Source organism: Eschscholzia californica, unplaced genomic scaffold, assembly GCF_041429995.1.
Source record: "Eschscholzia californica isolate CP2 unplaced genomic scaffold, dmEscCali1.0.p SCAF_4, whole genome shotgun sequence".
Lineage (NCBI taxonomy): Eukaryota > Viridiplantae > Streptophyta > Magnoliopsida > Ranunculales > Papaveraceae > Eschscholzia > Eschscholzia californica.
Genome location: NW_028238461.1, coordinates 37,964,717 through 38,036,516, shown reverse-complemented (window position 1 = coordinate 38,036,516; position 71,800 = coordinate 37,964,717). Strand labels below are relative to the sequence as shown.

Below are 71,800 nucleotides of genomic sequence, written 5' to 3'. Positions count from 1 at the left end.
ATTTAACTTTCTGAGTGCGCATAATCAGTCTTTTGAACTTGGGGTGTGAATTCTTTGAGTATAAGATGTTGGATTTAGCATAATTAATCATTTGACCCTAGCTATCACAGAAGTCCTGAAGAATCTTTTTGAGGATGTGGATGTTGTCTATTGTGTTTTTACCAAAAATGATGCAGTCGTCGGCGAACAGGAGGTGGGAGATCTCAAAGTCTGCATGATAAGTAGGAAACCCAAAAACCTATCTTGATTATTATTCATCATCAACTTACGACTTAGGCCTTCCATAGCTAAAGTGAAGAGGAACGGGGAAAGCGGGTCACCTTGCCGAATACCTCTAGAAGGATAAAAAGCTTTACCTGGTCGACCATTAATAAGCACTGACATTGATGAAGTAGAGTTGCATGTATAGATCATCTTAATCCAATGTTCGTCGTAGCCTAGTTTTCTCATGATGTCTGTTAGAAATTTTCATTCTATTCTATCGAAAGCTTTGGACATGTCTAACTTAAGACCAAAATATCCAGCGGAACTTTTCATCTTCTTGAAAGAGTGTATAATTTCCTGTCCCATAATGATGTTGTCTGTTATCTGACGACCGGGGACGTAAGCTGCTTGAAAGGGAGAGATAATCGGGGTTAAGGTGTGCTTGAAACGTTCAACCAACAACTTGGTTATGATCTTGTAAGTGGTGTTCAGGAGACTGATGGGTCGATAGTCTGCCGGGGTTTGGGGGATAGGGGTTTTGGGGATCAGACAGATATGAGTATGATTTATATCAGGAAGGAGGTATGTTGTTTTGAAGAAATTCTGAACCAGGTCATAAATATCTGCGTTTACAGTCTCCCAGTTAGATTGGAAGAAAAAAGGAGGGTAACCGTCTGGGCCCGAGGCAGCTTCTTTCTTGAGACTTTGAATAGCCCAATCGATTTCTTCCTTGTCTAGAATAGCTAGTAGGTCTTTGTTCTGATTCTGCGTGATAGTGGGAGTGAAAAGGTTGAGAGTATTCTGATCTTCTCCAGGATTGATCGTAGTACTAATATCAAAGAGATGTGAAGTGAAAGTATCTTGAATGTCTTTTATATCTTCGTGCTAAGTTCAAGCCGTGGAAAACTCTCAGTCAGCTGAATCAAGACCAAGCGGACCCTTGGGTGATGATTGGGGATCTCAACTCTATTCTTGATCCCATAGAGAAGAGTGGCGGCTCTAAAGGGTCCAATTCTAATATTCCTAAAATCTTGGAGATTATCAATAAATTTGGCTTATTAGATTTAGGCTATCATGGTAATTTCTATACTTGGAGTAATAAACAACTTGGAGTAATAAACAACTTGGAGAGAATATGATTCAAGAGAGGCTGGATAGGGCATTGGCTAATCTTCAATGGCTTCACCAATTTCAATCTTATGGAGTCACTCACTTGGAAGCAGTCGGATCAGACCATTTGCCCATCCTTCTTGACAACAAAGATCCTAGTCAAACTACCCTTAAATCTTTCAAGTTTATCAGAACGTGGATGACCCACCCTGACTGCTATAACTTCATTGCTGACAATTGGGAACACATAAAACAATATCAGAACCACAACAATATTCAACAAGACCTTAAAAAGCTTAGCAAGCAGCTATCTAAATGGAATACAAAGGGCTTCGATAACATAGAAAATAACATCAATCAGATTACAAAAAGCCTTCAAAATAGTAAATCAAAAGAGGAAGACCACAAACTCACACTTGCCCTGGAGGAGCTCTTCAACCAGCAAGAGAGTTTATGGAAGGAGAAATCAAGAAACAACTTTATCACCATAGGCGACAAAAATACCAAATATTCTCAATCTCAGGCTATTACGTGTGAAATGTTTGGTGGGACAATCAGTTTTTTATTTTCGGAAAGAAAAACAACTTTTTCCGATTAGAAATCGGTTTTTTTTGTGATTGATATGTGGTAAGAAAATTGAGAGGAAGTTTTAAAGGTGCCTCACGATATCTCTATTGGTGCCCATTTTACACCTAAAAGGAGAGCGAGGAAATAACAGAGGGCGCACTTAGGAAATATCTCATTCCTAGTTGAAGCACAGGAACACAAGTCGTTGGAGAAGGAGAAGATCAGCGTTGTTGAAAACCTAAATTAATAAATCTAAGTAAGAAAGATCACGAAAATGCATGCCTTTGGAGAAGATCATGAGGTTTATTACATATATAAAAGGTATGGGTTGATCAATTTAGGGGATGGATCTAAGCAAATCAAATGATTTAATTTTCTGTAAAATTGGTACTAAAAAATCCATTGAATGATAAAATAGGATATTCCACTCATCTCTAGTGTGTTCAAAAGGCCGGGCCGGTCCGAGTTGGGCTCGGCATCAGCCCGGTCCGTACAAGGCTGGCCTGTACGAAAAACGGGCTAGGTTGACCCGAGTTTATTTCTGGTCCCGGGCTGGGCCTACGTTTTGAGTCCGGCGGGCCCAGCCCGGGAAAACACGAGGTTCAACCTGTTTTTTCCTTTTTCTTTTTTCCCTTCCTTGCTTTTTAAAATTCCTTAGATTTCTTTAAAGTTCCATAGGTAAATCTTTAAATTAATGAGAAAGTCTTTTCTAAAATTCCATAAATTTCTTTAAAATTTCATAAATTTATTTCTAAAAAGTTTCATTCCTAAAAGGGGGTTTTAGTACAAGACCTCCATTTATTTAGCTATATTAGGAGGATAGCCTTAAAAACATTTTCGTTTAGGCGTTAACGCCCAAAGCTCATTTTCCCGTCAAATAGCCATGAAGTAGTGGCCGTGCGAATCACATGCTCACCCACTGCAAAATACCCCCGTCTAATCCTACGGCCAGAAACAGATAATGCGATGAAGGGTCATGATCTAACAAATTTTTCAAAACTGTCGCATCCCACTCCTCAGCAAATTAGAAAACGCGGGAGTAAATGCATCTCACTTTTTTTTCTCGATTTCTCTCTAACCGTACCAACGAAACCCTAGAAATTATTTCTTCTGTTCAAGCTGTGATTAGGGCAAAATCGAAGTTGGGTTTTGAGCAGCAAGGTTTAGATTGATGTCCATCTCTGTTTTTCTCTCTAAGGTTGTCGGTTAAGCTTCAAATCCTTTTATTATTATCACTGGGTTGTCTTGATCATCCTAAATTATTGAACGAGTAATGACTTCTCTTCGTGGTTTGTAAGTAGCTATAGACCAAGCTTTATCATCTGTTTACTTGTCATTTGAGTCATTTACATAATATACACTCGATATTTGATACTTTTAGTCTGGGATTTAGGGTTCTTGTTAGTGATGCTGTTAAGTATAATATAGTCTTTATCATATTAGGTTCCTGTTAGTGATCTTTTGATATGTATAAGATAGTCATTATCATATATTCTGCTTGTTAGTGATGTTGCTTTGTTGTTTTAACATTACAATGCCATATTCTTTTGTTCATACTGTTGTTTTAACCTTATAGTGACATATACTTGTTAGGTTAATGTTTCTTACATGTTATGGTTTGTTTATTATCTTAATTCTTGTGAATTGTAAATGTGTTTGCCTTCCTTCTATCTATCAGGCTTAGGGAAGAGCTTGCAAGTAGAACTCTTATTGTTAACTATTTTGGTCATTGGAGAATTTCCCAAAAGAAGGGAAATTGGAGATATGAGGACTATTTAAGTGGAAAGATTGTTATTTTTGAAAGTGTAGACGGGGATGAGCTAAACATGATGGATTTGGTTAAAGGTATGGGGTCTAGGGACATGGATTTGGTAGGTCACAACATGGTTTTCTTGTACTTGAAGAAAAGCAAAATGATAACAATTCATAAAGAGGTTGATTTGTTGAAATGGTGCCAAAAGGAGATCTGATTCTTGGGGAAGGGCTAACTTGTTCTTAGATCACAACCCTCCATTGAATAGAAATATTCATAAGGGTACACCTACTAAGGAGATGGGGACAGAACATAGCCATACTACACCTATAGGGCAAGGAATAGTCAGAGTTAGCAAGAGGATCCCATGTCTCCTTAGGAGTTCTACTATTAGGAAGAAGTTATAAGAAGATAGCGAAGTTGAAGAAGTTATAGGAAGCAACAAGTCCAGGAAAAGGAAGGAAGGAAAGCAAAAGGTTACAGAAATGGAAGCAGAGTATGAGGACTTGGTTGATGAAGAGTTAGATGACATACCCAATCTAGATGGGATTGAACCCACCTCAAATGATGCCCCAATTGAACCTCATGTGAGGCATTATGATTTCAATGCAATTCATAATGATGTCCCAATTGAATCTCAACAACCTAAGACTGATGGATTGCCAACTGGCATAGATGACCTTCCTGTTGTAGAGGATTACTATAGCTACAACTCAGAAAGTGATGATGACTATGATCCCAACTAAAGATAATGAGACTCATGGGTCAGATTCTGATGTAGATCCAAGTGAACATCCTATGCCACCATCATAGTTTAGGGAATTTGTTAATGAATCACATAACCTATATACAAATGAAGAGTCCTTAGAGCACAATAGGGTTGAGTTGCCAATGGATGTGATTTCTGAAGGTATGAAGTGGGATAATGTGCATGAAGCTAGGATGTTTTTAAGGAAATTTGATGTGCTCAATATATTTGAGTACAAGTTTGTTAAAAATGAAGATTACAGGTTGAGAGCTAAGTGTGTTAATTCAGATGATGGGTGTCGTTGGTTCTTCTATGCTAGGAAAAGTCCAAAAGACAATATCTCAATTGTCTTGAAGCAGATAGCTAACACACATACATGTAAGCATAATTCCACATTGCATAACAGGATGGCTCATTGTTCTTTTGTGGCTGAAGAGTTGGAGGACATAATCAGAGCCCGAAAAAGAAACAACTTCACCCTCAAGAACATCATAGATGTTGTTTGGCCAAAGTTTACTGTCAATATTAGTTATTGGACAGCTTGGAGAGCAAGAGCTATTGCTCTTGAGAGGATTTATGGGAACTATGAAAATGGTTACAAAATGGCACCAACAATGTGTATGAATCTTTTGAATTCGAACCCAGGAAGTATGGCAACATGTGCAAGGTATGATTCTGACCGTAGGTTTAAAAACTTATGTATTTCATTCAAACCATTCTTGGATGATTTTGTGAGGGGTTGTAGACCTGTAATTGGCTTAGATGGATGCTTCTTAAAGGGTAAGTATGGTGGTGTTTATTTGGCTGCCACTGCTCTAGATGGGAATAATGGTTTATACCCTTTAGGAATCTTCATTTGCAACTTAGAAAACTTTGAGAATTGGTTTGAATTTCTTAGGCAAATCAGTGACTATGTAAAGAAACACCCAAACCTTCTCACAATCATCTCTGATGGGCAGAAGGGGTTGATTGAAGTTGTGGCTCAAATCTTTCCAAATAGTCCACACAGATTTTGTTTCAGACACTTATACAAGAACTTTAATAAGTCATTTGGTGGTGATCATCTTAAGAACTTGTCATGGTCAGCAGCCAAAGCATACAAGAAAGAAGATTACCAAAAATGGGCTGATGAAATGAAGAAAGATGATGAAAAAGCATACCAATGGCTGCATAGACTAGATGTTAGTACATGGGCCAGGTCCTTCTTTGATGAAAGAACTAAATGTGAACATATTACAAACAACTTCTCAGAGAGTTTGAATAGGAGATCTTAGAGATCTACCAATGTCATCAATGGTTGATAAATATCATTTGATGATGATGTCTCTTTTATATGAGAGAAGGAAGATACCTAGGAAATGGGATCCAAATGGAATTGTTCCAAGAGCACAGAGAGTGATAGATGCCTTCAAGAAGAACATAAACAAGTTTAGAATCCAAGGTTCAAGTGACAATCTTTTTAATGTCTATGAGGTTAACACTCCTAATAGATGGACAGTCAATTTAACTTCTCTCACTTGTACTTGTTGTGTATGGGATTTTACTAGCATCCCTTGCCAACATGCTTCCCCTATCATTTTGCTGACTAGGATTGCATGGGCATAGTAAGTACATAAACTTTTGCTATTGATCATTACTTCGCTCTTGATATCTATTATGTTTTGGTAATGTCTTATTGTATTGTGCTTTGCTATGAAAGATTTTGCAGTCCTTTTCACGGAGTGAAAACTTATTTAGAAGCCTATGATGGATTTATCACACCCATGAGGCAAATGAAGATCTGGGGAGAAGTAAGTGTCTCTTCTATTCATTAGTTATACTTGTTTTGAATTGTCTTTCATGTTTGAATACTTACTAATAAGTTTCAATAGTCTGCATATGAGGTACTTCCACCCATGTTACTAAGGCCTGCTGGAAGACCCAAAAAACAATGGTGAAGAGACAAAGATGAGGGACCTTCAAATCCTAAACCTCAGAAAAGGTGCAAAAAGTGCAAAGGGTTGGGTCACAATAGCAGGACATGCAAAGGTCCAAAAGCACCACCACCAGGACCTACAACCAAAAAAACACAACAAACTTCTTCACAACCACTTGGAGCTTCACAACCTCTTGTTTCTCAAGTAGCTTCTTCCTGTCAGCCATCAACTTCACAACCTCCAGTACAGAGGGAAGGTCCTTTAACCTACTTTGGGAAGAAACCAACTAGACCTATTGGTCAGGTGTTTAGGCCATCCAAGATAATTCCAAATAAGAAGAAGTAAGGTTTATTTCCATTTCTTTTGTGTTTTGAAGAACATCTATATAAAGTTTAAGTAGTTGATGAACATCTCTTTTGAGGTTTTGGGTATATGGTATTTTGGTATATGATAGTATTTTGGTATATGGTATATGGTTACCTTCAAGACATGGTTTATTTCTCTTTTGAATTGTTCTTTAATGAATGGTTTGTAAACATAATACATTGGATACTGTTTGATTTTGAATGTTCTCTGAAATGAAATTTTGGTTTTATTACATGAGTGTTTCATTTTGATAGGTTTGATTTTGAAGGTTCTTGTGTTGAATATTTCTTCTCATGGCAGGAACAATAGGAATTTAGCCACATAAAATAAAGTAAACAGTTATGGCTTATTACCGTAACATTACTTCATCACATTTGAAATTTCTTGTTAAATTTGTCACAAAACTTTTCGAGAGTAGTAGTGATTACAATTTGAGTTTGAGACGAGCTACTATCCTTGTCTTTGATTGGCATACCTATGGGACAATCTTTCTTGCAATGACCTACCTCACCGCAACCATAACATCCCTGGATTCGATGTTGCCTTATAGGTTTTGTTGCACCTCCTTTGATTGCATCGTCGAGCCACTAAAAACTATCACATTTGAGGTATTGACACCTCAAACATTTTCTTCCCGGGTTTTTTGAGGTATTTGACACCATTACTTTTCGAATACCATCACAACTTCCATTTGTGCATGATGAATACATGAAAAGACAATCTAACGCCTCATGACCCTTCAGAAGACATACCTGGCATTGTGTTTCCTACAAAAAAATGTAGCAACTAGAGTTTGGTAAAACAACTCACTGTAAATAAAGTAATTAGTAAAGGCCCCCCAATCGAAATAGAACAGAATTTGAATACCTGACTAGCAGAATCTGATTTTGTCCCTCCTCCCATTACTTTCAGCATGAATGCTTCGACTAACAATTGCTTTTCCTTTCCAAGATATCCAAAGATTTTTAAATGAAGGTGAAGGAAGGACATGTCTTGTGTAAAGGTTTGGGTTTATATAGAAGGAGTTATGACCGTTGGAGAGGGTAAAGGGTAATGTTGGAACGATGTTCCAACAACTATAACAAGGAATTTGTTAGATCACGACCCTTGATCGCATTATCTGTTTCTGACTGTAGGATTAGACGGGGGTATTTTGGTCAGTGGGCGAGCATGTGATTCGCACGACCACTACTTCACGACTATTTGACGGGAAAATGAGCTTTGGGGGTTAACGCCTAAAAGAAAATGTTTTTAGGGACGTCCCCCTAATATAGCTAAATATATGGGGGTATTGTACTAAAAAACCCTTCCTAAAACTATTTCCTAAAAATATTTCCATAAAACCTTTTCAAAAAATCTTTCTTAAAGTTACTTATGTAAATCATAGAAATCTTTACATTTACGAGAAAGTTTTTTCTAAAATTACAAAGACTTCTTTCAAAATGATTTCATTCTTAAAATTATTTCCATAGAATCTTTAATTTTTGGGCTTATGACCCAAAAACCTACCCCTAATAACACATTCAATCCACTTTAAACTTCAAATGGTTTTATAAACCAAAATATTAAAACAAATAGATATCTAGTCCATTTGTATCCATCTCAAGAGAAAACCCAAATCTCTAGGATGCTTATAATTTCATAATACCTAATCTAACCTTATATATAATGAAACACTTCCGTTTTAATTAAATCCACTAATATTCGGTTTTCATTTTTATATCTCTCTTTCTCTCTCCAATCATACGATCTTAATAATCGAAACCATTATCTTCATTTCTAATCAAAATCGGAAACCAGAATTTTTTCTCTTCTTAAAACGGAAACCTATATTCATTCTCTTTTTGAAGAAGCTCCAGATCTCATTCCAATCCAATAAACCAGCTGAAAACTCCATTGTTTATTTCGATTTCCATAAAAAAAGATTCAAGTTCGTACCTTTGTTAAGATCTACAGTTGCTTATGAGGTTAAAATAACAAGTTTAATCTTTCTTTCTACTGTTTTTCATCACCATCTTTAAAGATATTTATGATTTTCATTATAATCGATTTCATCTCTGTATCATCTTCTCAAATATTCATCATTATTCATGATTTTCTCTCTCTAAGATCTTCATAACCGATTTATGATGTTAATTTTAAGGGTTATTTCCCAAATAGCCCCTAACTTTGTGACCAGCTTCCTGCCTAGCCCCTAACTTCATCAAATATTCCCATATGGCCCCTTTTTTCAGTTACCGTTAGCACACCGTTAACTAGTAGTCACCTTCTCTCCTCCATCGTTAAGCCCACAGAGTTACACCAAAAGAAGCAATAAGAGTACCATTACAACTCAATCAGAAACATAAATGGAGTATCTTTAATTGGAATGTATCAAACACTTCTAAATACGTCTAGTACGCATGGTGGGTACTCGAAGGATATACCTAATAGATGAGTATGACTTGTAAGTTATGGTTACGTGTATGCTTTTGTTTCATAGCAAGATCATGCTTATTTATATATTTATTTTCTTATTTCTTTATTATTTGTTCTGTAAGAAAAATAATATTTTTAATTGCTAAATGCTTTAGGATAATGGAACTAGTATGCAAATTGTGACGGAAACTGTAAAAGTACCATGTGAAAGTTCACGAACTGCTTCATTTTTCTCTTCTATTATTCGCCTAAAATCGGCTTCCTCTCGTAGTTGTGCAAGGTAAAGCAATAGTCACTTTATAAATTTTATAAAAATGTACACATTATACATAAATTCTATATACTATTTTTTTAACCGAGTTCTATATACTTTTATATACTATTTTTATACATAAATTTTATGTACTATTTTTTAATCGAGTTCTATATACTTTTATAAGTTACGACTGTAAACGAGAAATAATACATGTGGATAAGGAAGCTACACTCTAAAACCAGCCTCATCGATCAAGCCAATTGCTTTGTCGGGAAGGAACCTATCACTGGTGTGCATACACAAAATTATGTGAACAAAAAGATAAGAAATACTCTCCATCAGTCATATAGCTCAGCCAACATTTCTCAGTAGAAGCATCACATAGACACTTAAATATACAATCACGCAAAGCAGTTTATGTTTTTAATAAGACTGCATGAACACTAAGAACGAAGCTACCAAATAAAACATCTCACTCTTTGAAAATGAGCAAATAAACGGCAGTCAAGAGATAGTTCTCGCGACATCAACCTGACATATTGGTGTGACAATTGGACAACAACAACTATTGCATCATCTTTGATTTGTAATTCGTGGTGAATCTCGTATCTTTTTTGGAGACCTTTCAGAATCTGTATGGCTTCGTCAACAGAGGGCTCAAGCATTTTTACAGGCTGTTATCTTCTTTCCAAAGCCTTTAATTTTTTAAATGACCAATTTATAAATGAAAGTAGTTTTTTTCATTTTCTTTCTTTTTTAAATAACCGATTTATAAATGAAAGTAGTTTTATAAATGTTTAAAATAATTTTATTTATAAACAATTTTATTTATACTTTATTTGAACTAACCTATTGAGTTTTCAAAATAACCAATTTATAGATGAGAGTAGTTTTATTAATGTTTACAATAGTTTTATTTATAAAAAAAATTTGATGTATACTTTAATTGAACTAACCAATTAGGTTTATATTATTTTTTTTTATTTAAAGTATTATGAATAATTAAAGTTTTAAGTAAAATGTTTGAAAAGTCAAAAGAAGTCTTTTTAAACTGTTTAAAATAATTATATTTGTAAAACAAGTCTTTTTAAACTGTTTATTTTCTTTTGTTTTCTTTATTTTTTTATAGAACCAATTTATAATTGAAAGTAGTTTTATATATGTTTAAAACAATTTTATTTCTATACAATTTAATTTATACTTTATTTGAACTAACCAATTGAATTTATATTATTTATTCGGCAAAAAGTTGTTTTTTAAAAAACTACTTGTGAGTGCATATACGTAAAAATGAAAATTTTGATCTCTAAGCAATTTTAGGCTAGTCTTGGCTAACTTGGAATCTTGGCTCCGCCCTTGCTTACATTGGAGGCTTTGAAAAAGAAAAAGAAAACTGTTGGTATCCTGGTTCCGAGATCGTCCTTCTGGAAGATGACGTAGGGGAACTTTTATAGGCTTAAGAGGCGGCGATGATTGCCATTGAGGGAAGTTTTCCCTTTGTGTTTATCTTGTATCAAGGATAAGTGAAAGTTCCTAAGTTCAAGGATCTTTCGCAGATATCCTGACGAGATGATAGATCTCCTGGGAGAAGTTTTCCCCCTTTAGACTCGTGGAGTCGAAACTTGCTTAAACACTCCGAGATCCTTAACTGACTAAGATCTCTGAAGATATTTCGGGATTAAGTCGGTAGGTTGCTAGTGTGCTTCTGCCTCCCCAGTTCTGGGAGGACGTCGATCAAACCTACGTAGACCCCCTTCATTCTTCAGAGACCCTTGGGCTGATCAATTCATGCCGAGGGTGTTACAGGGCTGGTTTCCACTAGTCAGCCTCCCAGTTAGGGGTGTGTATTGTGGATCATCAAGGACTCAGCTGTCTTACTTCCTTAAGCCGGGTTGACCCGTTAGACTTCGGGTCTGATCTTGACTCTTTAGACGTTAGTCAACGTCTGGACATTTTATGCATCATCATGAGACATTTTATGCATCATCATGAGTCCCGCCACTCCTTAGTCGAAAGTAATGAGACTGAGGAGTAGAAGTAAATCTTGTGTTAAATAGTGAAGACCTTGAAGAAAGAGGGTTTACCTGGGCGAGAGTTGTTTCGTAAAGCTTGGTCGTCCTTTTAGTTTTCCCAAACTGTTGAATATATTTTCTTCTTGAACTGTGCTGGTAGAATTCTTCTCTTAGGACTGTTTTTGCCAGTACCGATTTGAGCGATGTTTGCTTAAGTTGATGGACAGGTGGTTTCCTTTTTCGTGACACATCTCGACTTCTGCCCGAGCGATTGATCTCCTTTCCATGCGTGATTCTATGAAGTCACGGATTTTATCCTCTGATCACGCGCTTCCGGCGTTGATCTTATGGGTAACTGCACACGGCAATTCTATTGCCATGCGTGGTGCGCGTGGCATTTCTTGACTGGAGGGACTAGCGTGTTCCGTCGAGTCCTGCTAATATCTCCTCTGACTTGGTTAGTCTTGAGCCGCGAGTATTCTCGCCTAGTCATCATGACTTAGTGTATTCTCGAGGTGCCTCTATTTCTTTACCTTAATAACTTTCGTCCGTTGAGAAAGGGTCTTGGTCTCCTTCTTCCACTATAAATATCTTACTCCGGTTTTTAATTTTTCTTCAACAATTTAGAACTCTTTCCTCTAATAACTTTTTCTAATATTTTCCTTTCGCTTCTGTTTTCGTGAGAGATTTCTAGATGAGACCCCTGTTTGAGTTTATGTTTAGTACCTGTTGGGTGAATGTTTCTCCATAATGACCGTGGTAAAGGGTGGACTTCTCTATAATGGTCGTGGTAACCCTATGTGTCATTTTGGTATGTACCACCACGGAGGAGCTAATTCCAGTACTGCCTCCGACTGGGGTGCAGAGGAGAAGGTAATGGCGATGGAGGAGAGTCTTCTTTCTCGGTTGTCTTCTTGCCTTGGCAATTCTTTGGAATGTGGCTTGTCGGGATGATCTTCCCTAAACCGACTTGCGCAAGTGGTCCTCTATCCTTCTGCGTTCTTCGGTTTCCTCCTTGTTCTGTCTTTCCTTTTGTGGGTTTTATACCTTTTTTTTTTGCAATTTCTTCTGTAATAGACCCGAGCACCCACGGTTCTCTCGGTGTCCTTAATTGTAATTTCTTCTATAATAGACCTGTTTTGCGAATTAATAAAAGGTTACCTTTTTGCTTCTGTGTTGTTTCCTTACTTTTCCGCGAGCAAGTCTGTTGATCTTGTATTTTTCACTCGTTTTTATCTGCTGCGACCCTTCGTTGGTTGTGCCCATTTATGACGATTATTGTGCGCTATAAATACGTCTGAAAGAGGGATGAGGGTACCTTATACTCTGTCATTGCTCTTCTGACTGTGAGTGGGACTCTCCCTGGAGGTGATATAAGAGTGGTCTTCTACATGTCCCTAAACGATGACTATACATCCATCAGACATCTGTGCATGGAAGTGGCTGGTTAGGGCTTCGTCGACATCTTCCGTCCTCGAGACTTGCTAGACGAAGATAACCTTTCAATCCTATCCTGCTTACGGCTAATCCTCTCTATCCCTTGGTTAATTCGCTGAGCGGAACTTTGAGCACTTCTCAACCTGCACTCCTTTCGGCCGTCGGTTTTCTGGTTCGTCGTCCTGGGGGTGGTCGTCTTCTCGTTGTGTTTATTAAGGCTTCGGTGGACATGACTGATCCCTTTGCCGCTCTTTCGTCTTCTTCTAATATGTAATCATCATAGTTTTACTGTTTTCATGAATATCGTTAATGGTTGTTTCCTTCATTTTCTCCGGTTCTGGCCTTGTTTTATTGTCTATTGCTGCTTCCTTCCTCCAGCTGCAGGCAAATTTACGTTACTGTTAGTATCGTCCTGGGCTTACTAATGCGGTTTTCCTGAGTCCTGTATAAAAAGTTTCGAATGGTCGCTCCTACAAAGCAAAAACAAGTTAGGCCTATTCTAGTTTGGCCTAATTGACTAACTCCCTCTGCAAGATAAAACCCAAGTTAGTCCTGTATAAAAAGTTTCGAATAGTTCTTAAGTCTGAGCTCTGTCCCTGGTCATTAATGTCGCTTCAGGGCCATAGTTTTCACTAGGACCTCTCCTTGGTCCCCCTGTCGTTGCTCTCGCTACCAAGGGTTATTTTGTCGGCTTGGGCACGACTAGTTTAACTAGGACTTCTCCTTGGGCCCATGGTCGTCGCTCTCGCTACAAGGGTTATTTCATCGGCTTGAGCACAACTAGTTTAACTAGGACTTCTCTTTGGGCCCCTGGTCGTCGCTCTCGCTACCAGGGCTATAGGTTAACTAGGACTGCTTCTTGGGACCCCCGTCGGGGGATCGCGGTTTACTTGAGTAAAGTGAGGTTAACTAGGACTCTTCCTTGGGAACCCTGGTCGTCGCCTTAGCTACCAGAGCTACCTGTTTTACCGAAGCAAAGTAAGTTTACTAGGACTTCTCTTTGAGATCTCCGGTGGGGGATCACGTTTTACTCGAGCAAATTTTCAGTTTAACAAGCACTACTCATTGGGACCCCTGGTCGTCGCCTTAGCTACCAGGGTTGCCAGTTTTGCCGAAGCAAAGTAAGTTTAACTAGGACTCCTCCTTAGAGCCCTCGATCGTTGCTTTCGCTACCGGGGCTGTCCTTCTAGGGCCCCTGGTCGTTGCTTTCGCTACTAGGGCTATCCTTTCATCGTTTTTATATAAAAAATGTAGCTTGTAGCGCTACCCTTCTGCCTAACGACTTTATTATGAAGTAAATTGGAAGAAAAAACGTTGTAGCAGCCGTTCGTCGTACCTGGACAGCTTCTGCTTCATTCCTGCATGTCCACTGTGGGATCACCGTAAAAGACTTTGTCTCCTCCAACGGTGGCCGGGTTGGTTGTCTCCTCCCCACAACCCTGGGCCGAGATTAAATAACATTCCCGAGCTATCTCTTGGTTTCCTCGGACCATCCCTATGAGGTTTGTTCCCGTGACTGGGAATTTCATTATTAGGTGGTTCATAGAAATTATGGCTCCAGATTCCCCCAGGAAGTTCCTTCCTAATATAATGTTGTAAGTGTGCATCTTGTCGACTATGGCGAAGTTCAGCATTATCGCATTTTTTGCTTCTCAGTCTCCTATCAATATGGGTAGCGACGCCATTCTGTCGGTCTCTACTTGGTTGTCGGCGAACCCTGTTAAGCAAGATTTGTAAGATTTGAGATATTGAGGACTTACCCCGAGTTTTTCGAAGCACGTGTGGCTCATGATTTCGATTGAACCCCTGTATCGACTAGGATGTGTCCGACGTTCCAGTTAGCCTCCATTACCGTTGTTACCAGGGGGTCGGCGTGTGGGGTGATTACTCCTACCGAGTCGTCGTCAGTGAAGATGATGGTGGTGTTTCCACACTTGGCTTGATGAACAGGACTGATAGATTCTTTGCTTCTTTCGCGTATCTGCGCTGCTCGCCCTTGGTTCTCCCGCTAAGGGTCGGTCCCCCAGCGATGGTATTGATGTTACCTATTATCCTGGTGGACTCTTCTGGTCCGTTAGCTGTTTTCCTGTCGGTCGTAGATGAAGGGATTTGTGTGTATCCTATACACTATCTAGTGTTCTAAGCGGAATCTCAAACATCATATGTTAACACTAGATTGCCCAGGATCATATGCATAAACTAATCAATGAACTAGAAGAGGGATAAATACCTTAACGCGTTTTTCCCTCAAACCATTTTAATCGCGTGTGAAGATCGAGAGCTCCAATTGTAGCTCCTCTGCTTGAGACACCGAGTGAATAGACTTGATCTCCCTTCCTTTCAGACTGCTAGGACTTACTAGAAGGTTGAGAAGAACTCTTCTTCTTGACTAGATTGATAGAACGAGAGCTTTTTCTCTATATTCCGTTCTCTCCACTAGCTGTATATTGAGAGATAGAGAGCTGTATATTTTTCTTCCAGAGAAAAATCCACACCTTTTCTGTTCTCAACTGACCCTATATATAGAGAAACCCTAATTAGAATCTCATTCAGATTATGTCTTTCTATTTTCGGGTCACAGAAAAGATAATTACCAAAATACCCTTTTGAGGTATTTTGGCTAATCCCTTAAGTGTGGCCGGCCAGGGCAGCCCACCATGGGCTTTATATGGCCGGCCCACTTACCTTGGTCGACCATCACATGGCCGGCTTGATAAGCCTTCTTCCGGGCACCCCTTTTAAGGCCCGGTTTTTTCTATCTTGTTCCGAATCTCCATTCGAACCTTTTCGGCCTTTCCAGTTGGATCCAATCCATCTTTAGCCTGTTCCCGTCTAGTCAACTCTCTCCGATCAAGTTACCACTCTTATGTGTAACCCGTTGTAGGATCCGGTCTATGTTAGCTGCGAATCAACAACTTGATCCGACGATCGTAGTTGGCTTCTAGCAAAGCATTACGACCCCTAATTGGACCGGACTGGATGATCTTCACCGTATGGTCATCGTTATCCTAACTGACAAATTGATTGCATTGCCACCTTGGTCGAAGGACACTCCTTCGGAAGGACATCTCCTTCAGACCGAACGGATATATCCTTCAGTCTCCCACTTGTACTTAGAACAAGTGCAATGCTCGATTCCCATGTCACTTCGTATCTCATCTGATACGTCATATCCTTCAGACTTTCTTGATCTAGAGAACAACTGTCAATACAAATGATTAACCATCAATCCATTTGAGTGTGGCCACACATTTTGCAGTTGCTTCTCCTCAAGTGGCCCAGAGATACTTGTCCTAACTTAATAGGAGGACATCATCCAGTCTTGTACTCCCACTTAACTTCATGTCTATCCTGTCTCCCCCAGTACTCCGCCTTTATAACCTCCTTTTACGACACGGCATTTGACGGTACCAAAGTTCGACATTCCTTACATAAGATGAGTGGAGTACTCATGTTTAAGGAATCTCTCCAATCTTGCCTATGAGAGTTCGTGACGTTTTTCAACTCCTTGAAGAACTCTCATGTTTGGGTTATCCAGTGTATATTCCACAATCATACACCCATGTAATTGACTTAAATACCATATTCCTATAGCCCATGAAACTGCGCTATCTGTCAATCTCCCATGCTTCATGAGTCAATGTTGTCCATGCAATGACCTGGACTAGGGACTTAATAATGAATCTATTCCATGTTCACTTAGTAGGGTTCCATTTACCAGATCACGTATCTGATAAACCTACTTGGAATGCCTCATTATTTTTGGACTGTCAATTAAATACTAAACCATTATTTAATGACAGAAATAACTTATTTATTTCTTTTATTGAATGTAGCTAATTGATTACATGAAACTCCTTTCATTAATCCAATTACAACCTAAAGCCATTCATCGATGCGCTTTATACCTATGCCCCTTCTATGACTCTCATACTTGGGCTGAGGCAGTGGTTTAGTTAACGGATCGGCAACGTTGTCGTCCGTATCGACTTTACAAATGACCTCATCTTTTCGCTCAGTGATTTCCCTAATCACGTGGTACTTCCTTAGGATATGTTTGGGTTTAGGTGTGCTCTTGGTTCCTTAGCCTGGGCAATAGCTCCATTGTTGTCACAATATAGAGTAACCCAATTTCCTATGCTAGGAACGACACCAAGTTCGGAGATAAACTTCTGTAGGGTTTTGTGTGTATTCTATCTTCAGAAACAGAGTACTATCTTCTTCTTCAACAAGTTCGTTTCAGGTTCTGTCACTCTCTCTCCATTTATCGCCTTATCTTCTGCGAAAATTTAGGGCAAAACCTAGCTTACATTTAGGGCACGACTTAGTTCAGATTTACTCAATATTTTTACATTACATTTTTTATGATTCTAAGATCTGAGAGAGAATTACAATAATAAGATATATATGTAGCTCTAAATGAAAATTACAACAGTAAGATTTTTTCATATGGTATTAAGATTTTAGCTTTTCATCGTATAGGACACTCTTTAACCCGACAAGAGGATAGCATAATATTTAGCCCATTGGAGAGATCTCAGTATTCATCTCGAAGATGTTCCTCCGTGTCCGTGGTGATTCTGTCGTCATCGCCCTTAGAAACCCCAAGTGAAAGGGACGTATCTTAACGTGCAATGTTTAAACTATGGAATTCTCAAAGATAATGTACTGAAATATCTGCTCGACTCTAACGGGATCTCATTTTTGTTTTAGGGGTAGCTGGACTATGAGATGTTGATATACACAAAATGGAGCGAGCGAGAGAGGACAGTGGAGAAGAAGTGTAGCGTTAAGTTTTCATTACTCTTTGGTCGGCGAACACAAGTTGAGTACATAAAAGATTAGAAACATCTAAGGACCATCTAAGATTTGTAACTGAAATTACTTGTACTCTGTTTCTGAAGATTTCTTTAATTAAAGTTCTTTTTTTACATGCTCTTCTCTTGTAGATTTTATGAATAAAAAGTTATTTTTACATGAAACCCAACTATTTTTCTTTATTTGCCTGAAATGCATGGTATGTGGGTACTATCGATTTTGTTAACAACATGAAATAGTTGGGGTATTTCAAAACGAAGAAGAATTTGAAGATGTAGAGGAACAAAGGCGTAACTTTAATTCGATATTAACAAGGGTAGTTTGTTCATACATAAAAATTTATAACTTATTTGTGATGATAAAAGTAGGCATATCGAATTACCAATTAAAAAAAGGGTATCTTCAGCTAAGTTAGCTAACCATTTCTGTAAGGGGACAAGTTCAAAAATACCTAATATAATTGCAGAAAAAATTGGTACAAACGAAAAGAAGAGAGAAACCATCTTACACTATATATATCACCAATCATCACTACAAGAACTAATTCAACAATAATCAATTGTACACAATCCAAATTACTTGGTGTAAGTAGCCAATAGAAAATTGAACCACCCTCACATATCTCTACAGAAAAGAAAAAGCTTTACTTTCAACTTATTCAGACTAAAACATCTCTGAAACATTAATCAACACAACGTGTAAATTCTCCTGCGTAAAGAAGTTCAATATCTGCTATCTGCTCTCTACCAAGGGTCTAAAGTGATCTTTACAACCTTTATTGGCTCTCTGTAAATATTGAGGAAAAATACATACAGATATAACCCTTGTGAAATAATATCAGCCAAGCTTCGAGGCCTCCCAGAATCCAATGCTGAAACTACTTTGTGACCTTCCTTACCAAAGCCCACGACGTCTCCTTTTTGCATCATGGCTACAAACTCATTGTAATCTATGCATCCATCCTGTTAAGATTTTCAAACAAGGAATGCGATATTAAAATACAAAAGCAATTTGTCCTCTCATTTTTACCATAATAATGTATGGATTAGGAGGGAAAGCTAAACAAGAGAGAGGTGGTAAAAGGAGGACGAAGTATTACTCTCTAGTCTTAATCCGCTAAAAAAACATAAGACAGTTTTCTTTCTCAATTTCGGAAATCTTGAGTTTTAGCCAATCAATCTCTGTCGTTTTCTCCATACTGCAGACGAAATGAAAGTCAGAAAAATGAAAGCAAGCAGAAGCATTTTAGACTACTATTACCATTGATTCCAAGGTTATCAGTGTGATTGAGCAATAATACCTATTTCAAACCAATTAGACCTATTTCGAACCAATTAGAACATATGTCGAACCAATTAGAACGTATGTCAAACCAATTAGAACGTATGTATGTCGAACCAATTTCACAATAATTAGGGCAACTTAAACCAACTTCATCACATTAGACATCTAGCCTAAGGCAATCAAATAGATTCCAGACCAATTTGACAAAAAATAGGGCAAAACTTGAACCACTTTTGAGCATATCAGAGTCTTAGATCCAACAAATTAATGATGTAATTTCAGTCTACTTCAGTCTAGGGCAAAATCATCACATTAAGCTACATGACCAAAATTGAGCAAAATCAGTTGTAACACAAGTAAATACAACAATCTGACCTAAGTACTCTTCACCTAAGTAATCTAACCCAACTAATTTGGTCGAAATCAACCTTTAAAATCACTAAAGTATCTATGACAGTAGAAACTAGGGCAATAGCTGGAAAACATACATAAAGAGAGAGAGAGAGAGAGAGAGAGAGAGAGATCTGATCTATTGTGATGAAGGAACCTGCTGATTCTCGCACCTTGGATGAAGAAGAAAAATCTAGTGGGGAAGAAAGGAATCCAGCTGTTCGTCAATAGCTGGGATTTGGATTTTGATTTTGATTTAACCTATTTTGATGTGAAGCCCCAATCTATAATTAAACGGTTTTCAAGGGACTTTTTCCGAAAATACTCAAATCCCTTACAAAGGGCTAGTCCACGTGAGATGCTATGCCCGGGTGGCGCGACAAGTCAGCGCGCCGGGATTGGGACCGGAATTCCCATCGGGCATAGCATCATTTTTTATTTCATATACTGTTTTGTCACACCAAACTGGAGGAATTGTAGTAATTTAAGATGAGATTTGCTCTTTGGACTCCCTTTCTTATAATTGACTTGCTGTTTGGACTCCCTTTTTCCAGAGTTGCACTTTGGACTCCCTTTTGACGGAATCAGTCGGGAATATTCCGTCTCTAAGATTATAATTTACATGATTCCCGATTTACCCCTATATAATAATCAATATTGCATTTTTGACCCCTAGTTTATTTAACTCATTTTCTTCTTCTATCTTTAACCATCTTCTCCATCAAGTTGCTCGGTCAATTAAGAAATTAAGCTAAACCCAAATTAGAAATTTATTTTATTGACAACGATGAACCTTTAAATCTGTTGTTTTTGCTGAAGATCTTTCGTGGGTATACAAGTAAGTCTTGAACACCTTAGTACAATTTTCTTTTAGTTTTGAAACAAAGTGTTAAATTTGAGTTGAGTTTCAACATCCATTGGTTCATTCTCAACAAAAAAACATCGATTGATTCACCATTTCCTCCACAATATGGACAAACTCCTGGTGCTTGTTGCTGACCTAATATCTTCTCCTCTGAATCACACAAGAACACAAGACACATCTCTAACTTTCTCTCTCTAAAAACCTTTAATTTCATGTCTCTAAAACCACTATTTCTTTGTGAAATAAGGATATGGGATTTGTTGGTGTTGACTTATCTGAGAAGGGGTGGATTGCAACTCCTACTAATAGTCATGATGATCAATATCTAGGGTTATCCCCAATTGCTGCTAATGTACCAAATCTTTGTTTAATTTGGAAACAAATTGCTACCATTGCTAAAGGATCTTCAAGTGATAGAACTGATGTTGTTGCTTCTCTTCACCAAATTGTTCTATTTTTGCTAAAATTCTTAAAGAAGGTCCAATGAAAGTTCAAATTGTTCAGATTCAGAGGGAGAGAGAGAATCTGAGAAATGGGTAGCAAGGGGAAGAACAACAATGGAGGTTGGAACTGGTGGCGTGGCTTTTATTGCTGCTCATCAATCCACCTGTTAATTCACTCTCCCTTGATGGTATTCAACTTCCCTTATCCTAATTTCTTATCCATTTTTTTCTTTACTTGATCACGATCTACAGAAGAGGAATTAAGAATTTGATCACGATCTATACAAGAGGGAGAAAAAAAGATTTTTATAGGGTTCAATTTATGCCAAATTTAGCTCAGATATGCATACTTTTTACATTCTATATGATGTATAGAGTTTAGTTTTCTAGGGTTTAATTAAGAGAGCTCTGTTAATGTCATGGACCAGTTGCTTTAAATTTGCTTATGAGCACTGTTAATGTCTTAAGTAAGTGAAATGGTAATTTTAGAGAGAGAATGAACAAGAGAGGGACATGGGGTTCCAAAGTGCAATATTAATTATGTAAGGGTAGGATGAGAATTTTTGTAAGTATAACTTTAGAAAAAGAATATTCTTAGGTGATTCAGTCAAAAGGGAGTCCAAAGCGCAACTCTGGAAAAAGGGAGTCCAAACAGCAAGTCAATTATACGAAAGGGAGTCCAAACAGCAAATCTCCCTAATTTAAGCTATCATCCCACCTCACGGGTGCCCTTGCCAAAATTATGGATGAGGAAACAAAAAATTTAGTTATTACAGTTGTCCCACCCAACTTTTGATTTTTCTTTGTGTGGTTCCCAATTTTCCTTGTGAAATAAAATCTGCATTTTACCTCTTGAGTATGATTGTACTATAAAGGACAAATAATTTTTTTTTTCTTATGCATTTTTTATTTTGTCTCGAGGAAAAAGGAAAAATGAATGTGTTTAACATTTTTACCTTTGGCCTATTCAAACACAATATTGGACAAATAACATTTTGACTTGTGCATAATCCATATTGTCTCATGGAAAAACAATACATTCTGCATTTTATTTTTTGAATTTGACAGACACAACAAATAAGTAACATTTTCACTTGAGCAATTTTTGTTTGCCTTGTGGAAAAAAAATATGTTCTGCACTTTACTTTTTAAATGCATTAACAAACAAATAACATTTTGACTTAAGCATTTTTCAAATTGCCTCGTGAAAGAAATAACATATTACGCATTTATCTCTATGCATTTTTTTATGAAATTATCTCTATGGATTAGACAAACAAATTAATGGACCAATAACATTTTGACTTGTACGTTTTTTAGTTTGGCTGAACGGAAAAATAGTATGCTATGCAATTTTATTTGCATTGATAATCACAGTAACGAAAATTAACCCTTCGATTTATATATTTTTCCAATTTTGCAGATGTGATGAATTAACGATATTTATATGTACTTTTCAATTAGCAAGAAATTTGTGAATTGGTCGGAATACCTAGATTGTGTTTTATACTAGAGAAATAATTCCGTGGAAATATAAGATTCCATACTAATTCATTACGCTTGTGAGTTTGGATACAAGCGAATTACGATTTATAAATACTTTGTGTTGAAAATATTAACTTCAAATAATTAAAAATTATGAAGGAGAAAGAACTTACGTTGCATCATGGAGTTTGGGTGGTTCCGTGATTAATGAAGGAAGAAATGGGAAAAAAAATTTAGGAGAAAAACTTCGGTGAAGGATGAGTGGAGAAGGAAAAGAGTCATCGCTAAAGTCGTAGAAAGATTTTTTTTACTTATTAATAGTTTAAGATTTTCTTTTTAGATATAATTATATTGGTAATTATTATATTCGGAGAAGGATAAAAATGTCTTTTTTAGCACTTAGAAAGTAAGTGCGAAAAAATAAGCTCCAAGTTGGAGCTTAGAGGGTGTTTGATTTTTTAGCACTTCTAAGTGCTACCACTTACTAAGTGATAATCACTTAGTAAGTGATATCACTTGTAAGTGATATGGCGTTTGTTTTCTATCACTTCTAAGTGCTTGATTTTTGTTTTTATATTAATTCTAAATGTCATAAAATTGAGAAATTGTCTATTTTGACCTTAAAGTATTTACATATTAGCATTTCATACTAATTCATTATGCTCGCGAGTTTGGATACGAGAATTACAATTTATGAATGCTTTATGTCGAAAATATTAACCTCAAGTAATTAAAAATTATGAAGGAGAAAGAACTTACGTTGCATCATAGAGTTTGGGTAGTTCCGTGATTAATGAAGGAAGAGATGTGAAAAAAGTTTAAGAGAAAAACTTAGGTGAAAGATGAGTGAAGAAGGAAAAGGGTCATTGATAAAGTCATAAAAAGTTTTTTTTACTTATCAATTGTTTAAAATTTTCTTTTTAGTTATAATTACATTGGTAATTATTATATTCGGTTGGGATAGAAATGTCATTTTTAGCACTTAGAAAGTAAGTGCAAAAAAATAAGCTCCAAGTTGGAGCTTACTTTTTTGCACTTACTTTGACCCCACTTACAAGTGATATTCACTTATTAAGTGAAAAAACAAACGACCTAAAATTTCCGGCCCGCACTTATTAAGTGAAAATCACTTAATAAGTGCAAAAATCAAACACCCTCTTAGTTTTTTGCACTTACTTTGGTCTCACTTACAAGTGATATTCACTTATTAAGAGCATCTCTAATGCAACACTCAACAAAAACAGCATCTCCAATGCAACACTCAACAAAAACTCAATTAATCCAATGTGTCAAGTATGAATTGAGTTTCTCTTTCCTAAGTGGCACTATTGAGATACTCAATTCAAAATACTTCTCCAATGCAACACTAAAAAAATCTCAATATTTACCTTAGATTTAGTCTTGTTTCCCATTCTCATATATAAAATAACTATGTAGACCAATTGAGATATAATAATAAATGTTGAGATACTCAAAAGAAAACTCAACAATTGAATTTTCTTTTGAGTATCTCAACATTTATTGTTAACACATCATATTGAGATTCTAATTGAGTGTTGCATTGGAGAGTGTTTTTTGTTAAAAACTCAAATAATCCTGTGTCAAATTGAGTGTTTCAAGTTGAGTGTTGCATTAGAGATGCTCTAAGTAAAAAAACAAACAGCCTAAAATTGCCAGCCCGGAGCACTTATTAAGTGAAAATTACTTAGTAAGTGCAAAAAATCAAACACCCTCTAAATGCACACTCCTAATATTTAACCTAATTTTCCAAAAGACCAGTCTTCTCGTTCAAAAAGGTGGCACTCTGAAGCCCTCCTTTTCCCATAGACACCAGCAACGGTGTTTCTTCTCCAAAACCACTCCCAAAACCCCCCAAAACATTGTTACTTCAAAACCCTAACTCTAGCTCCACGACTCTGCAAAATCTTCTCCACAACTTTTGAATTATTGAAAAATGGGTATTCCTGCATTCTACAGATGGTTAGTTGAGAGATACCCACTTGCAGTTGTGGATGTCCTTGAAGAATGCCCTAATACCATTAACGGTGTTCAGATTCCTATTGATACAAGTAAACCTAACCCAAATGGTGTCGAGTTTGATAATCTGTATCTCGATATGAATGGAATTATTCATCCTTGTTTCCATCCTGAAAACGGGGTATAATAAAAACACAGAAACCCCCAATGATTTTGCCTTTTAATTTGTACAATAATGTAATTGGAGTTGATTCTGTTAAAATTCTATTTTTTTTTCTGCATCTACAGCCGGCTCCTCAATCGTATGAAGAAGTATTTAAATCTGTTTTTAGGTATATTGATCGTATTTTCACTATTATACGCCCAAGGAAACTCCTATATATGGCAATTGGTAAGCTTTTTTTAGTTCAATTCACATTTAAGTATTTCTTTTCATTTTTTCCGATGAAGTGAGAAATAAGAATATGCCTTTTTACCTTTAAAATGGGTTGATGTTCAATGTGTTGTATCTAAATTTGCCTAGATGGTGTGGCACCTCGAGCTAAGATGAATCAACAACGGACGAGGCGGTTTAGAGCTGCTAAGGATGCTGCAGATGCAGTGAGTTTTTTTTTTCTTTCGGTTTAGAGAAAGCCTTCTTGTTGTTGCCATTAGATTGAATATTATTAAGTTGCAGACTGGGTGACGTGCCATTGGTGTGAATATATCTCTAGTCTTCAAAAAATATATATTTTAAACTTGATACTATATGTTAGTAAGCTAGCGTTTTAAAGCCTACGTTATTTATTGATTCTAATTAGGCTGTTGAAGAGGAGTGCCGAAGGAGTGAAGTTCAATCAGAAGAAGAAATATTAGCTGCACTGGATCAAACTACAAAACTTGATTCAAATGTAATAACACCTGGTACTGAATTCATGGCCTTACTGTCAACTGCTCTTCAGTACTACATACATCTAAGAATAAATTCAGATCCTGGATGGCTGGGAATCAAGGTGCATTTTAAACCTATGTGCTTTTCGCTCTTTTCTTTTTCTTTTTCTGTTTCATCTACGTCAATAACTTTTTTATCTGATAGCGACTGTGTTGACTTTGAAGGTCATTCTTTCTGATGCAAATGTGCCGGGAGAGGGAGAACACAAGATAATGAGTTACATCCGCTTGCAAAGAAATCTACCTGGATATGACCCGAACACCCGACATTGTTTGTATGGGCTGGTAATTATGTAACTTCATTCTTATTTTTGTTTTTGCACTATTTAAGCTACTAGGCTTGCTGTTGTGTTTCTGCGTTTTCACTGGTTCTCAAGAAAATTTTCTATTTTCCTTGTTTCAGGATGCTGACTTGATCATGCTTGCTTTGGCCACCCATGAGATACATTTTGCAATTCTTAGGGAGGTACATATTCTGTCACATAATTATTGATTTGGTTATAAAGAAATAGTTATGTTAGCTTAAATTTGATTTTGATTGTCGTGTAGGATATACGTAAGGCCCAAATGGACAATGAAGCAAAACGTAGAAAAAGGCCGGGTCGGGGACAGCAGAAACCGAAACCGAGTGATAGCGAGGATCTTAGTGATCACATTGCAGAGCAGCAATTTCAAGTATGTGCCGAAGGGATGTCATTCTGATTTTCACTGTAGTCCAGATATTTCTTGTGCATAGTAAAATACCAAATATTAGTGGTTACACATTACAATGATGCTAGATTCTGATTCAGAGGTTATAGATGATATGTAGTAGCTTCACTGTAAGTATACGTAGTTGGTGAGCTATGGCGCGTATGATCGGAGTACATATGGGTAACCTTAGAAATGGTGAACCGAAACCATGCTCTTGAGCTCAGGTTTCTCTTGTTTGTCAAGTTATTCCGGGTACTGAATATATTTAAACACCTTAACCCACAAGGTGACAACTTTGAGGGAACCTGCATGGGCACCTACACACTGACGAAGACCTGCATGGGGATTCGAATAAATCAACTCTTTTTTTGCATATTTTTCGTTTGCTTTCCTAGCCCAATGTCCTTATCCTATTTGTATTGTGGTTGAATAATTTGTTGACCATCACTGCTGTTTCTTCAATTGCTTTTCGTCCATGTCCAATAAGGTTCCGAAGTTTTAGAAATTCACCACATAATAGGCATCCTAGCCCCCGACTTCTTGATTAGTCTGCAAAAACACATCCGGTATGATATAGTTAATGAGATGAACTTTCATATGAGAGGAGGTGGTGCTGATCATAGAGTGCTGCATATCATTAACAGAAATCTTATTTGGGCATGGTGGATTTCTAATAATGATGTAAAGATCTTACGCGAAAGGACATCATATGCATGACTTGCTTATACTGCTATTTTAACTATAAAGATATAGTTGAAGTTATATACTTAATTACCCGTTTGATTTCCTTTCAGTTTCTCAACGTTTGGGTTATCAGGGAGTACTTAATGCATGACTTACAAATACCGAATTCAGAAGTAAAGGCAGATTTGGAGCGGTTAATTGACGATTTTGTGTTCATGTGTGTGTTTGTTGGAAATGATTTTTTACCACATGTGCCGTCATTGGAGATATCAGAGGTTGGTATTGAGAAGTTTTTTATATTTTTGTTTTCTCAATATGGTTGAGTTGCGAAAATCGTGTACAAGTCTGAATTGACGTCTTTTAAATCATATGAGCCAATAAAAGATCCTTCCCAAGTCATATATTCTGACAGCCTATGTACTCGGGCTTGGGACTCAGTGAGGTCAACTCAGTAGTCAGCCAAGTTTCAGGGAAGTAACTCTATAATACATGGCACCCTAATATTTAGTTATATATTGTTACATGCTCAATGTCAAGCACATTAGCTAGAGAGGACGGAAGAAAGATCTGAATAAAGATAAACATATTGTTCAAAAATAGAAAAAAAACATAAAATAAAGAAAGAACAAACATTACCGTTTTCATATAAGAAAGATGAAATTAAACTGAAAAATAAAGAGGCATATCAGAAATGAGAAAGAAATAAAATGGAGAGGAAAAACAAAAAAGAGGACAAAGATATACCTGGAGAACGCAGGCTTCTAGGCCAAACCCAACTCAACTCTTTTCCGGTCTGCTTGTTCACTTTATCTTCTTTTCCTCTTCTCATTCTTTCACGAACTATGTTAACCCAAAGTGTTCCTACCCTGGGTTACCACTTTGTTGACTCTTATTGAACACTGGTAACTTTTATGTAACTTAACTCGTGGATGCATCCTAACTTGGTAAATTATGGCCTCCCCTATTCTTGGTGGAGACATAAAACTTGTTTAAGAACGAAAGCCTTTCACTTGTAAGTAAATTGCTAGTTACTGTGAAGTTCGATTGCATAGTCATGCACTTTGTCACTCTTACACAGCTCTTATGGTCTCAACATGAAATGTATGATCTATTATATGTGACAGGGGGCAATTGATCTACTCGTGAGTGTCTACAAAAACGAATTTGTCAGAATGGGTGGTCATCTTACGAACTCTCACGAGGTATCCAATGTTGTGTTTAAATTTATACCAAGAAAATTTATGAAGTATAATGTGTCTTTTTATATAAATACATGGTGTTCAAACTGCGAGTACTTCTAAGATATTCATTTGTTGATGCCGTGTTGACCAATGTCAAATGTATTACTGTTGCCATTTGGTTACTTCTAATTTCTAGTACTGCTAAGCTCTATCTGTCACATGGTTGGCCATTTTATTGACGAATTTAATCAACTCAGAGCCAAGAGTGAACCTGTTTGTTATCCACTATGGTTGGTGGACCTAGATCAATGTGCAAGAACAACTTGTATTTATAACCACAGAGACAGGTTATTGACGATGACGCGGACCTTCCACTGAATCGATTCTCTAGTGAAACATTGAATGGTTCTTATTTGTCATTCATGTCCTTGTACCTTGTCATCGTTATGTCCATTTGAAGTGAGTTGAAGAGTTATACAAACAAGAATTCAAGATGATATTTGAGTTCTTTACTGAAATTATGACGAAATTTATCTTGTACTCGTAATTAATGTTTCTACGAGATCTACATTTCATTACATTTGCCATTTCTCTCTAAGAGGATTCAAGGGGCGCAGTGGGTAGACTAAGTTCGTCTGCTACTCAACCATTTTATTAGGCTTACTGTTTACCAATATCTTGCACTTTTAGCTATGGAGATGGGCTTCCTGGAATGGCATGAACTCCCTTAGTCATAGGTTGTTATAATATGCATCGTTTCCTCTAGAGGTACCTTCAGGATGTAAACTGATACATAGCAGGTGGTACCAGCCACTCTGTCAAAGGTGTAAATAGTATTAAGAGGAACATCTGATTGTATGTATGCATAATTATATATTGTTTCTACCTGGTATCAAACCTAGTATCCCGGTATCTCTTCATTATTAGCATTTCTATTTGATCTGCTGATTTTTGGCTGCGTTATGCTACGTTATCCCTGCAAGAAGAAATATGTTGTGCGTTCTGCTTCTTTTATTTAACACTTTACTACTTGACCACATATACCACAGTGATTATGGCATTTTTGTCAGCTTTCAATCATACAAATATGAATTTTTCAGAATTCCCAGACTAACCGAAATATTTCTACGCAATATTATCATTTCAAGCCTGCCAAAATGTTAACCAAACCCGACATTTAGTAACTTGTTTACAATTCCATTACCTAGGGTGGTCTACACCAAATGTAAATATGAAAACTTAAAATATACCCTTTGAAGCAACTGGGAGTATCTGACAAATGGCTGAGCATTTGATAGGAGTATCTGTGCATGGCCGGCCAAAACTACTAAAACAGGAGTATGCACTTCGCATATATATGTATTATAACCATGTCTGTGTAAAGGGTACGTAGAATTACATTTGGTCTAGCTGCCAATTGCCATCCCCAATATACTAAATTCTAATTTCAGATTTCAGAACCCCTAAGCACTAGCCTTTTGACCTTGACAACCTTGACCCAAAATTACTTTATCCTTCCTCTATTTCGTTAATTCGATCCTGCATCTCTATCTACATGTTCAGACATGCGGGTACTGAGTACAACCTATACTGTATAATGCTTTTATGTTTTTGTTTAAATGGTGTTCTAAACTTGCATAAGATAATATATTTGATTTTTTTATTTGGCCTCATGCATTTGCATTTTGTTATGCGTAAAGAGCAAACTGCAATTGTTCTATTTGCCTCCCTCGAGCTTAGCACTCTTTTTTCCTTATACGTTTTATATATTCTGTACTATAGGTGCATTTGGAACGTGTCGAACACTTCTTACAAGTTGTGGGATCATATGAGAATGCTACTTTCAGAAGACGTAGCCAGGTATGATATTTTCTTCATTATGTTTGAGGTTACTCTGTTATCCTTCCAAGAGTTTGCTATGCCTCTATCATGTAAGGGTCGTGTTGGGTTCTGACTACTGAGTAGTCGGGTAGTGTTTACTTGCCTCAGATTAGACCTTCAATATTGTATCTCTCAGTTTTAATTGGTTCCTTTCCTCTTATAGATAATTAGTAATGTTGTCTTTTATCTAATCCATCAGTTACAATGAAAGGATTCAAAGTGGATACTGGTTTCATAAATGTATGCGATACACCGATAGTTGTCAATTGTCTGCAAATTATCAAGGAAAAAGCAGGTGCTAGATATTCTGATGTAGCAACATCCTTGTGCCGCAGAATTGATTGCCTCCAAAGGGATATTTTCTGGCTCTATGGGCATATTTTAGTAATGTTTTAGAAGTTCAGGTCTTTAGTAAAACAACTAATTATTATTATTTACTTGTTTAGGTTGGGGGTAAATGTGCTAAGTTAGGGGGATTATAGGTTTCTAAATAGAGTTTATGGTGAATTAGGACTCTCACAAGAGGATCGCAAGCTGCCCATTAGGGCTAATCATAATGGCCTACGACTTCCATGTATTTTAGTCATCTTTCAGCCATTAATTTACTTCTGTGAATCTCATTACTACATTGTATTCCTTCTATTCCTGGGTTTCTGAAAATTGTTGTGAAACAACTGATTGTTGATCAGGTAACCAAAGATAGAAATAATCTCTTTAAGAATCATTCGAATATTATAAAGCAAGGTTCCAAAAGCAGTGATGAGCCAAAAAAACAACCCAAGGATTTCTGGTCCTCAACTGATCTCATCGCAGAACCGGCTTGCCCTGCATCAGGAAATGTGAGTATTTATGCATCTTTGAGTTCTCAAATTTCAGTGTGTGTTTCTTCTTGAGGGCAAGTGATGTACTTATATTCGTCCATGGAACTATTTATTTGATTAACATTCCATTTCATAACTGATTACTACTCTGTTGATGCAGTCTGACTCAGAGGAGGGAAAACGGCTTGCCGATAGTATGAAATCTGATGGCCCAATTGCAGTTACTGGCGATGTTTGTTCTCTCATCTTTTATTTTCCATCCTTCTTACAATTGATGCCACTAATAATATCCCACGATGATCTTTGTGTCCATCAAAGGTTGTAAACACCATGCAATTGTAGTTGTCAAAAACGTATTTGAAGTTCACCTGAAATCAAAGGTTAAAAAGAAGTTTATTTTGGATTAACTATGAATGCAACTCATGACGGTTAGAGGTTTTATTGTGAGATAATATTTTGTTAGGATGATCTGCACGGTTAAGAGAACATCAATAAAAATTGATCCTTAAACCATCTTCATGTAGGATCTTTGAAAGAAAACTGACAGAAGAGGCTACAAAAGTAGAACTACTCCAGGCCTAAATAGGAATGAACCGTCCATCAAGAGTGAAGAAACCCATCAAGAGAGAGAAAGAGAGTTGATTCGGAAATGAAAACCCATTGATTCCGTGTAGGTCTGGAGCAGGCTTTGACTTGTAGCTCTTCTAGCATTACTCTCTTTGAAAACCTTGTCCACTAACGTTGGTTGCATACCTATAATAGTAAGATAGTGATTTTATCTTTTCCTAGAACAGAGTTAGTTAATGATTTTTTTAAATTAATGATGTCCGCGTTGCAGGCCAATGGAAAGAAGATTCAATACCCCATTATCGGCAGTTTGGCAACTGATGCCACAATTGAAGTTGCAGATAATGTTTGTTGCTTCATCTGTACTTTCATCCTTCTTGATACATATCTAGGTAACCGTCATTTATTATTTTGGTTGGAACTGAATCTCATAGATTAAACTGGGTGAAGAAGGTTGGAAGGAAAGGTACTACAGCGAGAAGTTTGAAACCAAGAGTAAACAAGAGATCGAGGAAATTCGGGAACTTGCAGTAAGTATATTCTATACCTTAGATTCGGCTCATGCTAAAAGTGGTCTTCTACTCTTCTCCACTTCGTTGCTTTAGGTTGCAGCTAGTACATCTCATTGGTTTCAACCACGGATTCTGGCTTCTGAGTACATGATATAAGCGTGTTAGATTAAGTTACTCTTTTTTCCATGCATGTATTATGACTCGCTACTTCAAGTAGACAGTAGATTGGGTTTCTTACTGCTTCTTCCTTTCTACAATTGCAAACATCAGACTGTAATTGATTTTCGTTGAGCTGCCCACATTCTGTTCCAATCTCATTTTTTGTTTATGAGAGTCAAGCTAACCGTTTATGAAAAATTGTGTTTCTCAGTTTTTATTTTGTACTCTTTAATAAATGCTTCTTTTGCAGGTATTGAAGTATATAGAGGGCATTTGCTGGGTCATGCATTATTACTACGAAGGAGTATGCTCCTGGCAATGGTGTGAGGAGGTTCCTTCTCTTTTATGTTTAGAGGAAACTTGTTGGTTCTCCACTTGTTTGCTAATTAATTGCTTTTCAATAGTCGACGTCAATGTTGTAAAGAAAATGTTTACTGCCTCAAGGCGGCTAGATGAAGTTCCACCTTGAGGTGTATGCCTCGATTCGCGAAAGGCGTGCACTAATTCTTTTAGCAACCTAAATGAAACCACATTATGTACGAAAATAAGATAATATAGTTTTTTCACTTTGCTGCAATAATATAAAGACTATTTTTTAACAAAGAAGAAATATACATGTAGTTACTTCTTATGTGGTGGCATTTGCATAAACATAAACGATGTTTGTAAGTTTTGTTCTACCTCGTAGATGCCTACGCCTCGAGGCGAAAACAGACCACCTCGCTTCGAGGCGAAAACAGACCGCCTCGCTTCGAGGCGTACGGATCTACCGAATTTTATAACAGGTGTCTTTTTTTGTTAATTCTATCATTTTAGTCAGTTGACTTTAAACAGTTGTGATTGGCCTCGATGATGATGGAAATGGATTGGTATTTGTCTCTTTCTTTTATTCTCAACCTAGACAACATCAAAAGCAGTTCTTGTATTAAGGAGATCTTAATTTCCACAGGTTTTATCCTTACCATTATGCTCCGTTTGCTTCTGATTTCCATGGTCTTAATCGGCTGGAGATTCATTTTGCGCTTGGAGAGCCCTTCAAGCCATTAGATCAGTTGATGGCTGTTCTGCCAGCAGCGAGGTTTGTTAGTGAGTTCATCCATTTTCTTATTATTTTCTAGTTATCAAAATGGTGTATAATCCGAACTTTTATCTGCAGTGCACATGCTCTACCTAGGTATTACAGGAAATTGATGACAGACTCAACATCACCTATTCTAGATTTTTATCCAGAAGGTTGGTTTTCGTTAGAACCTAATGTCACCTTTTTATGATCAAGTTCTTTTTAAACAACAGACTCCCACAATTTCTTGCAGATTTTGAGCTTGACATGAATGGAAAACGCTTTGCCTGGCAGGTAATTCTTGATTTTGAGGAACTTTCTTGGTATTTACGTTCTTGTATTATGCAAATAACTATATTTAGAAATAAGTAAATAAATGTGTGCGTAGGCAAGTCAAGGTTACAGGGTAAATAGCTAATAATCATACATGATAAGGTAATGCTTGATTTTGAGGATCTTTCTTGTATGATGCAATTATGCAAATAGCATATATTGGGAAAACAGAATAAATGTGTGCAAAGACCAGTCAAGGTTACGAGAGAAATAGATGAACAAGTTATACATGATAACTATACACTTATATATATATATATATACATAGTTATATATACTAGGGTGAAGCCCGTTCGTCGGCAGTCTGCACGATGTACAGAAAATGAAATTTGTAGAGATTTTTATAGAACGAAAGAATGAGAGATTTTTAAGAATGTATCTTATATAGATGTAGTAGTCAATTGGGAGGCTTGGATGTCGTGAAACATCACATATAAGCCTCCCTCCCACTTGTACATAGTTCTCTTTCTTCTATATATTCATTCTAATTTTCAAAAGAAAAACTATGTGACTGCAAGTTGTCAATAAGATGTCTATGTGGTTTTTTTTTGCATAGAAATGTGGCTTATTTCTATATCTAACTTTTCCCTTCCTAATATCAACAGCCAACAGCTCGAGCTCAATGAATGGCCGTCCTAAGCAATATAAACAAACTAATATAAAATCTGCAAAACATTAAAATTGATTTAAAAAATATAGAAGAAGATGTGGAGAGAAAAAGAAATTACACTAAACGGTTTAAATTTGGAAACAAATAAAGGTGATACATAATTGTGGAGAGGGGGATAATTACTAAATTGGTGGAGCATTTAGTTAATTTAGAAAGAAATTTAACCCTGGAGGAGAGAATAATTGGGAAATCAAGGGAGATTTACTGAACTAGTTAGATCATTTAAACGTGGACATGGAAGAAGTTTCAGTTTGCTTCAAAACGTGGGATAAATAAAGGAAAGTATGGTTTTGTTGTTGTTAAACTCAATTTTTGTCGTGAGATTACAAATTTCTTGATGAGAATCGGACGCACATGAATATGCGGCGATTGCGTTTTATAGAATATATATATAGATATAGATATATATTAAAGATTGATTTCATAAGGTAAAGGTACATGTCGACAATCAAGAGGCTGAATATTGCCAAGTATTTTGGATAATGTCAAAATCAGCAAAAAGTAACTGTGCTGGAGCACTACTAAGATGCACCTTAAACTATTAACTTTTGAATAATTTTGTCTGCTTGTTATAGGCCATCTGTAAATTGCCGTTCATAAAGGAGTCTCGCTTGCTTGAAGAGATTGCGAAAGTGGAGCATTCCTTAACGGTAAATACTTTTTCTTTCTGGTTACTCTTACTCCTCGTTGGTTGGGCTCGACTAACTTGTGGCAGCTACCGTTTGTTCTCTTATTTGACCTTTCTTTTGTGTTCTATTTCCAACTCTTGAATGACAACGGTGTTCACTAAATTTCTTGCTCTAGGATGAAGAGAAGAGGAGAAACAGTTTGGGTTTGGATGTACTAGTCATCCACATTTCACATCCTTTAGCTGAGAAGGTCTTTGAGTTTTGCAAGAAAATGAAAGATCATCCGAAGTTGCACATGGCGAAGGTTAAAAGGAAAATCAATCCAAAATACAGGTTTGGACTCACCACCTTCTGTTATCTAGCTTATCTTTTCAAACTGGAGACAATGTATATGGTTCTATTGTGGGCCGAACTTTATATCGATTGTTCCCTTGTTAAAGGTTTGAGCAAGCATAGATAATATGATACACTTTTAGCAGATACATGCTGTGGATTTTTCTCATGTAAAACGTTGAAGTTCTGAAGTAGAATAAACGTTATGTTGGTCTTATAATAAATGAGGCATTCTTATAGGCGTCATATAAAAATTAGTGAAGTTTACAAAGTAATCCACTCTGGATCTGTAATTGTTTATGAGGATACAATTGCGTTGGTCGTTACCAATACCAAAAACCCAATACACGCATTAACTGATTTTCTATTTCGAGATATTTGCCCAAACTGATGTTCAGAAACAAAACTTTCCCCTTCTTGATTGCTTGAGTTGTTGCCGTCGTATCTATCGACTAGATTTAACAAACTATGTTTTATGTTCTTTGCATATCATGGATTTCAATATCAGAGAACATCATATGGTTCAGGGGTATTTTTTTTTTCTTATTGGCTTATTACTAGCTTTTCCATAATTGCAGTGGAGGAATGAATGGATACATGTACATTTCTAATGAACCAGTGTGGAAGCCAGAAATAACTTCTCCAATTGAGGACATGGAAACAATAACTGAGAACAAAGTCATGTAAGTGTAATTTCATGCTTATGTTGCTGAAGACCTTTCATAAAGCATTCCATCTCATGATTATGTCTTAATTCTTAAAGATACATTAGTTTCATAAAAGGGCTAGTTTCTGGCCAGAATTTTTTCTTGCCATGTAAGATGGTCATCGAAAAAATCCAGTTCGTTCTAAATTTATTGCGGTCATCCATTAAGGCATAATAACTAAGACAAGAAAAAAAGGTAAAGAGTCGTGACCCTTTTGTTCTTTTCCAGTCAGTAAGTAATTCTGGCATCTAATAGTATCGTTATCTGAAAAATAAATATACATACTTTTTGTATTCTACACCTCTGATACTAGTGGCAGTGATTCACAAGTCGTAAGAACACGCAAGTATGGTCAAGACCTTCCACTCCTGGATGTTATTTCTCCATCTCCATTCAAATTTGACCCGAGTGTTGGAGTGCGCAACATGACAAAAAGAATACTGGACTATCAATACATATCTTCCTTCGGTCATCTTATTGGAACTTATTTTTTGTTTTTTCCTTTTTCTGGCAGATCTTTCTTTTACAATTTCCCGTCCTTTCACCCTCACATCCCAAGGCCACCAGAAGGCGTTGTCGTTCCTAGAAAGGTAAGATAGTGTGTTATTTGTTCTCTGCACTTCCATACTTAATGATCACTTATTCTTGAAGCAGGAAGTATAAAGTTCAATGAGTATAGACTAGGTGACGAGGTGTACCTGTGGGCACAGACAATTTTATCTCTTGCTTTACACTAATGACAATTTAACGAGGTCAAGCAAGTTACACGCTTGTTCGTATAATCTCCCCGGAAAACATTACGGAAGAGTGCAATTGCTCCAACAGATCATATACTGTGTCACTTTCTCTCTCTTCTTCCCCTCTCCCCTTCACATGAGTAAGAAAGAGAGACTTACGACAAATGGTCTGACCTGCCCTTCCCTAGTGGTGGGAAGGAAAATTTGGAAAGGAAGTTGTTTCAGAAGAAAGATAGCAAAAAAGGATAAAGAAAGTCAAAAGCTAAATGTAACTGACAAAACATTCATTTAGGGGCTTGTTTTGGAATCTAGTCATATTTTTGGGGCCATTTTGGTTTGTTGGTCATAGTTAGGGGTCCAAATGAAATCAACCCGAAGTAGGATGATGTTGTTGGGAAGATTTAAAGAATATTTTGTTTTAGGTCCCTGCAAAGTTGAGTCTATTTACTCCTCCACCCGTCCATCTATAATCCCTCTTTCCCTTTAATCTGGACCATTGAAGATAAAATGTCTCGGCCATAAGTTGACTACTGATAAATCCGAATCGCCCAGGGTTTTTTTTATAACAAATCCGAACGCTAGTTAGAGAAGATACGAAAATAAGTTATTTTATTATGCAGATGTCTAAGAAACCTCATTATGTCAATCTTACTGGACTTGTATTTCTATAATCTCCCTGAAGGTTAAGACAGAATCCTCATTATGATAGGGAGAAGTTTGTAGATGGATTTAGGTAGGCCAAGTTTAGCTTGGTCTGGCGAATCTGGCCCCTGGCCCTAAGTCAATCACTATATTGAGTTATCTGATTTACTATCGTAAACCATTATTTACCTTGTTCCTATTTTTGCATTGGTTTTCTCAAGTTGGTTAGCAAGCGGGATATTTTACCATCGGCGGTGTTATGGCACGACAAATTCTCTATCTTTGGACGGGTATATTCTCAAAGGTGACAACTACGGAACTATGCTTACATTATTTTTTAATTAGAAAAGTAGTACTAGTTTAAATCCTGACACATTTTACCACTTCACGAGATAATAATGTATTTTAAGGTTTCGAATAGAAATACTTCGGTTCAACAAAAAAAAAAAAGAAAAGAATAGAAATACTTCTTTATACTTTGTACAACAGCATTACTTTATCAATCTATAAATTTCAACTGGGTGCAGGCCTGTTCCAAATTCAGTTGGAGGACCTTCTTTGACAAAATTGGCTCATCAACTTATATTACACTATTATCAAGACAAGAAGCAACAACTTGAGGCACGTATGGATGTTACTACTGCAGATGCCTCCCTGAGTGAAAAGAAGCTAGGAATTAGGGCACCTGTCAATGTTCGTAAGATCACAGGGACGGCTAAGACGGAGCACAACTCTGAAACTACTAAGAGAGATAATCACGTTCCTGATGTCTCCTCATGCAAAACAGATTCGAAAAAGATTGTTAGTAGGGAGATTGTGGAAAATGATGAGAGAGAACATACTGGGGCAGGTATGCAACACAAAAGGAGTTCGAAGAAAACTAAGGGGAAAGGTGAGGGTCGACAAGATTCGTCAAAGAAGAAGATCAAATGCAACGGGGTGGGTACAAGAGAAGAGGTAGATGTTCATGCTGATACTACAGGAACTGTCCCGAGTGAAACACCTTCGAAAACAATAGTAGCTACTAAGATTAAGGAGACTGACGAGGGTCAACAAGTTGGTGAATCTATGGAACTTGGCGGTCAGGCTTCTACAATGGATTCTTCGCCATCTAAGACACCCTCACAGATCAGAGGAAACAGTGAGATAAGTTACAGTGGTAGCAGAAAGGATAAAAGGAAACGAAGTGTTCAAGTTGATGATGAACCACAAAGCATAAAAAAGAAGAAACAACCAAAGGAAACAACTCCATTGGCCTAATTTTGGTATCTTCAAGGTATGGAGTTATTTACAAACTACAGAGACTACAAAAGATGAGTCTAAATTTATTTCTTCAGCGCATATTTTTTTGTTTCCTTTTGTTTCGAAAGTTAATATAGTAATATTTTGTATGATCATGCCTAATATTCATTCTGCCGCACGAGATGCAAAACCTAATTTAGTAACCATTTTTTTCATCCGTCAATTGCAGTGTAATTTTAGTTTGTTGTCTTAGCCATGGATAACTAATTAGATCTCATTGATTCCTATTATTTAGAAAAACAATTAGCGAGTTTGAGGTCTGGCTGTTGTATGGTATGCGAGATATAGTGGCTGTAGAGCTTTTAACAGGTTTTCGGGGTATGGGTATATTGCCATATCTTGTAAAAATCTACTCGAGACGTTTGGATCGCAAAAAGAAAGTCTTCAAATTATATAATAATTCAACAAAAATTGTAGTACAGTCATTTTGGTGCAACTTCTTCACCTCTCTTCTCCTGTGAAAAGAATTCCTTAGATTCCTTCTTCATTGACCCCCAAGACATTATAACTGGAAGCAGCAGAAATGCAGAATGTACTTTGGGAAGGAATAAAACTTTAAAAAACTTTGTCGGGATAGCGACTGGAGATATCAGGTGGTTTGAGTCTGCATGTGTCGTCTATATGGGATGAGAATTTGAAGTAGACAAACTTATAAACCCGGGCCTTCAATGGGCAGATAGATATTGTCACAAGCACAATTAACTAAATAGATCAAAATCTATATAATAAAACAGAAGGGAAAACGACGTCTGGGACAAATATCATTTTTTAATAAAGGATATTCTCTAGAAGTAAAATTTAAAATATAGTACTTTGTAGAAATAAAGTTACCAATTTAAAAAGCAGTAATCATTTCCTTCCTAGAAATAAAATAACTAATTTACGAAGAAAAGAAACAAAATAAATTTCAAGGGTTAAAAAAAGAAATTAAAATCTCTCTCTCTCTCTCTCTCAATAAAATATAATAATAAATTTCGTAACATTTGATAGATACAAGTGTCTGTGCCCTAGGGCACGGGATATACCCTAGTAATATTAAAAAATTGATTGAGCAGCAAACATTTTATAATTATTGTTCAAGTAAAAAAACATATATATTAAAATATCTTTTTGTATAACTAATTCGTTAATTTTTTTCATTAAACTTAAAATACGTATAACTTTTTCATTAGATTCGGATTCCAATATAATTTTTCAGTAGTTTTCTAACAATATTCGTTTTCAATATCTTCTTTTTAGAAGAGATTTAAAAAAAGCGTATTTCTTTTTCTTTTTTCCATTTTTCTGGGGACTGGTTTTGCAGAATGTTGATTGGAAACCAGATTTGCAAGCTTTGTAGAGTGTAATCTCGATCTGCAGATCTTGCAAACTCGATATGTAAACATAAAGTTTCTTCTCCAAATTTGAAATTCTTTTTCTACATCAATTAAGAGTATGTAATTAAGATGGAAACACCACCTGGATCAGTTAATCTACAGAGGTTTAAATCCATTCCATTTCTTGTTGTCGTTTTTGTGTTGAATGTGATTGTTGTTGCCACTATTGGTGGTGGCGTTGATGGTGGTACAGCGGGTAAAGGTCTATGGACTCTAATATTCGTTACAGCTAATCGGATCGATCTGCTACCAAACACTTTGGACTCAAATGGTTCGAATTGGACAATTCAAGTACTCTGGGAAAGAAAAAAAGATTGGATTCAAAGAAGATGGGTCACGAAGACGAAGATCGAGAAGAAAGCATAAAAAAAACTCTTAAAGTTTTTGTATTTTCTGAGAAATAGTGAGTTTTATTAGGTTAGCGTATTTTGGATATGAAAAAACTAAAAGAAGACCTGAACATTAATCAATTTTATTTTAAACTTTACACATAATATTTTGGTAACTTCTACGTGATAGAAAATGACTCAAACAACTATCCGTTTTTTTCTTCTAAAATTTATCTTTTCCCTCATTAATGGTGCAACCCTGTTAAAGGAGTCAGAAGGGCCTCTACTAAAATTTATGAAGTAGACTTCTAAATTTGTGAAGCCCATTTTACCTAAATCATGGTATGTTCCAAAACGTCCAAAAATATGAGGATAATAAGGGAGAACTCCCCATTATGGAGGAAGGCCACTTTCTCCCTCAAATCTGGGGCAGCCCCGGGGTCAGATGGCTATCCTTCTTTCTTCTATCAATCCAACTGGGACACAGTGCAGGAAGACATTAAGGAGATGGTTACTCACTTCTTTTGCCATGCTATCCTTCCTCCACAATCCAACCACACTCACATCTTTCTGCTCCCGAAAACCAAAACCCCTCAATCCCCAGCTGACTACAGAACGATTAGCCTTCTCAACACGACTTATAAAATCATCACCAAAATTATGGCCAATCGTCTCAAACTCATCCTGCCTGATCTCATTTCCCCTTTTCAAGCTGCTTATGTGCTAGGCAGGCAGATCACCGACAACATTCTTATCAGTCAAGAACTTATCTATTCCTTTAAGAAAATCAGGGGGTCAAAAAGCTACTTTGGCCTCAAACTGGATATGTTTAAAGCTTTTGATCGCATTGAATGGAACAATTTGGAAAAAATCATGAACCTTATGGGCTTTTCAACCCATTGGATTAACCTTATCAATGCCTATCTTAAGACTAGTACCATGACGGTTTTGATCAATGGTCGTCCAGGTTCTGTTTTGATGTTAGTCGAGGGATTAGGCAAGGTGACTCTCTCTCTCTCTCCTTTCTTGTTCGCCTTAGCCATAGAAGGACTCAGTCGCTTATTGGAGAACAACAATAACCAAAACCCTTTTGTTGGCTTTCCTATCCCTAACTCAAATCTCACTATTAAGCATCTTCTATTCGCTGACGACTGCATCATCTTTGGGCAGAACTCCCTTGAGAATATTCACAACCTCAAACAAATTCTCAAAGAATTCAGCGAGGCTTCTGGTCAAATGATCAATTATGCGAAATCTAACATCTTCTTCTCCAAAAATTCGCACCCCAAATTCAAGAGAATAATCATCCGCAATCTCAAAGTTCACCAATCATCTTTTGGTGACAAATACCTCGGTACTAATCTCTTCTTTGACAGAAACAAATCTCAAGCATTCAAATCTCTTCTGTCTCAAATATAAAATAAACTTGCCAAATGACAAACTAGCCTCCTCTCCCAAGCTGGTCGCTCGATAGTCATTTCGACTATCGCAGCAGCCGTTCCCCGATACCAAATGCAGTGCTTTGCCATTTCGAATGGTATTTACAACAGCATAGAGTCCCTTCAAAGGACTTTCTGGTGGGGAAAATCGAAAACATTCCACAATATCAACTAGTCCGCTATATGCAAGCCTCGTAAATTAGGAGGGCTTGGGCTTCGCATCCCCCTCCTTGATAATCAAGTTTTCCTTATCAAACTCAATTGGCGTATGCTCAATAACCCTCAAGCAATCTGGGTACAAGTACTCAAAGGTAAATATTTTTCTAAATCGAATAAACCTACACCTCCTAAAGCTCATCACTCCTGGCCTTGGAAATCCATTAGCAAACAGTTCAGTCAAGTGGAAGGACTCATCTTCTGGGATATCAACAAAGGCAGCCACATCAATAAATGCCATGACTACTAGATACCTAACCATCCTCCACCCCTAACAAATCAGAGTAGCATTAATCTTGAATGGGTTGCCCAACTCATCACTAATAACAAATGGAATTTGAATTTAATTAACAATTGTTTTGACAGTGATATTTGCAGTTCAATAGTTAGTATTAACTTGCAGGCAAACCAGGGAGACACAACAAAATGGACGCTAACTAAATCCGGTAACTTCTCGCTTAAATCAATGTATAATTTTCTGAGAACAGGTAGCTCCGGACCAATGCATGACCAGAACGATTGGTTCTTCATTTGGAACATGATTACGATACCTTGCATAAAATTATTCTTATGGAAATGTTGTACGAACTGTCTATCAGTAAAGGATAAAATAGGCCAGTATATTGGCAACTCTTATTCTTGTATTAATTGCAGTGAAAATGAAACTCTAGACCATGTGATGTTACAATGCAACTACGCTAGAGCGATATGGTTCAATTTTCAGGTCAGAACATAACAATTAAGCACGATAAGTCTTTGGATACAACAATGGAAAAATTTAGATGAGGATACAACTAATTTATAGGCCAAAATACTATGGTTTATATGGAAGCCAGATGCGAAAATTGTTTTTCGACCAATAAACAAACCCCTCTACAGATAATTGCTCGTATTAACAACACCACTACCACACCGCTTAAAATTGAATCTATCATTATGAACAAAGGCAGGGACAAACCACGACAACAAAAATGGAGATCTCCATCGACATCATACCTTAAGATCAATACAGACGCTTCCTTCACTAATCTCTCAGAACCAGCAGGAACTGGTTGTATCATTCACGACGGCAATGCAAATTTCGTAATAGCAGCAGCGGACACGGTTCGATGTCAAATTGCGGAAGAATGTGAAAGTATGGCGATTCAATTTAGTATCTCATGGGCCATTCAACTACACATCCAACATGTCCACATAGAAAGCGACACTCAAAACTTAATCCAGTACATTAACGACAATAGCGATGGGAGTGTTTGCTCCTCCGGCGAAGGGTTCTCCCTTCGCCGGATCCCCTTTCTCTTTTGTCTTATTTAGTATTTCCTCCATGTGTAGTCTCTAGGATCCTCTCTTTTCTATTTCTCTCCCATCTTTCTTCTCTCTTTTGTTTTCTTTATTTCAATTATAGATGTGTTGATGTGTTCTTCGCCATTATTTGGGCAGAATAGAAAATCAAGAAATTTCAACTCAGGATTATAGTGATGAAACAATGATGAGGTTCTTGATAGCAAGATCAATGGATGTCGAAAAGACATCAATAATGTTTGTCGAATGGAAGAAATGAAGAGATGAACTTGTTCCATTAGGGTTTATACCAGATTTGAAAATGAATTAAATACTGGAAAGATTTATTCTTGATTACAAGGTAATTACTGGTTCATTTATATGGTGGTATTATGGAATCAAAGATCGATTAAGTGCGTGTTGGGGAGCAAGGAAGAAGAAAGAGTTACTAGTTCTCTACATATTTACTATAATAAAGGTTATGTCTCTTTGTTGGTCTTTAGGGCCTGTTATGTTGGTCTTTAGGACCTTTTGTTACTTTCATTTTCTCCAGGGTCGAGTGTTTTGATCATCGAAGAAGAAGGTGAACGAAGCATCGACTATATAACTACCCTTAAATGGCGAGTGGTGGTTGTACCAGAAGTAGCCCACCAGTTAGACCAGGTAGTTCCAGAGGCAACCCAAGTGGCCATATCTTGGCTTGTTGGCTCGTTTGGTTATGTCTTTGTTATTTTAAACTTCATGTTGTAATTCTCATTAGCCTTTTGGCCGTTATATGAAGTTTGATTTCAAAAAAAAAAGACAATAGCGATGGGCTTCACTGGCAATCCAAACAAGTCCTAGCACAAGCTCTTGTGCTCAAAGATCAGTTCACAGATATAGTCTTCACTCATGTTCCCAAGAAATGCAACTCCAAAGCCGATGCTCTCGCCAAATGGAGAAGAAGCGGATGGTCAGAATAGAATTTGGAATGTCGTACCACCTTTTGTTTCCACTTTAAATTAGTTCGGTTTGTAAAAATGCTTAGTTTTTGTTTAATGCTACTATGCTAGTTCATTTAATCAAAAAAAAGGGAGAACTCCGACACAAAAAAAACGAGAGATCTAAAGGTTCAATTTTACAGTGACTAAAAAATGTGGCTTCTTAATCTCTTGCCCTAGAAAATGTTAATAAAGAATTGTACAATGATATGTTTCCCCCGGCGATTCACATAGTATATAATGCAAAGGTCATAATTCTTCCAAATGAAGTCCCTTCATCTAGTATTTCCCACGGTCCATAAATTCATGCATGGCACATTTCTAAATGTCCTTCCCTTTATCCGATATTTTGCACAGTGCGTGCATTTTGAAATGTCCTGTACATAATCTGATTTTCTAGGCTGGACATAACTTATGTGCGCCTAAAATAGTCCACGTGCGTCTTGACACAACCCATGTGTATCTGACATAATCAATGTGAACTGATCCAAACCCATGTACAGTACGTGCGAGATGTGATACTAACATATCCGAATCTAATTTTAGGCATTCCGAATCTGAATTTTCGTGCAAAACTTAATATTTTAGACTGGTTTCATTTTTGTCTTCTGACATTGATTTTTCTTTATCAAAGGGTAATTTTCTAGACCAAAGGCTAATTTTTGGGTGGTTGGGTAAAAGATAAAAAAACAGGGTCAATAAGGGACGAGTCAAAAAGAATAAGGGGCATGTCAGCTCTATGATGGCAAAAAATGTGATGTCAGCGAACTTTTGTCCCAGAAAAAATTCTATGTTCTGATACATAAAAATGTATAAAGTAACAAATTTTGTCCTGACACATCACATAATGTACAATGCAAGCCATATTTCTTCGATCCATAGTACATTTCTATTGTCCTTCCTTTCATATGATATTTTGCACGGTACATAATTTAGTGCACAATACATTTCCGAATATCTTTTTCCCTTTTATAACGTATTCTGCATAATGCATAAATCCGTGTACAACACATTTTGAGAAGTCTTGTACATAATCTGGTGTTTTTTTCTGACATATCCCATACGAATCCAACACAAAGCCATCTACATTACACTTGGTTTACATTTTTACCTTTCTTGTGACTATATCAAATCCAAACTTAAATTTAGCGATCCCAAATATGACATTTCATGTCCATATTTGACATTTGGATTGGTTTCAAATTTTGTCTGACTTCCTATCAAAGGATTACAATTACATTTTGACCCAAACCTAATTTTCTGTTATTATTAGTATTGAGATTCATTAAGAGTTGGATAAAACAGAAATAATGTCTTGTTGCTGTTGTTTCTTGTAATTGATAAAACGAACTTTACTATTACCATTACCTGCAGAAAATCACAGAAAAAAAAAATGATTAAAGTTATGCTGAACAAAATATGACAAGACTGAGATACTTTTTCATCAAAGATTCAAAGGTGGTAAAGGGCAGTGCTTTTGAACAAATTATGACGAAAACAGTCGGTGGCGATTCAAGATGTTAGTTCACACTAGCTCTAACCAACTAGAGTTGTAGTCGGCCTTGAAGGTTCGGCGGAGGAAAAAGGAACTTCTGAGCGTAACCCTTAACCCCTTTGAATTCCATTTTATCGAATTTAGCCAAAAGGGGTTTTCTCTTGCTAATATAGTATAGCCTATTATATATTCGATTATATTAGTAGGGTTAGCTCATACCCTTTCTTGGTGGGAGGAGGACCATTAGACCATATAACTAGTTATAACTGCCAGAGCAGAACTTCTAAATACTGTGAAATATCGTAATTATTGAAAAATAATCTATTATTCCTTAATGATGGTAGTTTTTGAGATATTGTTATCAAGGGTATTCATTTTTAGTTCCTACGGAAACATTTTGAGTGACTGTTTTTACGTAGACAACAAGTAAAAAAGTAGTAGGAACTAGAATAAACAGTGCAGTAGCAATAAATGCGAGAATATTTACTTCTATAATCTCATCGTTTTTTTTATGCTTAACTAAAAAGTTTGGAGAATCATACGGTTCACAGCCGATAATAAAATTGACTGATTACGTTACGCCCCCAACATTTTGTGTATGCCCAACCATCCCAAAGCAGATTATGCAGTAACAATGATTAGTAAAGAAAGACTTGCAGAATAACACATACGGATAATGGAATCGTACCTCAACGTTGGTGTCGAGTGGCTACTTTCTAACATCTAAGCAGTCTGAAATCGCACAAGTAACCCAGTAAGTAATGTCTAAACAGCGAAAAAAATACTCATCACGACATCAAAACAAGGTAGTGATAAAAAAAACCAGTTACGACTGAAAAACGAGTTTTCAAACACTCAGGTGGAAGAAACAGAGGAAATCTTGAAATAGCGGAAAAATAGGTAGTGGTGGGGGGTCGTTACCCAAAAACTTATGTTTCTTCTTTTTGTTTATCAAGTAAACAAGGTAAGAGTTTCTTCTTTTACAGGACTAATGTCTCATCACGCAAGCGCTCAATTTTGATACGCCTCATAGTGAGCATCTCAACCTAAGTACCTTTATGTTGATTTTATCAGCATTGTTATTTAGGACTGGTACACAGCTAGGTTATAGGGCTGGCCTTGGGTAGGATAACGGGCTGGCTTATTAGTGCAGGTACGCGTAAAACCTATAGAGATCACCCTGTTGGTATTGGGCTCGGGGGACTGGATGAGCATTTTGCCTGAGCAGGGCCTGGTCCGTTGAATGTAAAAGCCTGCCTTTGGGTTTCAGAAGTCCACGAGCTCATTCGGACTTGGGTAAACGTTACAATATCAAGCTTTTGGGTATCTTTCCCGACCCTGGATTTAAGATACCTCTTCTCAAAACAAATGCTTAAGCTATTACTAATAGTCAATATTATTGTCAAGAACTGTCATATCCATACCTTTTCATGAACTGGGGAAAATACAGCTTTAACTGCATCAAAGACTTCTTCAATAGGTTTTGCAGCATCAATCTACACGTTAAAACAAAAAGAATTTGCTGTTACAGTCAAAAGACGACTAAGAACAAACAGAACTTTCTAAAGAATGTCAAGTATAAATGATATCACCTTTCGAACTTTCCCCTTGGATTCATAATAACCAACCACTGGGACACTGGATTCAACAAAAACCTTAAAGCGCTTCCTAATTGTTTCAATATTATCATCTTCCCTTCCCTTTATTGCAAACAATAAAAGAGTTTAAACAACACGAGAATATAAAATTTGAGAGATAGAGAGAGATTTGTAACCTGATAACTAGTAAACAGATGGAATGTCTAACCTGGTTCCTACTTAAAAGGCGCCTTTCCATCTCCTCCTCCGAACAGTCGAAAAAGAGTACAAACTCGGGTATAATACCCGTCTGTGAGATAGACAATATCCATCACTACATGGGATAGAAATCCATATTAAGTTAAACATTTATCTAATAAGAAAATAGCATTACCACTTTTTCAAATGCAGCACGGTTCTCTTCATTGCGAGGAAATCCATCAATAAGGAATTTGTCGTTCTCACTTTCTTCCATTGCCCGCTGGAGAAGTTTAACTGTAACCTCAGAAGGAACAATCTTTCCTTCCTTTATCATGTTCTGGATCATCGTACTGCAGCAACAGATATCAAAACTCAACGAAATCAACAATCTCATAACTGTTATAGATTACAAGAAAATGAGAACATTAAACAGAAATGTGAAATTTATTAGGATAAAGTAGATTTAGGGTTGCAGTTATAAAGTACCCGTTCTCTGAGCCAGATTTGATTTCTGCCCGAAGAAGATCTCCGGCACTGAGATGGGTAAACCCAAAATGTTCAACAATATTTGCACATTGGGTGCCCTTTCCACTGCCTGGACCACCTGTTCAATTATACAACACAATCACAAGATCATCTCAGTGGAGATCTTATTTAGGAAGAAATGAAGTAGAAAACAACCAACAATAAATTGGGGGAAAAGTATTCAGATCAACTCCATGGAGAAATCTTTGCACAGGATTAAATGGTAGTTGCTATTAGTACGATACTTTAAGTTAATTACGCTATTCCAATCAAACGAATTTAACAAAGTGCAATAATTGGCCGTAGGAACATTAACTAGGCCTGATAACTATACTGTTGTTCAGTTGCTCTTTTGTTTCATTAGTGGGGCTCGTCGACACTGGCATACGTACTTCAGCTAGAAAGGAAAACTAGTTGTACATCAGTACGAGTCTTGAATGAATGATTATTTATCAATTAGAAGCTACTTCACGAGTCAACTAAAAACTCGACCAAATCAAGTCGACTCACAAGAATTGGTTTTAACTGCTAGATAATGCTTTACAACTTACGAAAGCAGCAACCAAATGGAAACGAAAAGAAAAGAAAAGAAAGAAAAGAAAGAAGCTTGAAGATAAACTCTGATTTTTTTCACGGTAAAAAGGTTACAGTTACACAAAATTTGCTTGCACAATATATTAAAACTGTTCTCTAGAAACCCATTAGAGCTTACCCAAAACAAAGACAACTTTGACCTTCTTCTGATTTGCCAAGCTTCCATTTTCCTGCAACCAGATTCATTGTTTATGTTGAAGAAGAAGATAATTGTACTTCTGCTGCATATATACCTAATAGTGATCCATATTCTTATACGCTGAATGGCATGTATTAGTGCATATTCTTCAATGATGAATGCCTTTTGCATCCACTTCCATTTTTTAGTCGTGCCGTGATCCCTTTATATGTTGGTTATTGCACAAATATATTTCCTAGATAAGTTTAAGTGAAGCTCTATATGAGAATCAGTTTCCAAACCTTGAAGTGCGGTAAGGCTAAAAGAGAAAGAGAGCAATAAGAATAACCGACAATACGATATAACATAGGATAAGCACTTATTTTCATATACTAGATAACAGCCCGTGCCTCTAGCACGGAAGTTTTCCTCAATTCCTCTAGTACTTAACAGAAGATTAATAAGAGTTGTACTCGTCTTTCTGGATGTGAACTACGGAGATGCCAAATTTTTAATTAGGTAAACGCGATTGACACGACTCTGAATCATGAAATCATACCATTGGAACTTGTTCTAATAAGTGATGATGACACAACTAACCAATCAAATAACTTTGAATACACAATATTTTCTAAAGCATCTTTACTTAGTACATTTTTAGTAAAGAATTTTCAATATCTAGGTCCCCAAACCTTATATTCCTAATAGCGCTACGATTTCGAAATTTCAAGTTTATTGCATTTTCCGATTTTCTCTTTTCAACCTATAATTTTTTCCGCTAAATCATGACATTAGCAGTAGGGTACACGACAAGATGTGCCTGTAATTAATCATGTATTTTTTAAAGAAGGAAAAAAAAATAACTATATTCATAATGAACTATTAATCATCGAAAATGCGAAATACATATTAAATTGAATGAACATTTGATAATCAAGAATGTACCTGGTTTGCAGCATCACCCATGATCAGGAACTAGGGTAGGTAACTGTATGTCTGTATTTTATGTATTACATTATGTCATTAGTATGGATTCATTCATGTGTTTTACAAAATTTTAAGTAATAAGAGAGAACTTTCAGTAAATAAAGATCATCGGATAATCAGTGTATATCTTTAAAATGCATAGAGATTCAAATTTGGAATTGATTTCCTGGGAAATCGAAATCCAACCGGATCTGAATCCAAAACCCATATCACTCCTATTTAGATCTGGTAGAAATAATAATAATTCTATAAAAGCATCAGATTTCATAGATCCAGATTGTGATTAGAAGAGAAAACAAAATGCCCTTGTTGTTTTTCCAAATTAAACAGAAATTCATAGGAACTAGTTAAGATTTTGAGTCAATCAACTAAAGAAAAAGAGACCCGTGTGTTACCTGATGTTTTTTTGAGTTTGAGAGAAAACTTCTGAAAGGCAGAGAGAGGAGAAAGAGAGAAGGAAAATAAGAGATCAGTTAGAGAGAGAGACAAAAGAGTAAACAGTTTTAATGGGGTTTATAGTGATTAAAAAATTTATTTAGGGCCGCTTTGGAGCATCCCAAGTCATTAGGCATAAACTTTGTGAGCATCCATGTTTTTTTACGCCTCTTCTGTCAATAGAACCTGAGACCTCGGATTTTGGAGTTTATGTCATTATTTTCGGCCTTGGACAATCAAGTTCTAGAAAATAATTGGGCTTAAGTCTTTTCTCTTATATTCCTCACTCACAGATATAAGAGCAAACAGAGTGAATATTGAAAACAACTCGCTTCCATTACGAAGACAAAACTAAACTTGTTAATGTCATCTAATAATAAAGGCCAGCGCTTTGAGGAAAGCTAAATAGTTTCTAGGGTGTGAAATTTTAAAGGGAATATGCAAAATTTTGAAAAGTTTCTGGGGAAACATATTTTATGGGGAATATGGTTTAAAATAGAAAACTCTCCACCTCACCTCCCTCCACCTCACCTCACCTCCCTCCACCTCACCTCTCTCTCTCCACCTCATCTTCTCTCTCCCTACCATTCTCTCTCCCTCTTCTCCGATTAGGTCGCCGGCCGAAAAATTTTCCGGCCGGCGACCATGAAAAAAAATTCACTCATTCTCTCTAGAAACTCCGGCGAAGGGTTTCCCTTCGCCGGAGTTACGGTCTGTTGAAGAACAGACCAGATCTGTTCTTTAACAGACCGGAACTCCAGCGAAGGGAAACCCCTTCCCCGGAGTTTCTATAGAGAGAGAGAGAGAGTGGGTGAAATTTTTTTTTTTCATGGTCGCCGGCCGGAAAATTTTCCCGTCGGCGACCTAATCGGAGAAGAGAGAGAGAGAGAGAATGGTAGGGAGAGAGAAGATGAAGTGGAGAGAGAAGAGAGTGAAGATGAGGTGGAGAGAGAGAGAGAGGTGAGGTGGGGTTTTTTATTTTTCCCTCTAACAACTTACAAAATAAAATTGTCAAACTAAATTGACCAACTTTTGACCAAGTCTTCACACCCCGAAAACTATTTTGCTTTCCTCAAAGCGCTGGCCATAATAAAAGATTTATTAGAATATTCTTATATATGCATATAAAACTAACACGTCGGTTACCAGAGTAGTACTCAAATAGACAGATGCTCTGCAACTAACTAGTGTCAAATAGTTAACTCCTACGGTGTTAAGTAGTTTTAAAGTCGTTAGGTTACTTTTAACGTTGTCAAGTTAATCTAAACAATGTTAAAGATAACTGATTTTAAATAAAATTATAGTTAATTTGTGGCCCAAACTACAAAAATTGTTGAAGTTGTGACTCATTTGCATCTTCTAGAACATATATGTGACCCTAGTAGAAAATAAATCTTTTGTCTCTCTTATTACTGTTTGTCACCAACATAGATATGGTTGTTCATTGTTTTTCCCCAAGTAAAATATATATTTAGAGGGTATAAGCCTTGTTTGTCAAGTACCGACAGTTATATCAACTATGTTATTTCATTTCTTGAAGATAAGTTTGAGAGGTGTAATCTTAGATATTGAAGAGAGATTAAAAGATAAGTTTAGGAGTTGTAAATCTAGTCATTGAAAAGAGTTCGAATATAAAATTGAGATATAATCTCAAACCTCGGAATAAATTTGGGAGTTGTAATCTTAGCCATAGAAGAGAAGTAGAAAGGATACCATCCTCTCTTACTATATAGACTTATCCCAAAAAGAACATATGTTTATCAATAAAAACATGTTTCTTCGATCATTTCTTTGTTTGTCAAAAGAATACATTCATCCAAAAAACACATGTTTGTCCAAAAATTCTTGTTTGTTACGAGATCGAACTAAACAAATTAGAGATCAAAGAATCACAAAAATCAAACAGGAAATCATAAGATACGAACTAAGGTGAATAAAACATATTAGACAAGTTAATCTTGAAACGAGAATTTCGTCTGATTTGATTCCAAATAGAAAAAAGAATCTTTGAACAAAATAAAAAAAAATAGATCAATTGAAAACAGAAATATATCGATCGGATCATCTTCAAAACTGAACAGATCGAACAAATCATCTTCAAAATAGTAGTTTCTTCGCTTAGATCAAATATATCGAAGGACCCTTAGGATTTAGTTCTAAAATAAACTTGTCTATCCCTATTTGCACATTATAACTCCATTTGTTTTCTCTAAATTCTGTAATAACCTTTTATAAATATGAAATATCCCACCGCTTGGAGAGGTTTCTTATCATTAGAAAATATGCTATTGTAAAATATGTTATTCCTTCTTTTCTCTTCTATCTCTCCTAGATCAAGTTTGGTTTAAGTTTTTTCCTCTTACATTCATTCATCTTCTTCTTTCATCTCCTCCATTTGGTTTTATGTTTTGGTGATAGTTAAGGTTTCTCTTTTGTTTTGTTTTCCTCCATTGAAGCAATAATCAACATGCTTGTTTTAATCAACTTTATTAGATTTTTGGTTCATCAATCTTTAAATCCGGTTTTTGAAACCGTGGATCTGTATTTGTAGCTTCAGATATATTTTTTGCACCTTTAAACATACATTTTTTAGTTTTAGATCAAGTTTCTTTCTAGTTTTAATGGATTCTCGGTAGATATTAGTTTGAAGTTTATATAGTTTGTTAGAAAATAAGAAGTTACAAGTTTGATCTATTTTCTTGTTTCTTCTCTCGTTAATTTTTTTTTTCAACGGACATGGTTTTTTACAAGGCATATTGTTTCCTTCGAGAGAAATATATATTTTGCTTTTTATGATAGATGTGTTGCTTTCACCATATGTTATTTGTTGTTATGACGAATCCAGGTTGTATGACAAAAATAATAATTTGGTATGTCTCTATCAGACGCTTTATTTGACCATTATCTGATACCTTGAATTTCACATCAACTAAAAAGCTATTCGGTTGAGCAGAATTGAAATTGATCATGGTAGTTTTCATATTAAGAAGGGCAAAATATTTAACTCTGACCAAATTTTGTATTTGTTTAAGGTTTCTGTCTTGTTTATCAAATTTCGTTTTGGTTTAAAAGTTTGGGTTTTGTTAACTACAATAAGAATTCTGTTTTTGTTACCTTATATGCCAAATTATTTCTAACGAAATTTGTAATATGAATTCTTCTCCCACCAATTTCTATTTTGCTCGTCCCAACTATTGATTTGCATCAAAATTGGCGTGAGACCATTTAATTTTAAGCACTAAAACGAATTGATAATCTAACCTTAAAATCTAGAATCCTATAACTTATAATTTATAACCTAAATACAAATATTCATCAACCTAGAGGCCATGTAAAATGATTCATGGAGGACCAAAGAGTTCAAAGTGACTAAAGATGTTCTTTTATTCCTTAATAATTTACAAAAGAAATACAAGACTCCATTTATAGTATTTGAATATTACGAATTTTTAATTTATTAGTTTTTAATATCTTTACTAGTTTCTAATACTTATTACTTCCTAATATCTCAATATAAGAAAGATATTATACGAGATACCTCAAGATATGAAAAGAATCTCACCATAAAGGATGAAGAGGTTGAGAATGTCCTTCTCTTATATTAGAGGGTTAAATTATATGGTGACCTTTATAGTTGTTCTTGTAAACGTGTGGGGTGGTCAGGCTTATGCAATGGACTGTGCCCGCTTTGAAAGAAATAGGTGGCCTTTATAGTTGATTTAAAAAAACATGGGTGTCCTTATAAAATCTAAATAGTGGAGAAAAAAATAGACTATTGTCAGGATTTTAATTTTCTAGGATGTAAATGAAGTCTTAACATAAACTATTTTTTGAGCAGGTTAGAATGTGCATCTCAAAATAGAGTTATCGTGAGAGATTTTTATTTGACTTATGTAAATTTTATTGTTCTTTCGTATAATCTCATGAAGTTGGGACAATTGCAAAATGTCATGCATTGTCCAACTTTGTCCATTTTAAAATTTAACTTTTTAATGACCCACTAAGCTCAATGCTAGTTCAACAAAAAAAAAAAAAAAGAAAAAACTAAGCTCAATGCTCTACTTTAAGTGGTAAATGAAAAACTTTACTAATTTGTCAAGAAACATACCAATATTCTGAGTCTTAAAGTCTATGATAAGCCCAAGTCTTATGGAGATGCAAAGGCCAATCTTTTTGGTCTCGCTGTATTACTTTTCCCAAGTTTGGTTGATTTCACGATTTTATATTTCGATCCGCCCACTGATTTATGAACGCCTTTATGAGTAATGGAATACTTTATCGTAAGTTTTAGAAAGATTTTGTTGCAAAAATCTGATCCTTCATCACTAATCATTTCTTTTAGAAATTGCAACATAATTATATCGAAAGAAGAAGGAAATGGGTCCATAAAACTAATGTCCCAAACATCAAAAACTTCCACAATTAAGATTGGGTTGAGGGTGATCATATTCCTACGAGTAATTCCTTCAATTTGGTGACACCCATTACAAGATTTACAATCATCACAACCGTCTTTAAATAGTGTTGGTCAGTAAAAACAACATTGTAAGATTTTTACAAATGTGTTCTTCGTACTAAAATGACCAACACATGCATGATATGACAAAAGGAGATGATGACATGAAATTTTGCAATAAGTGCACATATCCTAATTTTAGAAAAGTTTTCTCGATCTTCCATATTCCAATGAGACGAAATTTGCTCTACTGTGAAATAATTAACAATGTCAGCATACATACCAGGGTATTACAGATACAACCATAAGTTGTTCAGAAGGAAATGCTTTTAACCATAGGAGATTCAAATATTAATCGTGACAAGTGGTGAGTTATCACATTGTTTGTACCTTTTTCATTTCAAGTTTCAATGTCAAACTCTTGTAACAAAACAATCCATCTATTAAGTCGTGCTTTACCACTTTCTCTGCAAACATATACTTACTTGTCATGGATAGTGTAGAAGTTGATCTTAAAACTTAGAATATATGGACAAAACTTCTCCAAAAAAGCAATTACTACAACCATAATTCTTTTTCATTGGCGGAATAGTTTAGTTGTGTAACTGAGAGACTTCTACTAGCATACTAGGTTATAAGGATTCAAAAAAAAAATACTAGGTAATAAGGAGTGTTTTATTAGTTCGTTATCCTAAGACAACTCTTATTGCATAATCAGATGCATCACACATTATTTCTAATAAAAAATTTCAATCTGGGAGTAGATTATTGGAGCAGACGTGAGCTCATTCTAGAGTGTTTTGAAAGTCGTCTCACATGTTTCATCAAACAAAAAATGTGACTATTTTCAAAATAGATGACATAAAGGTTTTGAACTTACAAACATTTGATAAAAACTAACATGCCCCAAAAATGAATGAATTTTTGTTATCATTTTTGGGATAGGTAACATAGATAGGCCTGTAAACGGTAGTTTATCGGATTGAACATAGACATATCCGTATCCGATAAGCTATCCAATATCTGATAATTATCCGACAGATATTATATATCAATATCCGAATGCGATAATATTAACGGATATCGGACAATATCCGATATTCGAAACAAAAAAAATTATATATTTTAAATTTAAATTTTTAACTATTAGATCTAAATAATAAATCTTAACCATGCATTATATATACTATTATTTTCAACCATATACTTAACCGTCATGATTAGTGTAGACGTTGATCTTAGAACCTAGAATATAATGACAAAACTTTTCCAAAAAAGCAACCATAATTCTTTTTCATTGGTGGAATAGTTTAGTTGTGCAACCCAGATATTTCTACTAACATACTAGGTAATAAAGGGTGTTTTATCAGTTCTTTGTACTAAGACAACTCATGTTGAATAATCAGGCGCATCACACATTATTTCTAATGGAAAGTTCCAATATGGGAGTAAGATTATTGGAGCAGATGTGAGCTCATTCTAAAATATTTTGAAAGCCTTTCACATGTTTCATCAAACAAAAAATGTGACTATTTTCAAAGTAGACGACATAAAGGTTTTGAAATCTCATTGAAGTTTATAAACATTTGATGAAAACCAGCATGTCCCAAAAATAACGAATTTTTGTTACCACTTTTGGGATAGGCAACCCAGATAGGCCGGTAAACAGTAGCTTATCGGATCGGATATTTATCGGATCTGATATTGGTGTATCTGTATCTGGCATCCGCTAAGCAGATACCTGATAAGGAATATCCGAATTCGTATCCAAAATTTCGAATATTTTTTTTAAATTCAAATACGGATACAGATACGGATCGGATGTTGAATATTTAGATGTTCAGATATCCGGTGACAGACTTAAACCTAGATATAACTTTTATCTTCGCTTTGTCGACCTTCGTGCCTTTTACAGAAATGACATGGCCGAAGACAATCCCCTTTTACCTCAAAATGAAAATTTTCTCAACTAATTACCAAGTTGGTTTCCTTGCAACAAAGTTAAGTTAAAAATGATTAATACATTCACCAACAGATGACACAAAAACAGAAAAATCATCCATAAGTAGTTCAAGGAAGTGCTCGATCATATAAAAGATATCGATAACATACATCTTTAGAAAGTGGCAGGAGCATTGTATAATTCAAAAGGAATTCTCCCATAGGCAAAGGTATCAAAAGAGCAAGTGAAGGTGTCTTTTCTTAATCTATAAGGCAAATTGGTATTTGTTCGTACTGTGAATTTTCATAAGAAAATAACATCTGATCAATGAATGGAAGTACAAAATAATCCTTTACATGGATCGGTAGTCTCTCTCTGTTGCTTTTGGGTCTTATAAGACCTCCCTCCCAATTGTCGTGTGGGTCTACATGTATACCAAATTTGAGGGTCCAAGGACAAGAAGTCTGATAAAGGGGAGAACTCGTATTCCGACCGCAACCTCTGTTGTGGGTTTGGGGTTTAGTTAATAAATGGGATGTAAATACTTCATCAAAAAAAAAAAATGGGATGTAAATAATTACATCTTGACCCCCTAAAGATGACCAACTCCTCAATAACCCCCTTAACCTACCTCGACAAATCAAGGGAAAGCTTTCTGTTTCATCTCCCTTGACAGTTTTGCAAGGGAGACGAAAGGAAAACTTTCCCTTCTTCCCCCGCAACAGATCTGAAGGGGTGTGAAAAGGAAGCAACCTCTCCCTCCACAAATCTGGAAGGAGAAGCATCTCTTTTGATAAACCTGCTAAACATGAAGTTTCCTCGGATTTAGATTGGTTGAGGATAGAGAGAGATAAAGAACAACACAGAGAAATGGGAAGAAGATAAAGAGCAAAGAAGAGAAAGAAATGGCTGCAACTTCAGCCATTTGCAATCAAGGAATGAGAAGAAGAATCAGTTTTATTTCTACTTTTTATTACGTTGATGTGTCGTCGTTAAGTAGAGATTGCCCGACCATCTATCAGCAACCGATAATTGATGAATGAGATGATATACTGGAAAGGAAATTAATTTGGTGTAACAGTTGACAGGCAGAAATGCGCAAAGTAAGACCCAAATAGAAATTAGTCATCAATAGGGCATTTTGGTGAGTTACTCGTCTTTAAGGGGTCAGTTTGGTGAGTTCATCATCTTTAGGGGCATAATGAAATCCCTTAAAAGATGAAGGAAAACTTACCATCCATTGATCAGTTCTAGTATGGAGTTTACCTACACATACTTGGAGTCGCTCTTCTGTTGTTTCCTCCTCTGGTATCAATGTTCATTCATTTTTAGAGGTGATGAAACAATTTCTTGAAATGGGTCAGAAGAGATTCTACGAGAAAATAATCGATGTAATATAAGAACTTTTTCTGTCCGTGTTTGTGCAGCATGATGGAAAAATCAAATTAGAAAATTTCACAACATGAGGTACCTGCTAACTCTCTAGTATTTCATGTTATTACACTACAAGGACATGAAAAGATTGTCATTCCTAGTAATGGTTACCTTACTCTATTGTTTGATTCAGTGGCAAATAGGGTACATATTTTTTAAAACAAGATTCCAAGGAACCACAAGTCCACCCACATTACAGGTCTTGTGTTACCCCCAATGAGTATTATTCCGCGGGGAATGCGAGTTCCGATGCATTCCTAATTTCCTATGTACCAAAAACCATATTAGAATGTAATCCTGATAATTGTATTCTATTCTCACAACAAACGTGACCTAAATGTCATTAGTCTCCAACTCAAAACATATGCCAGAAAAACCTTACATCATGTGTACTAATACCTAATCAAGGACATTTGGGCTGCTATTGAACAGAGCGGAATCGAAGATTTCCACACAAAAAGATCTACGATAACCTGAAATCAAGCTTGATACACTAGCGTCTTCTTACACCCGAATCATCAAGACAGACGTATCTTTTCGTATTAAAGGCATTCTTTTTTCATACGAGTGTAGCACTGTCTTCTCAATAGAAGAGAATCTTCAAACATTTGCAGTAATTCAGTTTCTGAGTTCAACAAATAAAGTATAAATAACCCCACAACGGAAGTAGATGAAATATATAATTTTTCATATGTTTTTCTCTCAGAAAACAAGAAATATGTTTTACTTCGATCAAATCAGATCACCAAAAATGTCAAACCATTTTGAATAAGCAAGTTAGTACATTCGCATGTAATCTGAGTAGAAAGATTTGATTTGTACCTAGGACATTTCTTTGAACCTTGCGATAGCCTTCTTGTGCATCTGGATTTTGTAACTGTCTCCTGCCTTCACTTCCAATTCCGGGTCTACTACTTTCTTTGGCTGACTTCCTAATCCTGCCCGACGTTCCATACCTTCAGCTTGGACTGGTTCCACTATGCCACTTCCGTCCTTCCCAAGTCCCTGATATAAATCAAACATACCATCCACATGTTCGATTAATTTCTACTTATATATCCATACTACTAATGTTCTTTTACTCACGTATTAGGAAGTTCGATACTCAGATAATCACATCCACTTCCATAGGCATAATGTCAGATACTCGGTTAAATCCAATTTTACTTCGATTGTAGTTTGTTTTGGGTATGTGGTATGTTTACGGATACGCTATCATATTAGTATGCTATATCCTGGGGGTGCACTTCTTCGTTCCACGATATTAGGATTCTATACGTTTTAAATTTGTATCAACTCAACCAGTTTACCTTGCAATTTTCTACAAAGAAAATGGGTTAATTAGGGTTAGAAATTATAGTAAGCCAAATTTTGGGTATCGGATCATTAACTGAGGCAAAAAGGGGTACAAGGAACCCGAATCATGGTACACAAGAGGAAGTAGAGTATCTGATAACTCTTCTGTCTATGAAATACCAATCTAGCCTCTAGGTTAATTTTATGTGTATAATTTAACATTGACTGGTCCATAAGTAGGAAAACGAAGAACCTCTTAGGCTCATTCCAGGTATTGAGAACTGATCATCAGCAGAAGGGTGGTATTGAAGGCCATTTCACAAGGATATCTGCTCTAAGTTTAGAACTAAGAAACACTGGAACAGAACATAAAATGGAAGAAAGAAAATTATAACACAATCGAAAGAAAAGTTTACCACGCCTTCCTGCCAGCCCATGTTCCGTAGCATCCGATTGCCAACATTGTTCTCATCAATTGCTTTATCTGCCGTGATCACCTCAAAGCTCTGAACATTGCTATTGGCATCAGTGCCACGCCCTCCTCCAACACCAGGGGGAAAGGGCATTACTCCAGTATCCAACAAAGAACCCTTTCTGAAATCTCGATCTTGGCAATTACAAGAATAGTAAACACAACATGTCTCACAACGTTAATATAGATACTGGGATTTAACCAAGCAATGAATCTGTAGTCAGATAAGAACTATGGAAGCTACAATAGTGTACAGGTTTGGGCAAAGGAGAGCCCTTCTGCTCCATAAGGTTCATTTTCACAGTGAAGATGGGGTTATGTTACATCTAGTACACCAGTCGGAAGGAGAACAAACTTCACATAACATAGAAAAATGAAGGACGCATCCCAATACCGAAACTAGTAAAGGCGCTTACTTGAATCTGCCAGCCCAAGGTCAGATTGATCATCTCCGGCAGAAGATGATGACCCATATAGGCTCCTCCTCTCAGCAGCACGATCTCTGTACATTGTTTGGGTCTGTTCTTTGTTAGCTGAAGCCTGCTGCACCGGCATCTCGGAAAATCTCCTTTTACCACTAGCAGCAGGTGCCGGCGATGCGTAAGAACCGAGTGCTGACATATCTGTTCTGAAGGGAGTGGCAACTGTTGGCTCTAGGTTTATTGATGATGATGATGATGAGCCCAAAGTGCTAGAGTGAGTTGAAGTGGAAACTCCACCGGATGAACTGGAATATACTGTATTGGATTTCACTACCCCTCTACCAGAACCTCTAATCACTCCCATTATTGTGCCCCCTGAGCTATTACTAACAGGCCTTGGGGATTCCGTAGAGACAGTTACTGCAGCAACAGGTGAAGATGAGACGTTACTCGAACCATAGCCTAAGCCTCCAGGTGGAAATGCCGAGCTACTTGTAACACTGTCCTTTGCAGCCACAGCATCAGTTTTGAACTTGTTTTTAGCATCTGCGGAAACAGATGGCTGATCATCATCAAGGACAACACGGGCTGCCTTACCTTCATGATTCCTTTGTTTCCACACATTCAAATAGTTATTCATTTTCTTTTTGTTTGCCAGAATACTGCTCTTTGATGCCAACCTTATCTCTTTCATCTTTTCTTTCTCTTTCTTCTCTGCTGCTAATGCCGCAGTTGCAGCCGCTTGAACAGCATCAGCTAATGACGCAGCCTTCTCGCTTGATGTTATGGTAGCAGCTGGAGCAGATATCACTACTTTTCTACTGTTATTACCATCAGATGTTTTAGTTGACTCGGTTGATGGCTTTACAGATGTACTGTTGTCACTTTGATCAGAATAGGGGACATACTGCTGTGTTTGAGTATCATAAGAGTACCAGGTTGAATTGTTACTATCATAATAAAGACCTGCATTACATTTACAGGAAAAAATATAAGTAAATAAATATCAAAACACATGAACATGATTATTTCCAATAAAATTGGAAATTTACATGCTATGGATCAGGAAAGCACTATCTCAACAAGAACGGCGCTTTAGAAAAAATATAATCCAGATACAAAAATAGATGCAAAACAAACACCAAATTTCTAACGAAGGAATACCAAGCAATTTCCGTTGTACACGCTACATTTTGAATCTAACGAGGGCAATAGTTATCCTTTATAGTTTACCATGTATTGGATAGGGAGAAAAAAGTTCAGAAAATTAACAATTGACTAATGCAATCAAGATCTAACCTGAATTTCCATCATAGTAGAATCCAGAAGAAGCATCGTAGTAGTAACCGGACGCTTCATCCCATACAAACCCAGATTGAGTTGGGGCAGTACCATCTCTTCGAACAGCATGTTCTCCACTACCTTGCCCCTGCCCGCTGGCAGGTTGTTTCTCATCAGGATTATATTCTTTTGGTGCCCAACCAACAGCGTCATACTAAAAGGAAAAAAAGAGGAGGGCGCCAATTAGTTGTGACTTGTGAGAAATGTCAGGCGCAAACCAGAAGCGCTATCTGCTACTGGCACTCCAGCATACGATAATAGACGATAAATGAGCAGATACACAATTCAAAAAGCAGATGGAAATATAACGTTATTGTGCTCATAAGATGATATAAATGGCGTGAATATACAAGGAAAAGAATACCTGTTGGGCAAACGCGGCTGCCTCAATTGCTGCAGCAGCAAGACTGCTAGACTGTGAACCTCCTGGTCCTGGCCCATGAATACTTTTTGCATATGCTACACGTAGGACTTGGCCATTCTTCTCAAGGGTAGTTCCATTTGTAGCTTCTAGAGCTTTTGTAGCATCCTCCACCTGCGATAGAAGAGAAGGTAAAACAAATGAAAATGAAAAACTTAAAATTAGAAGGTTAAAAAGCAGATATCTTAACAGGATTTAGAGTACAAAATAGACTCACCGAATGGAAATGGACAAATGCAAACCCTCTAGAGACATGCGTAAATTTATCTCTTACAAGACGAAGATCCTGAATAAAAAAACATCTAATAAATCTTCTCCAGCCATATGATAGATCCAAAATAAACGAGCCAGCAAGCTAACCAGCTATACCTTAATAGGAGCATGTTTTGAGAACTCATAACGGAGCATCTCTTCATCAGCATTCTCGTCTAACCCACGAACAACTAATACATGAGTAGGACCTGCTAGTGAAACTTTATTAGCAAGTTCAAAGATTTAAAAGACAAAAAAATACCAGCTACCACCAACAATAAGAAAAACTATACCTGCATCTGACCCTCTCCTTCCTGATGGTGTAGGATTAGATGATGCTACATCTGCTGCTGGGGCATCATCACTCCGTGGCTCGTTACACTGCAGTTGCAGTATAGGTTCGTATGAATAACTCAATATTTAACAGCAAAAAATATGCTTCTATGGATGCGTAAGTATTATCCATCCTCCTTAACTATATATCATCTGATGTCTTGGTTACATATCGACAATATCAAGTAACGAGAGCTACAGATCATGGAGAAAATCACATAGGCCAGTGAACTCGATTTCTTGATAAATGCACGTCACCGCAACATCTGAACCTCAGGCAGACATTATTCACAGAATCACAGGAACTCAATTTATACATATAAGCATGGAAAAGCAAGCCAAGATGGGGATAAAGGAAGAAGGCCTAGAGAGGTGTTCTTGCACAGTTAATAGTATTACTTGTACAACAGAAAGATCCAAAATGAGATTATATGACATTTTCTTGCACAATTTAGTGAGATGTGAACAGCTCTGTTCAACACCACAAAATATGTAAAACAGACATCAGAGTTCAGACGTAACCGCACGACTGAAAGAGAAACAGACCTGGAAGCAGGACGTTCGACGGGCAAAATTCAAACAACCACAGATAATGCACATCCAATCAGAAGATGGTGCATTTCTACCCCCGTAACTTGATCTTATTGATGTCTCCTGTCCATAAGAAGGTGCACCTGCCCCACCAGTTGGCTTACTACTGCAGCAGAAGAGAGCTTGTCAGCAATAAAGACTCTTGTAATTAGAAGGAACGGTATCAACTCTCAAGCAGCATTAAAATGTTAATAAGCTGTATTTAAGGAGAAATGATGGTGGTAGTGAGTGAAAGGTTTGAACTTAACTCCCAAGCCTCACTCTAGACTAAATCCTTTGCATAATACTACAATAGAGTGCATTATCATACAAAAGAATAAGTAAAACCAGGAAAAACCACAGATAATTCCTCAGAATGAAGATATACACACTAAACCAATAAAAAATACAAATATTATGGGTGAACTAAGTGTAATTCCTCAACTGTAAACAAAAATAGTATCTTTGATGCCCTCATTTAGCCACTAGGAAGCAATGTTCTTTAATATATAAATACCAAGCGGGTGGTCTTCCAGCGAACAAGGCCAGTGGAGGATCGTTTCAAAACTCAAATTGTGTGTTGTCAACATCCTTCACAGGCCAACTACACACAAGTGATATATATGACCAGGGACAAACACCTGATTATTTGAACTGTCTAACAAACACTACTTTCTTCTAGTCTAGTACCCTGCTATTTCACTCACCTGAGCAAATTATCAATATGGTGGTTGATCTGGGAAGGAAAAAGAGAACTGTTTGAAGGTTTACGGTAGTCTTGTTGACCAGACAAAGAGGTTGATCTTAAAACAGATTCTGCCCTATGATATGTATCCTTCACCAAAGATATAACCCTATTGACTAATATACAGTGCCACCCATCTTCCAACAATGTTAAAACAGTCAACTACGTACTTCAGCAAAAACACAACTAATAGGAAAAAAGCTATAAATTATTCTCGGACTTATGACTAATCATGAATGAAAACGATCGACCAAGGCTATGGAAGAAATATAATCTTCTTTTGAAGTCTTACCTGTACTGAAAAAACAGCTTTCTGTCATCCACAACAAGGCCATCATCTCCAATTATATCCATCATTTTACGAGCCGCCCCCTGTATCACAAAACTGAGTTTCGAGAATACATCCAAGAAGCAAATAAAAGAACATAAGTCTGAATGATGTATACCACAGAAGGGAAATCAATAAAAGCAAATCCACGAGAGGTGCTGGATCCCCGTTCTTTTATAACCCGAACATGACGAAGGGGCCCCCATTCAGCCTAGAAGAAATTCAAGATCAAAAGGTGTAACATGTAAGATAAGAAGTTAAAAACAAGAGGTGGGCCCTAAAAAAAAGAAAAATAAATTCAGGTAGAAAGTTGCAGAAATATACAAGGATCCGATATAAATCTTCCTCAGTTGTCTTCAGTGACATTCCCTTTACAACAACAGTAGCAGATGGGACCTACAAGTGGAAATCCATTCAGAACCTTTGAAGTATGGATATCGAGTAAAATTAAACGCATAGCACATACGACTATACCACTAGAGTATGCTCGTGACTTCGTCTATCATCCTGACCCCTTCGTTTCTCACTCCTCTCATATCGGACATCATCATAGCTATCCTCCCTATGACTTCGACCATGGCTGCGACCTCGAGGAGATCTTGACCTCAGACGATCATCATGTCCACGAGACCAAGAACGTTCATGCCTCCTACGTGGACTCTGATCTCTCTCCCGACTTGAACATCTTTTATCACGTTCATGGGACTCGCGCCGCCGCCAACTACCATCTCTCTTACCACCTCTGTCATAATCAGAATCATAACTTGACCGCCCATAATCATAATCTCTTTCATGGCTAGTTTCCCTGCTCCGATGGGAGACGCGATGCCTATAATCATAATCATCCGGGGGGAAGTCAGCATGATCACGTCCATTAACCCAAGCAGGCCTATCAAAACTCTGATCATGATAACTATCAACATCATGGTAGCTGTCATTGTTCCGGTATCCATCTCGAAACTTGTCGACTTCTTGAAACGTATCAATCTCTCGGTATTTCTCCAATTTGCGAAACCCATCCATTTCATAGAAAGAGTCACCATAAGGTTTTCCACGTCTCGAGCCCCTTGCCAGTGGATACTCTTCATCAAAATCTCTCCTCCTAGGTTGATGCCATGAACCACCTGATGGTGGTGGTGCATAGTTGTCCCTCTCAAGTACGTCTCCAGTGAAAGCACTCCTTGGGTAAACTGTCTCCCTTGAGAACCCGTCATCGGCAAACCTTCTACCATTATACGAAGCACCTCTGGCAGAAGCAAGTAAAACAGACAAAAAGAGAAAAGCATTGTGATATAACAAAATGGGTTTTATACCAACAAAGAAAATAAGAGAAAAATATCCATCTTTCAGAAGAAAAAAACCACAAAATTGAGTAATATTGACAAAAAAAAGAGAGACTTAATATAATCATTAAGCATGTGCTTCACAACTGCAAATACGTCAAGTACAAAAACATTAATACCTTTCAAACTACCATTCTAAATCCAGTTAAGCATCTATTGCAACCACATAAGTGAAGCATTTATTTGGTACTTACCGGAGGTCGGGATCATGGGCTGCAGCATTTCCCTCCAAAGCCTGTGCATTAAGAGAATAATTGAAGTCAGCAACTAATAATTATGGTATAGGAAGGCAAATCCATTCCATAACCTCACTGGCCCACAGCTTTTTTCTCTCATATTCCCTAAAGGATGAGATGCCAGTAAAAATGGAGGATAATCACATGGCCCCTAATTTCTTGTATATCATCCTGGTTAGGTGATTAAGGAGGAAACCGCATTTACGCTGATATTATCCCATCCTTGCTGAACTACATGGCGTTCTGGATCCATTTCTTGCAAGGCTCCTGATGATCTTTAATATGTTTCTTGGAGCTGCTTGTTTTGAAATCTTTCCTGTAACGGATTCACAAACAGACATCGTTATGCCAACTTGAAACAAGAACTATTTTTCACAACTTGGCCACCTTTTTTATCGGAGTCCTCAAAAACCAAATCCTTCCACATCCATCTTCAAGCTCTCAGAATAGAGAACTATAAAGTCATGAAAGTTGTAACCACCACATTAACACATAAAGAACTGCAACCCCATATATTACATTACATTACATAATATGAAACGGGATGACAGTCTCTAACTACCATCTTCAATATAGTCAAACGTAAATATGTAAAAATATACTTCTACATTAGTTCTTCAGCAAGGAAGCTGGAATCAGTAAACAAATGATCAAAATATTATCTGGAATATTAATCACGCTACTGAGAGCAATTTTGCGGACATAAAGCTAACAGACCCCATCTACCATAACTGAAATCAATACAACTTTAAACTAAATTAAATATGTTATTGCTAGCTTGTAGGCCGACCACAACCTAGCTATACAACTAACCGATCCACAAAGAACGTATAACCCAAACAGGGGCACTCGAAGAGTTGTGTGAACCCGGTCCATGCTTGGCTACTGGCTTAAAAACGAATAAAATGGGAAAAATATTCTTCTGTACGTAACAAAAAAAAGGATTTGAGACGAGTAAAACCTATGAACAAAACAAGATGATCAATTCCTGAAAGGAAGCTTGAAGTGGTCAAATTTATATTATCTTTAATCGGGTAACTCAGGATAGCAACCCAAATTAAGTCAGAGTAGAGATTGGATAACAATGCCCTAAATTGATGCAAGCATCCACCAACGTAGTGAAATTACAGGAAATAACAAAGCAATATATATCACAATTGAAAATTACAGATCTACTTGAACCGAACTTAGAAACTCCATGAATCTAGTTATGCATAAACACCATACAAAAAAGAATCAAACGAAAATCGATGAAGAAACGAAAAGAAAAAAGTAACAAAAAAAAAAGAAATAAGAATCAAAAATAAAATTGACAAGGATTGATCAATTGAAAAGGTTTTATGCTTTTTTGTATCGGAGAGAAAATAGGTAACCAGACATGAATGAAGCTAGATAAAGAAAGAACTCACAGTAACAACGAATTTCAGTGTATCAGGTTCTCCTTTAGCTTTCCTAGCTTCGACAAAATCTGCAAGTAAGAAAATTTTAGGGCAAAGAAAACAAGAGATGAGAAAAAAGTTTGGGTGAAAATGGAGGTAGAAAAGGTACGATTTTTAGCATTTCATTGATCGGGATTTGGATGGAAGAGAATACCTTCTAGTTTTCTATACGTAATTGACGAAACCTCAAACCCTAGAAGACCGGTTCTGGTTGATAGCAAAATGGAGCGAAGAACCCGAATTATGGGTATACGTCGGGTAGGCCTTTTTCACCCCAGCCCGCCCACAAAATTCTCTCCGGCTGGGCGGGTACTGCCCATCATCGGGTGCAGGCGTCCACGGGCCTAGTCGGACCCGGGGTGCCCGTGGCGAGTATCAGGTTGTCGAGTATAATTCCCACCCCTATACGACGGACCTCACTAATTGGGTAGATGTTGCGACCCGGACAACCGAATATGCCTCGGACTCCAAACATTGCATGTCATTCTGTTGCGTCGTGCACACAAGCAAGAATTCGTATCTGAAAAACACAAAAAATATTACGAAACTTCATTCTCTCGGGCTGGGCGGGTATTGCCCATCATCGGCCGCAGACGTCCACGGGCCTAGTCGGACCCGGGGTGCCCGTGGCGAGTATCGGGTTGTCGAGTATAATTCCCACCCCTATACGACGGACCTCAGTTATTGGGTAGATGTTGCGACCCGGACAACCGAATATGCCTCGGACTCCAAACATTGCATGTCATTCTGTTGCGTCGTGCACACAAGCAAGAATTCGTATGTGAAAAACACAAAAAATATTAAGAAACTTTATACTCCGTCATAAAACCTGAATTGTCTTATTAAAGTTTCATATGATCTTATGTTTACCTACAAGAAAATACTAAACTATGATATTCACCTAAAACACTAGCAATAATTGATTTAATCAAATATATGAATAGGTCTCCGTAAATTTTATAAAAGAATATTTAATAATGTTACCGATCAAACACATAAATTGAAAATTTTGGAGCAAAAAACTAAGTTATTGATTAAAATAAATTGATTTACGATTTCAAATAGATAATTACAAAAATAATACAAATCAAGAAAGATGTAATGATGAAACAAAATTATATACTAATCAACATAACTATTTCAACTTACTAGAAGTAGCAATAAGAATATTTTTTTTGTTGAAATAGTAGCAATAAGAATCTACACAAAAACAAACAAAAAAAATTAAAGGGACAAGAAGGTTACCTCCATGTAATTGTGTAATAAATTCTTGTAGAGAATGAAATAGAATGTGAGATTGAAGTTTGAAGAGAAATTAGAAAAGAAAAGAAATCATAAGAATATGTTTTTTATTTGATTTTTGTTGTTCTTTTATTTAGGTGTATTTTAGGCTTATAGTTATTTAAGTCTAAATGTTCTGTTGTGGTCTTTTAAAGGAAAAAATTATTTCAAAAATGATGTAACTCACAGGACTCGAGAAGCTTAAACCTTAGGTTCCTTAATCAACTACTCTACCAACTCTACTGCCCAAACAAACATGATATATTTGTGCATACAAAAATACATATACCATATACAAAAGTTATATAAATTAGAGGCTCCGTAAATTTGGGAGCCTATGCGGGTTGTCTGGTTTACCTAGGCCCATAGCCGATCCTGAAGGTTAGAATGGTAATTTGAAATTTTTCAACTTAATTTAAGTTAAAATTTGGTTTTATGTTAAAGTAAATTTTGTTGCTTTTGATTTAAAGTTAAGTTACCAAAGTTTAGTGTATTTATATATGTATGACAATTTTACGTGACCGACCTTTTGCCTTGTCTATCTTCATTCCACCGTAACAAATGAAACCTCCATCGCACTTCCACCACCATTGTACATGTACCTCCACCATAACAACCATATTGCACCACCACCATCACTACACCTCAACTTCCAGTACAATCATCTTACCTCGACCACCATCACCACCACCATACCCTCCACCACAACCGCCATACCTCCACCACCACCGCCATACCTCTACCACCGCGACCGTACTTCCACCTCCACCACCACTACCAACACCCGTAGCTCCACAACCACAATACTTTAACCAGACCTCCAGCACCACATCTCAACTATCAAACCTCGGGTCACCATACCCCAAGACTCCAACACCACTACCACTATCACCGTTACTGCTTCCACAAGCTTATTGTGTCATAAAAAAAGTAAATTAAAATCAAGTATCTCAACAAGAAAAAAACTTCAAAAATAAAAAAAGTAAATTATGTTATTAAACTAACTTTTTGGCTTTTTCACTTAAGTTACATTTTTGTTATTTTTTGATGATTTTTCTTTATTAATGTAAAAATGCTTCTACTACAAGCAAAAGTACTTATATTTTTTGTTGCGAATTAAATCTTGAACATATGATCTAAAACCTTAGGCTATGATTGGCGTGCAACAACAAAATGTGATTATTAGAAATCACATTTGAAACTGATGTTTGATGCACAAAAAGCATCTGAATCACATTAAGGGACACATTCTTAAGAGTAATTTCAAATGCAGGGGGTAAGTGGGTTTGTGATTCCCTTTCCCTTAGAATTATTAATCAACCAATTTCATTTTTTTTAGTTAAAAATACAAGGTATATTTTGTTTGGTTTAAAATCCACGCATTTGTATTTTATTTCGTTAAAAATCCACATATTTATATTTTGTTTGGTTAAATCCCCAAATGCAATGAAATCAAAGCAATTTCTTTAAATTGACCATTTTACTCCCGCTGGAATACAACCATTTTATAATTTCTTATTTACGTGAAAATGATTATCGCGACCTAATGTAAACAATTTTTAAATTGCTATTACACAATCATTTTCCAAACAAGTGAAAACTCTTACATTCTTGTTGACCATTGCAAACTATTACAAACTATTGTAAAACATTGGTAAATAGCGTGCAAACCATTGCAAAATGCGTCTAAGTTATTGTAAAGCATTCCATTACAAACCATTTGCAAACCACTATAAGTTGTTCGCAAACAATTGCAAACAATTGTCAATTTTCTTGAAAAAACCACTGCAAACCTAACAATCAAATTTATCTTCTCATTGAGTCATTCTAACAAACAACGAATTATTTTCATGCCAAAGGAATATTTGAAATGTGAAATTGAATTTGAGCATTTTATCATCACATTCTACCATTTTCTCTTTCTACAATGACTTCTCTAACACAAAAGTTCTCTTAAAGCTTCTACGATCCATGAATTCCGACATAAAAGTGGTCGGGAACATAGATTTGTCATCTTCGTCGTAGCCTGACAAGTCCCATCGATCCCTCATCACAATTCAAAACCAACATCAAGAAATTCTATTATTTTTTTCAAATAAGAATGTCTTGAGAAGTTGATAAACAAAGCCTTGGTTTTAATAAATCAAGATTGGTTATTAAGAAAGTATTAGCTAAACCTCAACATGAAAGAGAAGAAGATGTTATAAGAAGCATCTAGAAGGTTTTCTTATCACTTTTTCTTCTTTTTGATTCTTGATTGATGATTTTTAAATCTTTTTATCATCTGGGTATTCATTGGATTGGAGGAGTCGGCTGGTGTTCTTTATCTCTATATAAATCAGAGAACAGAGAGTTTAAAAAGGGGGGAGCTCCACTAAAAGAGAATTAGGTCTTGTTCTTCTTCTCTCTTCGCAGGGCTTAAATGATAGATTCCTAGAGAGAAGGGGGAGAATAGAAAACTACAGTAGGGGGACATGAATTAATCTAATCATCATCTTTTGGGAACTGCAATGAAGGTTGTATTTTTTATTAGGGGGGCGAGGCCAGAAATTCATGGTCCCCAATGTGTCTTATTAATGCACATCTAGACCCATTATTTACACTTCTCCATCTTGTAAACCCGTGAACTGTAAATGTCGTGTGATTCAGTGGATTTTTCTGAAAAATGAAGCATGGAAAACAAAATACTGCATCTTTTGCGGGAGAGTATTCTAGCCATGGAAATAAAGTAAACAGAGATTTGAAATTTGCAAAATTTCTTTCCACATGTTCGTGGGTACTCTTTGCGAATAGGTTGATAAGGTCTGACATTGAGATATGCACGTCGAATCTTATCTCGCGTGTTCACCGGATATTGCCAAATTTGCAAGTGTAGTCCTGGATCACGTTCAAGAGAAGTAACATGCACATCTTCTAATGGCTCAGCAGGTTTCTTCCCATTTCTGCCTTCTTCAACTCTTTGAGATTCGACGATATTTGAAGTTTTCATAGAAGGTAGTTCATCAGCCAATGACATATTAATATTAGATGCAAAAGGTGCACTGGTTTAGTTGTTGTTCTCGGTAGGCTTAAAGAAAGAATACATTGTTTTGCGCTTGACTACACGAGAATCTTCCGACATTATACCTACAAATGTAGAGAAGAATTTGAACAATGAATAAAATATAACTTCAAAATATGGCAATACATACAATGACACGAACCCACTATTTATTGTCTAACACAATTAAATAAAAAATCAATTGAATTGGTTTGTATATATCGAAGTATCAAACAATAACAAAACTAGGTTAATAAAACACTGGTTATTAATTTATTATGACAATCTCAAATCCACAAATATCTAAGTTTATGACACACCAATAATAATCATATAAATTATCAATAGCCTAAAAAAGTAAATAACTAAATAAGAGTGAAAACCTTCTCAAAGTAAATATGAATACAAATTTACATACTAACTATTGAATATTATCTTCTTAGTGATGTGGTGATTGCTAAATGATTTCTACACCTGAAATCGAAGAAGTTGTTTTGAGTTGAACCAATAAAACCCACAAAATCAAAAACCCTAAAAACTAGAAATATATCCCCACATTTGATGTATGTTCTCTATTCTGAATTTTAATCATCCAAAACTCTATTCTGACTATAATTATCTCTTAAAAGTTTAAGGTAGGAAGAAATCAAGAAACATTACAAATCCATAGAAGAAAATAGGGTCTCCAAGTACAGTCGTGTTCTTCTCAAAGTCCCTTTCTCTGTCTTCATTTTGTTTTTGACAATTAAATAACGGTCACCTTTACTACCAAACTATCCCTATTCTAAGTAAAAAATTACAAATTTTGACCCTGCCTTAAGTCAGGGTCAGTCCACACTAAGCTCCGCCCCTGCTTAGAGAGAGGGTCCCATCATCAATCCATTTTCTTCATCATCAAGAAGTCTCTCATCTGGTGCTTTCTTCCTAGTTTTCTTTTTCTCTAGACTTTGTAATAGAATATCTTATTCTTTCTTTAATGAATTTGATGAACATGAGCGGCTATATC

General features: G+C 36.4%; 4 protein-coding genes and 1 long non-coding RNA gene across 33 annotated transcripts; 2 read left to right on the top strand and 3 right to left on the bottom strand.

Annotated features, from left to right (window-relative positions):
• The first annotated feature begins 4,525 nt into the window (after positions 1-4,525).
• Positions 4,526-5,656, top strand: LOC147544496 (uncharacterized). Its single transcript, XM_086635720.1, has one exon. The coding sequence runs from the start codon at positions 4,526-4,528 to the stop codon at positions 5,654-5,656; it is 1,131 nt and encodes a 376-aa protein (XP_086491846.1).
• A 12,437-nt stretch (positions 5,657-18,093) lies between these two features.
• On the bottom strand, positions 18,094-19,508 carry LOC147544495 (uncharacterized). Of its 4 annotated transcripts, none has more exons than XR_015224318.1 (3): positions 19,437-19,508; positions 18,705-18,803; positions 18,094-18,567 (listed from the first exon to the last, which is right to left on the bottom strand). It is a non-coding gene; the product is annotated as an uncharacterized LOC147544495 (long non-coding RNA). The 4 variants fall into 4 exon arrangements; XR_015224319.1 differs by having other exon boundaries at positions 19,453-19,508; XR_015224320.1 differs by having other exon boundaries at positions 19,378-19,497.
• A 4,134-nt stretch (positions 19,509-23,642) lies between these two features.
• LOC147544494 (5'-3' exoribonuclease 4-like) lies at positions 23,643-38,053 on the top strand. Its single transcript, XM_086637798.1, has 24 exons — positions 23,643-24,230; positions 24,338-24,440; positions 24,573-24,649; positions 24,850-25,041; positions 25,145-25,264; positions 25,383-25,445; positions 25,529-25,654; positions 26,467-26,631; positions 27,481-27,558; positions 29,320-29,397; positions 30,108-30,257; positions 30,400-30,471; positions 31,078-31,152; positions 31,241-31,336; positions 31,728-31,798; positions 32,427-32,555; positions 32,634-32,710; positions 32,791-32,831; positions 34,116-34,190; positions 34,345-34,502; positions 35,081-35,185; positions 35,724-35,799; positions 36,810-36,892; positions 37,116-38,053. The coding sequence occupies exons 1-24, from the start codon at positions 24,027-24,029 to the stop codon at positions 37,846-37,848; spliced, it is 3,147 nt and encodes a 1,048-aa protein (XP_086493924.1). The 5' UTR covers positions 23,643-24,026; the 3' UTR covers positions 37,849-38,053.
• Positions 38,054-44,458: 6,405 nt separating this feature from the next.
• Positions 44,459-49,728, bottom strand: LOC147544493 (UMP-CMP kinase 3-like). Of its 2 annotated transcripts, XM_086637053.1 has the most exons (10): positions 49,404-49,728; positions 48,967-49,017; positions 48,022-48,073; positions 47,271-47,388; positions 46,978-47,134; positions 46,813-46,893; positions 46,599-46,706; positions 46,431-46,502; positions 45,695-45,738; positions 44,459-44,879 (listed from the first exon to the last, which is right to left on the bottom strand). In XM_086637053.1, exons 2-9 carry the CDS (start codon positions 48,985-48,987, stop codon positions 45,730-45,732), a joined length of 618 nt encoding a protein of 205 aa, XP_086493179.1. In that variant the 5' UTR covers positions 48,988-49,017; positions 49,404-49,728; the 3' UTR covers positions 44,459-44,879; positions 45,695-45,729. The 2 variants fall into 2 exon arrangements, with proteins under 2 accessions (XP_086493179.1, XP_086493178.1); XM_086637052.1 differs by lacking the exons at positions 44,459-44,879; positions 45,695-45,738 and having other exon boundaries at positions 46,419-46,502; positions 49,404-49,597.
• A 6,241-nt stretch (positions 49,729-55,969) lies between these two features.
• On the bottom strand, positions 55,970-66,733 carry SUA (suppressor of abi3-5). Of its 25 annotated transcripts, none has more exons than XM_086632923.1 (18): positions 66,628-66,733; positions 66,444-66,502; positions 65,240-65,350; positions 64,993-65,033; positions 63,930-64,701; positions 63,780-63,851; positions 63,574-63,666; positions 63,420-63,499; positions 62,359-62,506; positions 61,773-61,860; positions 61,597-61,688; positions 61,445-61,513; positions 61,171-61,341; positions 60,765-60,960; positions 59,460-60,431; positions 58,988-59,178; positions 58,098-58,280; positions 55,970-56,640 (listed from the first exon to the last, which is right to left on the bottom strand). In XM_086632923.1, the coding sequence occupies exons 3-17, from the start codon at positions 65,285-65,287 to the stop codon at positions 58,098-58,100; spliced, it is 3,216 nt and encodes a 1,071-aa protein (XP_086489049.1). In that variant the 5' UTR covers positions 65,288-65,350; positions 66,444-66,502; positions 66,628-66,733; the 3' UTR covers positions 55,970-56,640. The 25 variants fall into 25 exon arrangements, with proteins under 25 accessions (XP_086489049.1, XP_086489045.1, XP_086489041.1 ...); XM_086632919.1 differs by having other exon boundaries at positions 62,359-62,509; positions 66,583-66,711; XM_086632915.1 differs by having other exon boundaries at positions 56,085-56,640; positions 62,359-62,509.
• Positions 66,734-71,800: the final 5,067 nt, after the last annotated feature.

Coding starts and splice junctions, on each gene's coding strand:
- LOC147544494 (XM_086637798.1), top strand. CDS start 24,027: ATGGGTATTCCTGCATTCTACAGATGGTTAGTTGAGAGATACCCACTT. Junction 27,559..29,319: donor ATCTTACGAACTCTCACGAG/GTATCCAATGTT, acceptor TCTGTACTATAG/GTGCATTTGGAACGTGTCGA. Junction 32,556..32,633: donor GCTGTTCTGCCAGCAGCGAG/GTTTGTTAGTGA, acceptor TTTTATCTGCAG/TGCACATGCTCTACCTAGGT.
- SUA (XM_086632915.1), bottom strand. CDS start 65,287: ATGGATCCAGAACGCCATGTAGTTCAGCAAGGATGGGATAATATCAGC. Junction 65,034..65,239: donor AAGGATGGGATAATATCAGC/GTAAATGCGGTT, acceptor CTTAATGCACAG/GCTTTGGAGGGAAATGCTGC. Junction 61,514..61,596: donor CAAAACATGCTCCTATTAAG/GTATAGCTGGTT, acceptor TTTTTTATTCAG/GATCTTCGTCTTGTAAGAGA.
- LOC147544496 (XM_086635720.1), top strand. CDS start 4,526: ATGGATGTGATTTCTGAAGGTATGAAGTGGGATAATGTGCATGAAGCT.
- LOC147544493 (XM_086637052.1), bottom strand. CDS start 48,987: ATGGGTGATGCTGCAAACCAG. Junction 47,389..48,021: donor CAAAGTTGTCTTTGTTTTGG/GTAAGCTCTAAT, acceptor ATAATTGAACAG/GTGGTCCAGGCAGTGGAAAG. Junction 46,894..46,977: donor GTGCTGCATTTGAAAAAGTG/GTAATGCTATTT, acceptor TCTATCTCACAG/ACGGGTATTATACCCGAGTT.